We start from the raw sequence: 66,356 nt of genomic DNA on the forward strand, positions 1-66,356 counted from the left end.
AAATCTTCTTATAAATAGAATGAAAGTGCGTATTATAGAATGAGTGTAAGATTGTAGGAGTGGCAGTTTAGAAAGAAGTGTCATGTGCGCAGACATCGAAGTGTAATTGTTAGTGCGCTTGAGATTCATTAGATTATCTTAAGCTTGATGAGAGTTCGTGATAGTGCATTGTGATGCCAAAAAGACACTTGCACTTGTCATTTCTATTGAATGCTGAGTCGTGTTATATGTAGTGTGTGTAAGTATGTAAAAAGTTGAGTGTAGAGTGATGTCTCAGAGTGTTCCTGTCTTACGTGACAGATCCGATACCGCGACTATGACTGGATAAGATTGTCTATTGGGTACTAGAGTAAGTAGGCTCGCTAGAGAAAGCAGTGTCTTGTCGTTCTGCTGGATGGTCTATGGACTCGGTATTGGCGCGGGATTATCGTGAGACGCTAGAATGCGCTACGAACGGTGCGCTAGTTTGTATGAGACAATGAGACGTGAGTTTATGTCTCTCAGTGTAGCAGTCGGCGTTTAATGAAAACCATTGTGAAATTTTTTAAGAAAATATATACATAGAATGAAGGCTCCTCTCTGTACAACTATAGCAATACGAATGTACATGTAAAAACAAGATGTTATTTATGCTTGACTCATTAGAAAAACAAAACCGCCCCATCAACAGCACACACCTGTCGCCCAGGAAAAACCGGAGATAGCCCCCGGAAACCTGTGTCCGATGGCAGGAAACAATTATATCCAAACAGGAGGGCCTAGGGGAAACGCTGGACCTGCGCCGTCATAGAAATGTATCTATTCCAATAATTCAATATAACAAACGTACGCTAACAATGAAAAAAAAGGAACATTGAATTCCAAAAATTAAAAATTCAGTGTCCGACCTGCTAGGAAGACAGCTAGAAAATGACCCTACCTACGCGTGTACCGATATTGTACACGTGATCCCGCTCCCACGGAGCGTGCGCCTACATGTAGCACGATAGTCATACGATGTCGTTTAAGACAAATAATTCCCGCTATACTGTCGAAACGCGGGAATATTTGAGTCTTCACTCCACTACTTCCAAAAATACAACTACAACGCAAATATCAATTTGCCGTACTAGCGTGTCAGTGTACTAGAAAAAACAAAGAAAGGGAAAAACTCGAGTGACGCGACAAAAGACAAAGTGGGAAAACGAAATGCATAATAACTAGGCCTAAATGTATCTGTAAAAATGAAGGTAAAAACATAATTAATATTTACAAACCAAGCTTCTGCGTAACACTCAAACGCGACTGTAAAGAATCGGCAACATATCCGTCCTTACAAGCTTCACTTTTCCAACGACCGTGCCTCTTAAAACATCTGTCATTAACGCCGTTATTTGCGGCGACGGTAGCTCCCCCAGCCCGTAAACTGTGCAAACCGACGTTCTTAACGTCACACACCAAAGACAGACGCTTCAAAATGGCTTGTCTAGTCCCTGTGTAGCTTAAACATTTGTTCTTATGGATCAACTTACAAGTAGATCCCGAGCGAAAAATAGGTTTAAATAAAAACGCGTTGTCGTCGAGATTAATCTCCGCGATTTCAATGTATTTGCGTATCATAGTGAGCGGACAGGCCACTGTCTGGCCTTTGCTTATTACTACCTCGTCACCATGGCGATATTGGTCGGTTTTACTTTTCCTAATTTTTAAAACTAAATAGCTGTCACAAATTTTCAGGTCTGAACAAAGCAGATTGCTAAGCTCATTGAAACGGAGAAAACCAGAAAAACACAATAAAATCATTGACAAATCTCTAATTACCAGTAAATCGCTATTACCAGAAAAATAATTACACAAGTTAATCAAAATGTCCGCAGTTAATGGTTCCTTCTTACAAACTGGTTTGTGTGTGAACATCTCTTGGAGGTCTCCAACAAATGTCGAACAAAACTGTTGGTGGTGGGATCCGGATGTCCATTAATATCATGTACCCATTTAATAGCGTAAACAACGGATGAAATAACGGAGAAAGAAGAGTGTTTGTCCAATAGAAAATTCAGATATAATGCAATATGTACAGGATTTGCGGGTAACGCACAACAATCGTGAGACAAACAAAAATGTTTCCAACGACGAAAAACGTCAAAGTACTTTTTGTTGGTGTTGTCGCTTTTACTATGCAGGATCCGGTCGGCCATATTCTCCGACAACTTGTGAAGGGATGATCCTACTGTTACGCCTGCAGCCCTCACGGCCTTTTCCACCGATCCTTGTAAGCCTATGCCTGTTGAAAAAAAACCAACAATGCATAAATACAACAAGCCTGCTAACTTCTAAAATCTAATCTTAATGCTATCATATTGAAAGACAACACTTGTCTCTCAAAAACTCCATTATTTCCCCTGCCACCCTGTGTGACCTTTGTCCGTGACAATGGAAGGTTATCTTTTACAAAACTATAAAACATTTCCCCCTGACATAAAATAGGCCAAAAAACTGCTGAGTGCCATACTGGAACTACTAGTGTCCCATATGCCTCATCCGCCTTCATTTTGTCCAAAGTTTTACAAATAAGCCGGGGAGGGGGAACGAACCAATTGTTCTCTTTACCCCAGTATGCAGTGAAACAATCGATAGCCTCTGTGCCTGCGCACCACCAGCGAGAGTTGAACCGCGTACATTTGGTGTTATAATCGGAAGCGAAACGATCCACGTCGTGTGGTCCCCAACTTTTCTCGCACAAATCGAACACCCATGCTTGTACAGACCAGTCATCGGAATCAGAGCATCTGCTTAAAAAATCGGCTGTCTTATTATTATTTCTTGGCACCCACTGAGTTTGCATAGTGATACTATACTCCGATGTAAGCCTCAACATATCCATAGCAACCTTCTGTAAATAGGGTTTGGAGCTACCTACCCTCGCGATAGTGCACGCGCTTTTGTTGTCCATAAACAACCTGACGCTGTGACCCTTGACCTTGTCTAAAGTACTATTTAATACACGTCTCGCACCTTCCAACTCCCTCCAAGTGGAACTGCGCATGCGTTCGTTATTATTCCATGTCCCCATGACAACGCTATCACCGTGCTCATATAACCTATTCAAGTTTTGATACAAACCATCGCCTTCAGGAAAGGCTAATGCATCACGCATTATTCTAGTGTCCTCGACAGCTAGAATTCCGTCTCCCTCCATAAGAGGATCCTCACATGGGATTAAGAAACCTCCGTAACAACCTCGGAAGCATCGGTACAGATTACCTTGGAACATTTGTTTTCAAGTGGCGTTTTCAAATTCGACCCTTTGTCGTTTAGAGCTTGTACGTTACACAACCAGAACTCGATTTCGTTCAGTGCCTCAACGCTTAAAAACACTCCAGCATTCCAACTGGCCCTTGTCAATAAACACGCGCTAAGCTCTCGCGTACGCAAACGAACCAACGACCCTATCACACTTTGCATTGATATGACCAGCCCGACAATGCTCGCTACATACCTGGCCGAGAATAATAGCTGACCTCTGTCAGACACTAAAAACATAGTGTGGTTCAACAATGACAACAACCTGTCGACCCTGTCAATCGAAACTCTGACCACGCCTTCTTTCATTGTCCACGTATAGCCGAGCCACGTGGCGTCCTGGGAAGGCTCCCATTGGCACTTATCGTCGGCTATCAAAAAACCGTATTTATGCAGACACGTCTGCACGAACTGACTAGATTCGCTAGCCCCGCCTACGGTTTTGTGACCACCAATTCCGTCATCTAAATACATTACTAGTTTATGACCTTGCCCACGCACGTGTTTGACTACCTGTCGTAAGACCTTTGTAAATATATAGCCGGCGGTAGAAATACCGAAAGGAAGAACGTTAAATACAAAGAATCGCGTTGTTCCGCCCATATCTACTTCGAAACCTAAAAAGCCTCTATGATCGGGCTAAATTTCGATGTGATGGTACGCCGATTTCAAATCAAACGTGTACAAAACATCGCCAACATTGAACATATCTCGGGCTTCAACTGTATCCTCATACTTGAACTTGAACTTGTGCAGAAAAACAATGATATGACGACAATCCAACACTAGGCGTGCTTTACCAGCGCGATTGTACGCGACCGTCAATGGGTTAACGACACGTGGTTGAACTCTGACCTCTGCTATACAGCCTATCCTAAGCAATTTCTCTATTTCGTTATAAACAAATTGAAGGTTGTCACGAGCGGACTTATTGTTCCTTAAACGAGCATTCGGGGGAATCTCTTTAAATGGCAGCTTATAACCATCAGTAATCACTGAAAAAAACGCTCTCGCTAGCGCCTGTTGCTTTCCAAAAAGCTAAAGATTTCTTTAATCTACCAACAGTGAAACAGACCCTTCTACTAATACAACAGAATTATGATCATTGCTATGATTCAACATGGTTAAAACAAAAAAGTTTTACTTAGCTTTTGCACCATTGCTGTGTCCACGGAAGCTGACATAGCTGGGCACTCTGACCTCCAGTGTCCGGCCCTACACCACAACCATTAAACACACCCCAGGCCTTGGAGCTCTGACGGTAGCCGTCTTGGTCGCTGGCACGGGGACTTCAGTAGGCGCTGAATAAAAAACGGTTGTTGATACGGCGAGTAACGGGGCCTCCCTTTTCCGGATTTTTTGCTTGGCGCCTTGATGTTTTTCTCGTCCGCTCTAGATCAAACGCGCGGTCCATACGTTTTCTCGTCGTCCGATTCTGAGGCGAGTGGATTAGACACATACTTTTTCCACGGCTTTCCATCTCGGCTCCGAAGGTATCAGCGAGCTTAATGAGCTTCTGTCTGTGATTGAGCAAACTCATACCTTCCGCTATCAATGATTTGGTTGCCGGGGGGTCATGAAGCGATGTCTCCTCGGCCTCCTGTAGCTTGGAAACTACCTTTTGGTTAAACTTAAATTGTTCTTCGCAACTCTTTTGGTAAATTTGTGATTGTCCGCGCCAATGATGTCCTGACGAATTTGCGCACGTTGAGCATTAGAAATATTAACTTGTTGCACATGAATTTTAGACTCCAACTTCCGTTAGCTTTTGCGTCATCAACATATCCAAACGTGAAAACATATCCGCTTGTGCTGAATCTACAGTAGTCTCTATGTGATTTTGTAATATTGGGTTCATGATTGATTGTAGAGGAGCGAGAAATTAAAATTAAAAATTCAGTGTCAGACCTGCTAGCAGTGCTAGGAAGACAGCTAGAAAATGACCCTACCTACGCGTGTACCGATATTGTACACGTGATCCCGCTCCCACGGAGCGTGCGCCTACATGTAGCACGATAGTCATACGATGTCGTTTAAGACAAATAATTCCCGCTATACTGTCGAAACGCGGGAATATTTGATTCTAACTGCATTATTTATATTTTCAATTTACTTGCCGCCCTACTATGTAACCATACCAAGCGTAGTTGTCATCCATCAGTCTATGAACTGCAATTTCAACCGAAAAAAAAAATGAATATTGATTTGTGATAAGATATTTTTCTTCAAAATTTGACAATAAGATATATACTATAAACGTACATATTTCAGCAGAAATTTTGTTATATTCCTCCCTGAAATATACATGTATACTATACACAATGCTAAAATATTATTGGATTCATTGTAGTTTTGTATATATATATATCATATATAGCCATCCTATTGATTGGTATAAGCGAATTCATAATTACACTAATTATAACCTGTAAATATTCATTATCGCTATTTTGCTCAAATTTGATTACCCAAAAAAACTGCCCCAAATTAAATATGTTTACAGTATATATACAATGTGTCATAATTTGTATTCATGAATGCAAATAGAAAATCAAGTTCAGGCTTGGTCATTATATCTTTTATTATGCATTGATTTCACATTCATGTATCACATATCAGTTGGTTCTGTTATTATTTATATTTGTTTGTTTGTTTGATTTATTAACGTCCTATTAACAGCTATGGTCATGTAAGGACGGCCTCCCATGTATGCGTAGTGTTGCGTGTATGTTGTGCGAGGTGCGTGTTTTGGGAGACTGCGGTAATATTCGTGTTGTGTCTTCTTGTATAGTGGAACTATTGCCCTTTTTATAGTGCTATATCACTGAAGCATGCCGCCGAAGACACCAAGATTTAATATATATCAATTTACCAATAAATACAAAATAGATGAATTCAACTGATATTTCTTTGTTTTTAATGAATTATTGAATTCAACTGATATTTCTTTGTTTTTAATGAATTATCAATATCATTATAATTTGCATCTTGTAACTAGAAATAACCGTAAATTACCAAATATAACATTATATAGCTTATTTTACTTTTTCCAATCTCATGATCACATTCAAATCTAGATCTGTTGAAAATTCTTCTTAGCCATATATATGCATATCACTAACTTACATATTTTGGGACCTTAATAAAACGTAAGAATATAATATTAAGTTTGTCTGCATAAATGGACTTTGACCTGTTTTTAAATTCAAGGGACTGACTAATCTAAAACTGATATTGTGAAATCTTAAATACATTTTGTTTCAAAACTTGTATACATATATTGAAACTACATTCATGTAGTAATAGTTGTTTAATTTCACCCACTAAAAGACAATCAAAAACCATTTACAGGCATTCATTACTTTTATCACGGCTATATAGATAGCTAGATAATGTCTTTTGAAACCAAAATACTTCAGTGTATGATCTTTTTTAAAGAGTGAAAATGTCTTCGTAAAAATAAGCAGACGAATGTGGTCTTAATGTAGGTTTAGTCCAATTCCTGGTATTGCCCTGCAGGTAGGGCGTAAGAATTGTACCTACTGCCCCTATTGCATGATCGTAAAAGGCGCCTAAATTTAGGATATAAACATTTCTCTTCTTCCTAACCGACTACAACTTTCCTAATGCCTCCCTTAGGCACCAGCCTCACTGTATGGTCCTTGGGGCAGTTGATTCGTCTCGCCCCAGTTATGTATGGCCTCAGAGCTCTGTCTCCTCTGCCGACACATCAACAAAAGTTTATTTAACAGTGTTATGTTTCTGATACTTGCTTAAGCGCTCAGCAAATCGGGGTAGTGGGACGACTGGTTCGCCCGTTGTCAGTATAAAGTGAACCGGGTGGTTGGTGTTGACTTGGTTTCTTCGGCAGGCATCTGCCACCATTGATTAGTCACACTTTTAACAAGGGCTAATAGTTCCACAATACAAGGAAGAACACAACATGGAATATTACCGCTCAAAAGTCCTCCCGAAACACGCACCTCGCACCACATTTCACGCAAACACAACCGCATAACATGGGAGGCCGTCCTTACATGACCCATAGCTCGTGAATAGGACGTTTATTTAAGTCATAACAAACAAAATGGTTCTAGGGTAGTGAATCAAGGAAATCTTTTCATCCATGCAATAGCCATATCCACTGAAGTGAGATTATTTTTCCACCACATTTGTAACATGTATCTTTATCTTGTAGAGATGCTTCTAATTTTCCGACTGGCTGACTGTCCGCACTTCGTCTTTGAAAATTTTCCGTTGCCTAAGTGCCACTATCCGATGCAGTTGGGATACACTGATACTTTAGCTCGCATAAATTGCTGTTAATAGGACGAATAATAATAACCAACAAATAAATATGATATAATATATTTAATACTGCAAATTCCAAACATGATCTTTACAAATAAATTTTGAGATATATGTTGCTGGCTTCTTTTAAATATACGTAAATGTGACATTTGTGATCAAGTTAATCTAAATTACTGTAACAGAAGGTCCATCAAAAATGTTTGTTTTATGAAAACTTATTTAAAGTAACTGAAATCCCTTTAATGGCGAAAGTGAAAAATAAGGATCCTACAGGTTATATGAAACTATTGTGATTACATTGCAATGTATTATGCAGGAGGGCGGTGTTTGTACCTGCTCTGCCCCCTATTGCTGTTAAAACATTTAGGCTTATCTTTTCTCTTTATTCCTAAGATGAACTTTATTCCATTTATCTTTCTATTGCCTCCCTTGGCACCGCCTCACTTTTGGCCCTTGAGTTGAGCGTTCGCCCCTATGTGAGGAAGGCTCTGGGTTCTGTCTCATGGCACGAGACACACACCAAAGTCTATTAAAAGTGGTACTGGTAGTTCTGCTACTGCCTTTAGCGTTCAGCAGTTACAGGGAGTGGGACGACTGGTTTCGCCCGTTGTCAGTATATGTGACGGGTGGGGTGTGTTGCTTGGTGTCTTCGGCGGCATGCTTCAGTGATATAGCACTATAAAAAGGGCAACAGTTCCACTATACAAGAAGACACTACAGGAATATACCGCAGTCCCCCGAAACACGCACCTCGCACAACATACACGCAACACACCGCATACATGGGAGGCCGTCCTTACATGACCATACGCTGTTAATAGGTCGTTAATTAATCAAACAAAACAAACAAGCATGTATTGGTGAAATTATCCTTAACAGTATGCTGCTCGAAACTGAGAATTTCCAACCCCATAAAAATCCTGCTATTTAAACCTTGTATTCAATCCACTTCATCGGAAAATATATTTACACCAAAAAACTCCAAAGCCTCATACCAACAATAGGCATTCGTGGTGTTTAGATATTTCAAAATTTTAGCTGGAACTTAATATAACTTTCGACACCATTGTACGAGTACACCGTATCGGTATGTACCAACCATGGACTCATTCAAAAGCCTGAATATCATTTAGTCTCTACAGGACTGTGGGCAACCAAATTCCAATTGCCTTACCCGACAAAACACACAAAATCCTCCATTCGGGAGTGCATTAGGGCTTTCCCTGTCCTTGTTCTAGATCTACACTGACGGAATCAAAGGTTTGTGTTACAGTTGCGGGCTGCATTCTGTATGTCTGGTTTTCACTGCTCCTCTCTCCGTACTCCCGGAATTCTGCCTACATTTTCTCCTGCGTAAGCATGTGCTAATCGGTCTGTTCGCTTGAACCATATCGTAAGAACACCGCAAATGAAAAGGGAAATCATCTGTTCAGGACTCCTCTTTCGTTCCTTCAGGCTGTTGAGTACAGGAAGTTCCTAGGGATAACTCACTGGACAAAATTCTTTTGATCCGAACAATTACGATTGTCTTCTGGAACTCGGATTGGCTTGTCTCTGGATTCACAGTCATTGTGGGTTATGTAGGGGATATGAACAGGCCAGATTATGGCAGCTAAGGATTCTCTTCGCCTAGCAACAAAACAGATTTGAAAAACTACCATACACCGACTAATCAAACATACAATTCAGTCCAGCCAACAAACACCATTGGCAACAAAGGTGGTCTACCAAAAACGTAAAAAAATAAAAAGAAACAAACAATGAACTGTTTAAAATTCACCATACCACTTAATTCCTAAACTGTCCTGTTGGAAGAGACCGCAGAGAGTGAAGTTGTTCCTCTACTCGGCTCCGGAACTGGAACACACCAAATTTTACTCAGTCCTATCTATTAGAGAGGGGAGGGAGGATCCTCCAAAACATGCCATGAATGTGATTCCTCATCTAACTGTGGAGCATGTTTTATTGCCAGTTGTATTGAATTTTATACACATACTGTGATAAAATACTACGATGACTCCGACATGTAAACTTTTTTTCATGCAGTGAGACATAAACGTATTTTTAAATATCTCAAAGAGATCGGCCTATTTTAAGCAAAATATCTGAACGAATATCTAAACAAACATCTTATTACTAACTATATACATTGCATCGTTTCATCAACATATGTTGCATGAGTTTTTCACGTGTGTTTTTGCCAGGTTTTATTTTATCCCATGCAAAACGCTATTATTATTCAAATTGTCCGTTGTACGGTACTGTGATTTGGTCCTTAAATGTGAAACTTTTAAATCACTAGTTTAAAATTTACTCACCTGCATGCAACAATTGTTGAGCAACTGAGACATCAAACTTCCCTAAAAGTTCTCGGAATGACTCGTCACCAACAAGTAATTCTGGCGGAGTAAACAGGTAGTCAAAGCATCCATCATGTGTTGCTGCATCTATTTCCGGACTTCCATCTATATCATAGGAAAACAAATTACATGTATTTTACCCGGTGGTTTTTCTCACTTATCCAAGTAATCGTTTGTTTGTTTATTTGATTAATTAACGTCCTATTAACAGATATGGGTTATGTAAGGACGGCCTCCCATGTATGCAGTGTTTTTGCGTGTATGTTGTGAGAGGTGCGCGTGTTTTAGGAGACTGGCGGTTTATTAATATTACGTTTTCTTGTATAGTCGAACTATTTCCCTTTTTATAGTGCTATATCACTGAAGCATGCCGCTGAAGACACCAAACAACACACCCCAGCCGGTCCCATTATACTGACAACGGGCGAACCAGTCGTCGCACTCCCGCTATGCTGAGCGCTAAGCAGGAGCAAAAACTACCACTTTTATAGACTTTGGTGTGTCTCGTAGGCCAGGGGACAGAACCCAGAGCCTTCCTCACAGGAGCGAGTGCTCAACTAAAGGCCAAAAGTGAGGTGGTGTCAATGGGAACGTTAGGAAGAATAAAGATATTTAGGAAGAAAGAAAAGATCAGATCCTAAATTCAGGCGCCTCTTACGATCATTCGTACTATCGCTCACCTGGTAATTTCAGCACACTGATGTACTGGTAAATATAGTTTTCTTGTGGGCAACACTACTGGATGAATAAAAGCAGGTTCTGACTTGTGTTAACTTGGTTTCTGAGGTCTTATTGAATTGCCTCAGCATACATCAGTACTTTAGTGCATAGAAAATTCAGGCATTCAATTAGAATATTTATAAAACTGAAATTCACTAATAAGTATTGTGTTGGCCCAACTTAACTGTTCACTTTGTATTCAAGTTAAATTCTCAGAAAACTCATAGACACATGCTTGATGTGTGATCCTGTTGTCAAAATGTTGGTTTTTTTTATCAATAAAAAATGTTTGAAACTCATTTGTGAGGTTTGATTGTATAATCCTCACTGTAGGTAAATAAATGGCAAATTGTTTAAATAAGCATACCATTACACAAATAATGTTAATAACAAAACTTGGTATTACAGGGACTTAACTTAACAAATCCAAACTGGCCATCATTATACATGTACAGATTTTGAAAGGAATATCACGCTTTTAGGAAAGAACATATGACATGTATATGGATGGTTGAAATAGTAAACATAAAACCCTAATATTACAGTAGATATATATGACCTGTAAGCTGAAATTTGTTTTAAACCCTTGTGTCTGGTATGCATACTTTACTTAGCCATTTATAAATGTATGTATATATATCTATCTTGTATATGGATAATATGTCAACTACAATAAAATAATGAAATCATTAAAAAACATTTGCAAAGCATTTCATGTCAGAAATAATATTTATTTTATAAAGTTCAAAACAAGATATATATATAAATTAGTAATACAACTAGCAAATTATCTGCATCAATTAGGCATCATTTAGCGTATATAACAAATATAACTGATTTCGTCGCAATTTGTCAGAAAAAAATGTTAGCATTAAAACATAGGAATTCTTGGCAGGTTAATTTTTTTTGTTATCCAACCAAAGACATATATTCTTAAAGGGAATATTTGATATTTATGGCTGAAAACAACATACAAGCAGATACATGAATTACATAGAAAGATGTATAAATAGCAGTGATTGACACATAGCCTTTTTAGCTAGATTTCATGTAGCTTAAGGTAGTCAGTGATAAAAAGGAACTTAGCAAGTCATTTGAAGAAATGAAGTTTACAAGTATTTTCATACCATGCCAGGGACTTCATTTTCTTTAATACTTACCATTAGAATAACTTATAACCATGTTTCTTAATTCTAAACTTTCTTTAAGTCAATCTGCTATTATAGTTTGTTCATATACTGCCACTAATATATATGGGTCAAAAAAGTAATATCAACGGTTGTATTCCAGATAGATTTTTACAAACATATATGTCTGTAGGATACAAATTGCTTGAAGTAAACAATTCCAACAGCCACTAAAATATAGATACAATTAAATTTATATAAATAATGCCACATTTACTTTTTCAGTTATATTTGTTTATAATATGTATTTCAAAATCAATCAAAGAATTAAAGAGAAGGTACACAAGTAATCAGTTGGAATCTTTAGAAGACAAGCCCCAATTTCTTAGAATATCAAACATAGTGATGAGAAATATACATTAGTATGAATTATCTTTAAGTACACAACCACAGACTTTGTTTAACAGAAGAAATGTATTATTAATGTTGTCATCCTCAAAGCATCAGGAACACATAACAATAATGACAAAAGTTACATAAACACAGCATTTAAATGACAAGCAATAACCACTTCCTATCACCATATTATTTTCTGTTTTAACTATGTATTTCGGCATTATAGAAGCAAAAATTACAATTGTAAAAATCCAAGAATGCATAGGATTTATCTGTAAAAGCTTTTATAAGATTATTATGATAAGAGTAATTACAGGTCAATATATTGCCTTAGATGATAAATTACAAAAATGTAATTCAAATGTGTATCTGAATCAAGGAACAGAAAGTATGGATAAAATACAAAAGGTTAATTAATCATTATAGTATTAAAAACAATTTTTTGACACATTTCAGTAGATATGCTGTAATATTGTAAATGTATGGATGTAATTATACTTGGATCATTTTGGGCTAAAATATGATTTAGGTAAGATAATATATACATGTACTCTATTTATATTTGATAGAGCAAAAATAATGTGTTTGTGTGAATCGTTAGGACAAATTTGTCATAAAGTCATTTTTTTTGTCTTAAAATTTGGTAACACAAAAATAACTTAAACTTAAACAGAAATAAATATTGGACTACACAAAAACAGTATTTTTCAAAAATTTCTATCAGTCGGTGTATTACATGATAAACATTTTTAAGACATGAGGATGCTGTGTAAGATATTATCAGTAACCACAGTTGATACGGCAGGCCAGGTTTTTGATACAGACTTTGTTACTGTTGAGTGCTCAGAGTGTCCAGCACAATTAATGGCTTTGAGTGAGCGATACAGTTGTTGGATCACACTTTGTTACTGTTGAGTGCTCAGAGTGTCCAGTATAATTAATGGCTTTGAGTGAGCGATACAGTTGTTGGATCACACTTTGTTACTATTGAGTGCACAGAGTGTTCAGTATAATAAATGGCTTTGAGTGACCGATACAGTTGTTGGATCACACTTTGTTACTGTTGAGTGCTCAAAGTGTCCAGTATAATTAGAGTGAGCGATACAGTTGTTGGATCACACTTTGTTACTGTTGAGTGCTCAGAGTGTCCAGTATAATTAATGGCTTTGAGTGTCCAATACAGTTGTTGGATCACACTTTGTTACTGTTGAGTGCTCAGCATGTCCAGTATAATTAATGGCTTTGAGTGAGCGATACAGTTGTTGGATCACATTTTGTTACTGTTGAGTGCTCAGAGTGTCCAGTATAATTAATGGCTTTGAGTGACCGATACAGTTGTTGGATCACATTTTGTTACTGTTGAGTGCTCAGAATGTCCAGTATAATTAATGGCTTTGAGTGACTGATACAGTTGTTGGATCACACTTTGTTACTGGTGAGTGCTCAGAATGTGCAATATAATAAATGGCTTTGAGTGAGCGATACAGTTGTTGGATCACACTTTGTTACTGTTGAGTGCTCAGAATGTCCAGTAAAATTAATGGCTTTGAGTGACTGATACAGTCGTTGGATCACACTTTGTTACTGTTGAGTGCTCAGAGTGTCCAGCACAATTAATGGCTTTGAGTGACTGATACAGTCGTTGAATCACACTTTGTTACTGTTGAGTGCTCAGAGTGTCCAGCACAATTAATGGCTTTGAGTGACTGATACAGTTGTTGGATCACACTTTGTTACTGTTGAGTGCTCAGAGTGTCCAGTATAATTAATGGCTTTGAGTGTCCGATACAGTTGTTGGATCACACTTTGTTACTGTTGAGTGCTCAGAGTGTCCAGTATAATTAATGGCTTTGAGTGTCCGATACAGTTGTTGGATCACACTTTGTTACTGTTGAGTGCTCAGAGTGTCCAGCACAATTGATGGCTTTGAGTGTCCAATACAGTTGATGGATCACACATTGGTGCTGTTGAGAGGTGGGAATCATATTAAGGGGGCTAAACAAAAAACATTTTGAGCAAATGGACAATTTTGCTATTGATGAAATTCCAGTGTGCTTCAGGCGTAGCATCAACATTCTGCAAATGGTTCATTTGATGTCCGATGAGACCTGGATAAAATCTTACACAGCATTCCATGACATGTCAACCATATTTATTCTGCAATAAGCCCATGGTTGATTAGAAACTGAAGACTATAATATTTCCAAAGAGTATAGAGTACAGTCAAAATGGTACACCTTTGTACTGTATAAAAAAGACTTGTCTCTCAGGGCTTATTGCAGAATAAACACCCCCCCCACCCCCCCCCCCCCCCCCCCTCCCCCCCCCCCCCCCCCCCCCCCACCACCCCCTGGAGGCCCGGATTTGTCAAGCATTACCTCCATTTATTCCCTAATTATGCTCCGGTACACTATCATCAGAACTCAAACAGCACCATAAACCAGTTTATGGTCTGTCCAGCAACATTCAACAACACTTGTAGTATATAATTTTCCATGTTTGTAAAGATAAGATCAAGTGTAGAGCCATAATCTGTTGTCACAGAAGACACTATTTGTTTGCACTCAAACTTATTTTTCATCCATTTTAGAAATGTGTCATCTAATTTTATATCAACATTAAAATCACCAACAATTAGAAAATTGTCATGAGCTTTTATTTGTGATGCAATGTGTGTCTCAATCTCTTTTTTCAGCTGTGAATAACTACACCGTGGTGATTTATACACGACTGCAATCTGTACCAAAGTGTCACTTTTTTTTACATTTGTCACCATACATTCAAAATCAAATGAACTAAAGGTGTAAATATCTGACACATCAAGATTGTTTCCAAAATACATTGCTAAGCCATGATGTGCACAACCATGAGTAAGCTGTTGGTCATTCCTTTTAATATGAAACCCATCAAGCATCAAGCTCTCGTCAGATATGTTTGGTTTAAGTTTGGTTTCTGCGAAAGCTAAAACATCAGCACCTATGATATTGTAATCACCTTTGATATCTTTGTGATGTAACATAAGTGATCTCACATTCAGAAAGGCAACTTTCAATTTTTGGGGTGAAAGTGTGTAGGGTGGAATGTAACACAAATTCAATGTTGCCTCTGAACGTAGCCTCTGCATTTCCTCAGTTACTGAATAATCTACTGATATCTTTTCTTCATTCAAATTCAGTAAAAACAAATCTGACAAATTTCTAACTCGACTTAAGGCTACATAGTGCATATGGGGCTGTTTTCTTGCAGAAGTCATATCTACCACAACCTTTTTCAAAGTACATCCTTGAGATTTGTGTATAGTTTTTGCAGCTGCTGGTCTAATAGGAAATTGGATCCGGATGAAAGATTTACGATTATACATGAAATTACGTTGAGTATCAAATATGGGAGTCCATGTGTTATCAATATTTGGTGAGCGTAAATGGTTATATGTCCTTCTTGTTTCTATCCCTGTGGAGCCATCTTCAAACTGTACCCATATAATACTTGGACGGAGAGTGTTCTCTTGTTTGTATTCAATTTTCCGTACATGACAACATGCACCATTTACTAGTCCATCTTGAATGTTAAGATTAGCCGTAATTTCATATGGCATTCCAACAGCTATTGGGACAACATTCATAAGTCCAGCAGTATTGGTTGTACTGACATTTTGGAGTGCTTGTATTAGCCGGTCTTTGACATTTGCTGGGATATCACCAACAACAGTATCAAGAGATGGTACAGTCACTTTTGTAGTTGAAGCAAGGTCAAATACATCTTTGTTGAAATTATCAACTTGTTTGTTTGTTGTGAATAGATGTGGTGCATCTCTTGGATAATGTGCATCACTAGAATTAATACTTCTTGTTTTCAGAGTTGCGAGATCTTCATTTGAAAGTGTGCTATTTTCCAGCGAACGCAATCTATTAAGGAGTTCAGCAAAATCTTTGTCATCTTTCTGACGCATGATCTCACTTAATTCATGCATTGTAAACAAAGATGTCCAAAGGTTGGTTGCAAGAGGACCCATGTGCTCTTCCAAGTCTGCAAAAATCCATTTGTCCATAACAGGTTTCAATTGATATAAATCACCTATCAGCACTACACTGACTCCGCCAAATAACTGACTCTGATTTCCTTTGATTTTTTGAAGACACTCATTTATAAGTGACAGCATCTTATTTCCCACCATAGACACTTCATCAATAATAACAACAGACAGATCTCTGTATTTGACTCTGAGGGTGTTTAGTGTGTCAGAATCTACATGGTAGTTTTGGTAACCACGATTCGGTAGGATTTTGAAGGCCGCATGTATGGTAGTGCCATTGATATTGTGAGCAGCTTTTCCTGTAGGAGCACATAGAAGAACTTTACAGTTGTCAGGGTTTTCACCTTCTACTGAACAAAGACACCTTTTTAATGCCTGATATAATGCCTTGATAACAACAGATTTTCCTACTCCAGCACCACCTGTTAGGAAAGCATATAAAGGATCATCTCTTGTTTTAACCCAGTGTAGAACATGTAAGAAAAATTCTTTTTGCTTCAAGTTAAGCTGTCTCACAAGTTGAAGATATTCCTCATTTGGTAAGAGAGTTGGTGAATGTTCTACATGTGCAGCTGTTTGTGATATACCCAGGTCAACACCTATATCATATTCTTGATGAGCAGCAGTTTCTGGCTTATAGTATATAAATTGTTTACTTTCATGCGAACCTTCCTGTTCATCTTCCTGCTCAGTATGCTGAGTTAATGGAGCTATCTGGTCAAATTCATCATTGAGATCATCATGTGCTCTTTGTAAGGCACTATCAATTTCATCTGTATGATGTTCATATTCAGCACACTTGTTATCTACAACATGTTTGACATACAGATAATGATCCTCATATGTTTGAAATTGCCCTAACAAATCGGTTGTTTCATTTCGCCATGGAAAGAATAACAAGAGTTTCTCTCTGTAATGATTTTCACTATCAGTTTTTACACTGTACCTAACATAGCGAATAACTTTACGATATTTTCTTCGGCGGATACTGGTACCGTTTGGTAACGTTATTTCAGTCCAGTTATCTACATTGTCTGCATCATCTTCATCTTCAGAATCAGATTTACTTAGATCATCATCATTGATTTCTTCAGGTGATGACATTTTCTTTGGATAACTTATATCCAGTTCAGCAACATAATCAGCAAGACACATTTTTTGTAATTGCTTTGGACGCTTTGCATATCTTTTCACAATGTTATCACTTTCTATGTCAGTAGAATCTTGAGGAAGTTTTTCCAACACATCTTTTTGCTTAAGAAGAAACGTTCGGTTATGAGGCTCGGATGTGTTGATAAACACTACATCTCTTGATGACTTTGTCAGAGGAAGTTGCAAAGTTAGGTAGGCTGCTTCTTGTGCACTGACTTCTACACTGTTAAGGAATTTGTTTCCAATATGACGAACTTGTCTCTTTATATCCATATTGCCACTTCGTGCCTCTTTACATGCTTCATCAAGAAGTAAGCTCATTCCCCTTTGAGATTTACTAATGTAAGCTACGATATATACCGCGCATGCATATGGGTCAAGAACAAATTGAAGATCATGATTTGCATTCCATGCCTCTAACAAAGAAGTCATGTAAGGATTAATTCGTACTTCACAGGGTTGTCTTTTCAAAAACACTTTTGGAGATTTAAGGGACGACCTTATGCACAAAATGTATTCTTCCTCTGTTATACCAGCTACATCAGTAAGGAAATCTTCAAATGTTAAATTTTCTGTTTCCGCTAATTTTGTGATTTTATCTTGAATTTCAGAATATTTCTTTTTCAACATTTCATTGTCTTCATCTAAAGGTTCTAAAATCATTGTCCTTGACATTGGGGGTAGTGGAAACCCAAATCTGCAAACAGCTTTTCCCTTTTTTCTACAAGTTTTTGAGTGTTTATGGGTCTGTATGTCTACAAGTGATTTCAAGTTATCAGGAACATTTGACTGACATGATGTATAATGTTCAACATATTCAGTTATCTTGTCATTTGAATCTTCCTTGTATTTTGGAGCATCCTTTATCCACATAAGCATGTGTATATGAGGTGAACCTCTATGTTGAAATTCAACACGATAAAAGTAGTCTGTCAATGTTCCAAGAGGAGCATGGTCTGATTTCAAAACTGTATTGATAAATTGTTGAACACGGTGGTCAAAATATCTAGTGCAAGTAATTGGATCTTTTTGTACCAGAGTAGTTTTGTTGATCCACGTCATATTGTTTATCTGCTGGTTTGTATATGATATGTTATCATTTAACTCCCCTAGAATTCTCAAGAGGTCATGCCATCTTGTATCACCTGCAGACAGTGATCCAAACCATGTTGGTAGTCCAAGTTGCCGAATCATTGCAAAAACATCTTTCTTTCTCTTTTCTAAGTAGGGCGGGGAGTTTCTAAGAGTTCTGAATATGTAGAAACCTTCATCAAGGTTTACCAACTTGTCCATGCGTGTCTGATTAAGGGCTTCAGCAGCAGTAACATTTTTGTCTTTACTTTTGCATCTTCTCAGTGCCAAATAAACTTTGTCTGATATCTGCTTCATCTGTATCTTTTTCATTTTGAAGAAGAGATTTGGTACAGAATTAGCTGCTCGTCTATCAATATTTCGGAGTTCCCATTTTACAACATCACTGTAATTAACCTTTATTTCTCTTTGGGTATTCGGTATGCGACGTTTGCCACAAAATATGGAAGGAAATGATAACTCTTCCGCATCTTTGTCAGAGTATAAACTCAAAGGACGCTGTCCTTCGCCAGGAGCAAATGTGTATATCGAGTCATTCTGTGGACATACAGGATCTATCAATGTATCAGCGTTTCCTATCACCCGGTCTTCATCTGCTATTTCACTGAATGTGTCGGAGTCCTGACCTTCATCATCAGACTGCTCTTCATTTTGGTTTGAGGAAGATGCTATGAATGTGTTAATGATTTCTTTGGCACTTTGATCCACCTTTGAAAACCACTCTTCATCTATTTCAACACCAGATTCTTTATAAAGTTCACCATTGTTAAAAAGCCAATGTAAAGCAGCCAAAACATGCATTGGTCGAACGTTTTCAGTAAACTCACACTTTTTATAAGACAGTTTTCTTTTAATTCTCACCGGAATGGTAGTTTGTTCGAACTGTCTTGGCAACGCTTTAATGGTTGGTTGTATATCAACTGGGACATTTACAACATTTCCATGAATACTTAATTGACCACCTCGGGGAAGTTCACGCATTTGCATAAAAGGTATTCTCAATGCAACTAACCTTTCTTCAAGCTGATGCAAATTCAGTTCTGCTGGTTTATCAGGAAATGACATTTGATTTGCAAGTGATAATGTTGGCATTTTCCCACTTTTCAATGATGAAGAACAAGTTCTACAAATCCATTCCTTATCATTCTTTGATATGTAATTAGTAGTACATCTAGTAAAAAGAGAACTATGGTCAACATTTCTATTTACTTCTGTTACAGAGTGTTTAAACCATGTTTGGTGACAACTTGTACAGACATACACTGGACCTTCTGCTATTGTTTTGTGAAATTTTTTGACAACATCATTCAAATACATTCCTCGTTTACAGTGCAACTCTTTCAGTTTGAATATAGGGTCATTTCTCTGCAACCTTTTCGTTCTTTTGGCAGCCTTTCTTTCTTTATTGTTTGTTGAATTTTTCCTTGAAATCTGTTTTACGATTCGTTCTTTTTCTTGGTAATATTTAGACAAACGAGCCTTCCTTTTACTAATAAGTTCTCTTACTCTTTCCTGATTACGATAACATTCATGAGTTCTAACTTTCTGTTTCATTTTCGCTTCGTTATGTTTATAATCTACATTTTCTCTTGCTTTTCGCTTGATTTTCTTTTCTCTTGTTCTTTCAGATGTTCTGTATTCATCATCTGCTCTTGCTTTCTGTTTACTTTTCGCTTGATTTTCTTTTCTCTTGTTCTTTCAGATGTTCTGTATTCATCATCTGCTCTTGCTTTCTGTTTACTTTTCATTTCTTTTGTTCTTTCAGATGTTCTGTATTGATCATCTGTTCTTGCTCTCTGTTTATTTTTCCTTTCTTTTGTTCTTTCAGATGTTCTGTATTGATCAACTGTTCTTGCTCTCCGTTTACTTTCCTTTTCCTTTGCTCTTTCAGATGCTCTGTATTCATCATCTAATCTTACTTTCTGTTTAACTCTAACTTCTTTTAATCTTTCACATGCTCGATAGTCATCATCTGTTCTTGCTCTCTGCTTACGTTTGTTTTCTTTTGTTCTTTCAGAAGCTCTGTATTCATCATTTGTTCTTGCTTTCTGTTTTCTTTTCTGTTCTTTCATTCTTTCATATGCTCGATATTTGTCATTTGTTCTTGCTTTTTGCTTGCTTGTGTGGCCTTGCTTTCTTTCTCTATTTCTGTAGTTTTCATTTGATCTTTGGTTTTGTTTGTATTTCTTATAATAGTTTCTTCTATTAACCTTGGTATTTTCTGTTTCCATCTTTTTTTGGACAGTGCTCTTATCTGTAATATTGAGATTATTTCCTGTAGTTAAGTCAGAGGTCTCTTTTTTTGCTTGATTGAAATACTTTTGATCTTCAAAATATTTATTGAGAAGTTCAAACCTGTTAGAATGTTTTCTTTTCTCCAATAACGTGAGTGAAAGAGGTGTTTCATTTTGTTGCGTCACAGCATCAGTATGTATCACCAGAGGCTGTATTTCAAACTGTTCATCTGCAGACAAATTCAAGCTTGCATAATACTTTTTCATATATCCAACAAGGTCAGTGATGTTTGGAAAAGTGCAAAGAATAGCTTTCCCTCCTTGTGCATCTAATAGATCATTACCATGGGGGTGCGAATCAAAAAAGTGAAAGTATCCATCATGTGTTTTCCAAAATGCTGATGTTATTGACCCTATTGTTATCAATCCCATATGGTCTTGTTCAAACATTGAACATACAGATGAATGCAGGGATAACAAATTGGAATTGTTAAGGTTATTGATAATTCCAACAAACATGTTCTGTTTTTCTATATGGCATTTATAACATGAAGTATGAATGTCGGAGGGGAGTTCCTCAAATTGCAGCAGATAAGACCTGAAGTTTCCACTTGCTTGAAGATCAGATATGACAGTGTGATAGAGCTCGTCTCCTTTGTGTAGGACTTCATCAAGAACATCAGTAGTAAATGACTTGCAGTGTCTGGCATAAAGAAGCATCATTAGCGAATTACAAGTACATTGACGACCTCTTGATATACTTGGAAATGTACTATCTGACTGGGAATAACTTGCAAATATGCAATGCGTTTGGTTGGATAGTTGCGATATTCTCTTCTGTATCTGAATTGACATGTCTTTAGTAATAATGACATCTTCAGAATTTTCATTCTTTTGTTTTTTCACATTCTTATCGTCAATGTTATGTCTGGACTTTCTTTTGTTTGTTTTTTGCTGAAGTGTATTTCTGTGATTTGGTGCAGAAGTACCCACAGATTCACCATTGGCAAGTTCAACAGGGAAATCTTCCTCCTTAGAGTTCTTATCATTTTCACCACTAATAACTTTCCTTGCATCTTTTTTAGTTAATTTTGAATGATTTCTTTTGAACCTACAGCTTTCTTCGTTTGAGTTTTTTCTTGTTTTTCTCTTTTTTGTCAGCCGTTTAAGAGGATCACTTGCAATAGACTTTGCTCTTTCATCAGGTTTAATTTTCATGTTTCTTGTTTTAACCCTTCTTCCATTCGAAGAATGAAAATCACATGAAAACCTTAATTTTGATGTGCGTCTGTATATTTTGTGCTTGTCTGGTTTTGATACAATTTCATTCAGGTGTTTTTGTTTCTTTGATGGCACCACTTTCCTATTCAATTTCGCAGTAGCAATCATGATATTGTAAATAGGCTTTTTAACACGTTTCCTTACTGGTTTCTTCACTGGAATCTTTTTCCTGTCCAATTTGTCAGTTATCAGCATTATGTTATACAGTGGCTTTTTCTTTTGATGGTTATTGCTGAATTGACTAGTTTTTCTCCCAGATTCATAAACAACATCTGTAGTGTTATTGGAGGCAGCATTCTTGGAAGTGAATTTAGATTCACAACTATCACTTTGAGACACATTCAAGTTCTTGGCAACTTTGTGGAGGGGCATTTCATTCACATCTCCAATTTCAGCATGTTTTTGTTTACTTTGTTGTATGCTCTGTTGCAAGTCATCCTTACCTTTAACCAAAGCTTCATCTGGCATTTTATTTGGCAATTCTTTTGGCAATTCATTTGGCAATTCATTTGGCAATCTCATTATGCAAACTTCATTTGGCAATCTCATCATGCAAACTTCATTTGGCAATTGATTTTGAGTTTGATTGTAAAGTTCATTGGTGCTCTTGCGAGCTTCATTGGCAAGTTCATTGGCAAATTCATTGGCAAGTTCATTGGCAAGTTCATAAGCAAATTCATTGGCAAGTTCATAAGCAAATTCTTTGGCAAGTTCATAAGCGCTCTTACGAGCTTGGTCACTTGGCTGTGTTTTTACCGAGGCCACTTCCTCAGTCACGTTACTCGTCAGGTCAATTGGCTGTGTTTTTAACGAGGCCACTTCCTCAGTCAAGTCTATGTCAATTGGCTGTGTTTTTAATGAGGCCACTTCCTCAGTTGGGTCCGTCAGTCTCTTCTCGAGAGATCTCCACATCTCTCTCTTCACCAAACACTTCTTCTTTCTTCGAGGCATCTACAAAATGCAAGCAAGATTTTAATTGAAACTTAATTCCAAATTGTTTCAAGATGCTTTACCGTTGACAAATAGTATTTTTTCACTATCAAAAACAGGAGCTGACGATTTAGTATTTTTCTTTAGTTTTAAAAAGTACTTTACACCATTACCACCATTGAAAAGTTTGAGCTTCTAATTTTACTTCAAGTTAAAAATATGAAAAATAATTAATTGCATCCCGAAAAAAATCTGTGTAACTCTATCCTATATGGAATGAAATACTGATTGTGCATGCACCAAAGGCGAAATAAATTATTTTATATTATTTTTTGTTTTAGTTAAACATATATATACACGATTAAACACCAATTACTGTTCAAATGATGGATATCATTTATGCTCTGTCAGCGGTGGAGCATCTTTAAAGCATTTACTTTCCTTTATATGATAATATAAGATTTTGCGGATGGTAAAAGTTGAAGAAATGGTTAAAAATGTATGTCACTAATTCTTACAATAAAATGAAATTAATTCTTCGCATCAGCATGTTTATTAAACATAATCTGGAGCTTAATCTGCAAGTTATTCCTGCTAAATAAGCAGTAGTTATAAATATGCTTTCATTAACTATCAAGATTTCTGTTTACCGTGTAAATATATACTGCATATACCATTATTTGTGATCGCTTGTCGAAGACCAATCACAGTAATGGTAAAAATAATGTTCATCTACTTTTTTATTGCATTATACTACAGGATAGTGAGGATACTAAATTTGACTTTAATAATGAACTTGTGTCACCTGATCAACTAATCATATAAAATGAAAATTCTAAATATTTTTTCCTTATGAAATTTGACATTGGTTTCATTGTAACTGTTTGATTTTGACTATCTGTCCTTATTTGACTTTATACTGAATAATCATAAATTAATACTGACCAGATAAAATACCACTTTTTAAACTTCGAAAAAAACTGCATATGCAATTTGAATTTCTGTTGGATGTACTATAAATATTTTCCTATTTCGGTGTTTGATCTATACAAGTTGCGACAAACCAAGTCTTTGAGATTTAGCATGTTTCTTTACTCAATCGTAAACACCTCTCGGATAAATTCATAATCCATGGGCCATGTGAAGTGAAGCCTTGAGAATGCTGACAGTGTTCTTTTTTTCTTTCTATAAGTTTTAACAGTGACCTAGACCTTTAACCTCGAAACCTGGAACTTATCCTGGCTATATAGATGTTCTGCATCTCTTCATAAAATGTAAAGTTTATTGATAATCATTGAAAAGGTGAAGCTGCAAGAAACCTTACAATGTTTTGATTACAATTTCAAGAAACCTTTACCTTGACATATATTACTTCAAGTTGACCTACCGTATGCAGTTTGAAATATTATCTATACGTATACGAGAAATTTGATAATAATCTTTAGAGAAATGAAGCTGTGAAAGCATCAATTAAATACCCAGTAGTAAAAGTGACCTCAACATCCCTGAAACTTAGTCATAGGCCAAAACATCCTTGAAACTTGTCATAGATGTATTAGTACTGCGGTACTCTATAATTTGGTGATAATTTGTGAAGAAATGATGGCATGAGACTTAATTGACCCATTCTGTAGATAGAAAATACATTCAAACAGCCATAACAAACTTCAATGTTGTCAAAATCCAAGATGGTTGTCCGTCGGCCATTTTATTTTTGTATTTGTCACAAAATGCAATATGTGTACCGGTATATACAACTTGTTACCAAGAGGAATCTACATACGATATTAAAGAGATCCTGTCCATAATTTCTGAGAAATAGCAATAAAAAGAATTAATATAAATGGAAAGGCGGACTATGGGCGGAAAACAATTTTCTAAATATTCCAAATTGAAAAGAATGTTACACTACATACTGAAAGAAGTGCAGTTGACCTTTTGACCCGTAAAACAACCTGGAAATTACTTACTCGCTTTTTTTTAAAGTTAATACAAATTATTAGTGTTGTCCGGATGATCGATTATAATCGATGTATAATCGAAAAGACAACTGATTTCGATTAATCGATTATAATGTATCAACATCTATGATCAGTATCAAAACAGGAAGTAGGAATTCTACTTTCCTTTTCCCTTATAGAGAGTAGAGAGTTAATGCCATTTCTCTCTTTAGCAATGACTTCTTACCAAACCAAACCTGCTATTAAAACAAATATGATACCAAAATAAACTTACATATATAGGTCTAACTGGTTCATCAATAAAGATTGTTACATTGACTTGAGTCAATCTAAAATAAACTGGGATAGAAAACCATGCAGAATAAAGCCAGCCTTAATGTTGGCCATCAATATTGTGAAGCTTTTTATTTCATATAGGCCTACATTTATATTGTTTCACTCAAAGTGAATTTTTAAAGTCAACGTTATCAAATTGAAAATTGAAAATTGAATTTATAGATTATTGTATTTTGATCTTTGTCAAGAATTTTGTTAATAATTCTTTTCTTGGGTAACATCTTAAGCAACTGAAAACATGAAAAGGTTAAAAAAAACTGTTAAGGGTATGTCCAAATATGAAATTTTGATAGATGATATCAATAAAATTAATATCGTTAAAAATAACTACCAGTAACATTTGTAAGAAATTAAGTAACAAAGAGTAACTGATTAATAATAAAAAAAAATTGACCATTTGACACTAACCGATTTTTTCAGATCATCAATGATGAAATCTTAACCGATTCCCAATACTTCAAATTAGTACTAAGTTAATTAGTTTTCAATTATCAGTTATAGCATTAATTTTCAGATGTTGAAAGGGAAACACATGAATAAAGCTTATATTGTTAATTAACAAGGACTATTGCGCAAGCTTGTATACTGACTATCCAGATTAGTATAATTTCAATAGTTTAATGTTAGTTTTATTATAAATTAGATTATAGTCCTATCAACAGCCAGGGTCATTTAAGGATGTGCCAGACTTGTTGGTGGAGGAAAACCCGAGTACCTGCAGGAGAAAAACCATTGACCAGAGGTCAGTACCTGGCAACTGCCCCATATGGGATTCTAACTCGCAACCCAGAGTCGAGGGCTTGTGGTAATGTTTGGACACCTTAATTATTTGCCATTGCGGCCCCAATTCAATAGAAGAAATTCCTGGAACTTTTTTTGTTTATTTTGTTAACATCAGCATTTTAATATAGACGACTCTGGGTGCCACAGCGGCATCAATTCAAAAGAAGAAATTCCTGTAACTTTTTATGTTTATTTTGTTTACATCAGCATTATTAGCTAATTCAAGCTAGTGACAGCAACATATATGCATGTTTACATTAACATTGAATCTTTAATGTGTATATGGATGAACAACGATATTCATGAGCATGATATGAACATGTCACAGGTGCAATTATCAATTAATTTTTGGTTGTAAATTGAATTAATATACATTACATGTACTTGTCAGTGTGGTGTTATAATGTAGAAAGCGCATTGTCTAATTTTAAAGACAGGGTGCTATGTACATGTAGTCTGTACCATGCATGTCTTTATTTGGTGTTGTTTAAAAGTTGTTAAGTATAAGGTCAGTGTGAAACTGAAAGCATGCTAAAGGGAGAGTGAGCGTGTAAAACCACAGTAGTATCACGACCATTCCACAGGACGTATTCTCAGGGGTCCGGAATACCAGACAGTAGCTATTTTTATCAGACTTAGTCGTGGAAGATAAATATTTATTTCCACAGTATGTCTAAGTATGGATAAGGCTTATATATAACTAATAATCATACGACTTTGACAGTTCTGTTTGGTGTATAGATATACGACAATTACCAAATATTTATTTGTAAGCTACGTATGTATATACCGGTACATGTATGTCAGTATACTATTGTTTGTTTCATTTATGTCAGAATGTCTCCAGTCAATAAATTTCTCATCAACCAACAGGAACTTGTTATGCTTTTTATCCCTGTGACATATAGGCACAGCTGAGTAATATATTGCCAAAAATTTCAGCAAATGCACTATGCAGTAAATTTAATTAAATATATATTAAATTTAAATATAATATTTAATGCATGTGCTCTCATTATATATAAAATAGTATGTGGTATTAAATACTCTGTTAATAGGGTTCCAATATCAGGCGGTACCCAGTACTTTTTGCTGGTTAAATCTAACTATGGTATCGCCTGATTTGGGCTAAATTACATTAGACAGCATACAGATAGTATAGAAAAGTAGCCCTTGAAATTTCAATCATACCACCTCTCTTGAAAGAGAATCCCCTTTTTTATTCTGATGAATTCTTACACTAAAGAAATGAAGAGTTGCCTATTTATTTCATAGGATTATTAATCCTTTAGGGTATATTTCCTGTACGCTTACATTATGAATCTGTATAATCCCTGCGAGTGTCAGTCAAATGGCATGTCTTATTTTACTGCTATTTTAAGTTAATATATATGTAATAAAAAACAACAACAACAACAACAAGTTAATTGCTCAATTGACATGTCTATCATTTTACAACAGTCATTGCCAAATATTTTCCTTCCATATTGTCTGTACAGTACCGAACACTGCATGCAGGGTCTACTGACTGTACTGCAGCAAGCTTCTGCTGTACTGCATTTTACATGTCGATAGTAAAATGATTGTGGACTGCAAAATGTTTTATAAACAGATAAACATCAACCTCATACCCAATTCTATCAAATGTCACATCAATAAACACTGAAAAAGGTTTAGAAGTATCATTTACGATAGACATTTCAACAGAAGACCAAAATGGCGCCCATTTTCCTCACCTTGCAAAATGTTGTATAATAGGCACATCTGGGTCACTTAAAAGCTTAATATAGCACTTACGTTTCAAACACGGTAGAGACCAAGATGCTAGGTAGCAAATTACAGTGATGGCATAACACAGTAGATTTGGACAATTTATGAAAGAAAGGCACAATCTAAATATAGCTTAGTCATTCAACTGTACAAACCATCTGTACAAAAATATATATATAATTCCGTACAACATTTGCAATATTATATTTAGATAAAGATTTGTCCAGTGTCTGATCTTATTCCTGCATGTGATGGTAATTGAAAAATACAGGAAAAATTGTAAATATCATGATTTTTTGCTCAAAATTGCAGGGGGGTCAAAGCCAAAATTTATAAAAACTCTGTTCCCCTTCCCCTATGCTTCAGGCCAAATTTGGTTACATTAAATGCAGAACTCTATGACAAGTAGCGATTTATAGGATTTACCTCTATTTCCCCGGTTGGGCCCCGCCCCTCCTGCCCCAGGGGGGGGGGGTCAGAGCCAAGATTTATACAAGCTCTATTCCCCTCCCCCCAAGGATCTTTGTGGCCAAATTTGGTTACAATCCATGCAGAACTCTATGACAAGTAGCGATTTATAGGATTTACCTCTATTTACCCTATTGGGCCCCGCCCCTCCTGCCCCAGGGGGGTCAGAGCCAAGATTTATACAAGCTCTATTCCCCTCCCCCCAAGGATGTTTGTGGCCAAATTTGGTTACAATCCATGCAGAACTCTATGACAAGTAGCGATTTATAGGATTTACCACTATTTACCCTATTGGGCCCCGCCCCTCCTGCCCTAGGGGGGTCAGAGCAAAGATTTATACAAACTTTGTTCCCCTTTCCTCAAGGATGCTTCAGGCCAAATTTGGTTACATTAAATGCAGAACTCTATGACAAGTAGCGATTTATAGGATTTACCTCTATTTCCCCTGTTGGGCCCCGCCCCTCCTGCCCCAGGGGGGTCAGAGCCAAAATTTATACAAGCTCTATTCCCCTCCCCCCAAGGATTTGTGTGGCCAAATTTGGTTACAATCCATGCAGAACTCTATGACAAGTAGCGATTTATAGGATTTACCTCTATTTACCCTATTGGGCCCCGCCCCTCCTGCCCCAGGGGGGTCAGAGCCAAGATTTATACAAGCTCTATTCCCCTCCCCCCAAGGATGTTTGTGGCCAAATTTGGTTACAATCCATGCAGAACTCTATGACAAGTAGCGATTTATAGGATTTACCTCTATTTACCCTATTGGGCCCCGCCCCTCCTGCCCTAGGGGGGTCAGAGCAAAGATTTATACAAACTTTGTTCCCCTTTCCCCAAGGATGCTTCAGGCCAAATTTGGTTACATTAAATGCAGAACTCTATGACAAGTAGCGATTTATAGGATTTACCTCTATTTCCCTGTTGGGCCCCCCCCTCCTGCCCCAGGGGGGTCAGAGCCAAAATTTATACAAGCTTTATTCCCCTCCCCCAAGGATCTTTGTGGCCAAATTTGGTTACAATAATGCAGAACTCTATGACAAGTAGCGATTTATAGGATTTACCTCTATTACCCTATTGGGCCCCGCCCCTCCTGCCCCAGGGGGGTCAGAGCCAAATTTATACAAGCTCTATTCCCCTCCCCCCAAGGATGTTTGTGGCCAAATTTGGTTACAATCCATGCAGAACTCTATGACAAGTAGCGATTTATAGGATTTACCTCTATTTACCCTATTGGGCCCCGCCCCTCCTGCCCCAGGGGGGTCAGAGCCAAAGATTTATACAAACTCTGTTCCCTTTCCCCAAGGATGTTTCAGGCCAAATTTGGTTACATTAAATGCAGAACTCTATGACAAGTAGCGATTTAAAGGATTTACCTCTCCCGGTTGGGCCCCGCCCCTCCTGCCCAGGGGGGGGGGGGGGGGGTCAGAAGCCAAAATTTTTACTACAAAGCTCTATTCCCTCCCCCCAAGGATCTTTGTGGCCAAATTTGGTTACAATCCATGCAGAACTCTATGACAAGTAGACGATTTAAAGGATTTACCTCTATTACCCTATTGGGCCCCGCCCCTCCTGCCCTTTGGGGGTCAGAGCCAAAATTTATACAAGTTCTGTTCCCCTCCCCAAGGATGTTTGTGGCCAAATTTGGTTACAATCCATGCAGAACTCTATGTAGTAGCGATTTAAAGGAAATGTTGACGGGGTAACGACGGTACGGACGGACGGACGGACGGACGACGGACGCCGCGCCATGATCCAATACTCTATGTGACAAGTAAGTAACTGTATTTTCTTGACATATGTATAGTTTACATTAAAATCAATTCTTATAAAATGAGTTTATCTGTAGAGATTAATATTACAAATACATTGATTGAAATATAGATTGAGATTGGTCATTATTGTTTATTGGAGTGGCGGCGTTTTTTTCACAACGGGATCAACGATAATTTTCAAAAGCAAAACCTCTTTACCAGTTACTTTGTAGAGACGAACAAAAAAATATCTCTTTTCTGTATGTATTTTATGGAAAACACTGGTTTTCAGATTAACAAACTTTGCACACGTCCAGGGTGTGTTCCTTTTTAGGTAGGGACAGGCAACATGTTTTTACTGACATGTATCGATTATCTTTGCCATGGTGATCTATATATCATTACTGCTTATTTTATCGTCATTTTTAATAGATATCTGACGCCTCTAATTATGGCTAGCAAGATATGTTGTTGTGTTGGTAGCCATAATGAAATATGTATTCATGATCAGTCAAGATTTTATTCAATTGGCCAATGCAATCCCAGAACATAAAATTGTAAATATAAGTTCATGAATAGACGATTCGGCCACCAAAATTATTGAGCATGCACGTTCATATTCGTGCTCCGCTTCCGGTTTATTTGCGGTTATTTAACATGATTCAATGTAAACGTGGCATTGTTCACCAATGAAGTATAATCAATTAAATAAGTAACTGCAACCTTCGAGCTTCAAGCACACAAATTTAGTTTTCACATTTAGGTCATGAATTTGAACATTTTCGGCCAAAAATTATATAGCATGCAGGACCATATATTCACATGCCCGAATCCATTTGATTGAAAGTTTAACATCATCTTATATAAAGTCTCGTGGTATTGTCTTCAATGAAGTAACACATTAAATTATAATTACCTTCGAGCTTCGATATGGAAGGAGACGAATTAGTTTAGTTTCCCTTTAATTATGGGTCATGAATGAGACAATTCGGCCATTTTTTGACCATACAGGGCCATATTTTTGCTGCTACTCCATTAAATTGAGGATTTCACATTATCCAATATGAAGTCACGATCTGTTCACTAATGAAGTGATCAATTAAATAAACACATTCGAGGAAAGTAAGATTTTTCCCTATGCAGGATATTTCGCCCCAAAAAAAGCAACGTGGACGAAATATCGTTTTTAATTATCTAGACTCCCACCAAAGAGTTAGGATGTCCTAAAATTCCAAAACCCTGCCACCTTTGAGTCGTAACTAACCTTTATAAGAATCCGGTGTTATCTGGAACACACCATTCTACTTTCTAAAAGAATTCAGTATTATCTGGAAAACAACTGTTAATATTACTTCCTTTTCCCATATTTCATAATATTAATGATATTCAATCGTGTCAGTTTAACGTGACCGGCTGGCCTTGTTGCTTTGTGTCTTCGGCAGCATGCGTCACAATCTGATTAAAATACAGATCCTTATAGACACTCCGTTCGATAAAGGATCTGACAATATCCCACATGGGGTCACGTTCGGATGACCTTTTTACCACGTGTACTCCAGATCAAATACATTTTCTACACATTTCAACGTCAATTGATGACGCTATTTCGTCCCAGTAAGCATATGCATTTAGCATTGTTGTGCACTTTGGGCGAGATGACTAAGCTGTACTTTCTCGAACTAGTTCGTCCCCAGTCAGATTCTGGCAGTTATGCCAATTTGATTGGCCAACAAAGGTCATTTCCTGACGTGACCCCTAATGGGATGTTGTCAGATCTCATATCAAACGTTAGTGTGATAAAAAAAGATCTGGTTTTTTAATCAGATTGCATGCTTCAGTGATACATATTGCACTATGCTAAAGGGCAACAGTTCCATTAAACAAGGAAGACACCACACGAACATACCGCAGTCTCCCAAACAACATTTTGTAGAAACTCCTTTTCATGTTGGGCATTTGATAGATCCTTGTTGAAGAAGAGTTGCATCTTTTTTTACACTTTTTCATCTCTCTCTGCATCTAGAAAGGACAAATCTTTGTAATGAATGTCTCCAGAGATCCTCCTTAACAATAAATGCCCAAAGACAATTTGGGCAGGGCAGGAAATCCTCAGATGATTTGTCTTTTCCTGGACGCCGGTCAACTATTTCCACCATTTTCCAACATTTTAAAATTGTGAATGAAATTGCCATGATTTCTCAATTTTTTCCAACCTAGTTTTCTTTCTTGGATGGATGTTATCTTTGCTAGAAATTTGCATACTTCTTCTTCATTGTTGTGAATATTTTCCAAGTGTGAGGATATCTTTGGAAAACAGTCCGCCACAAAAAACAGGCTTGTCCTCTTGTCATTATTCGTTCGGTCTTTTTTACTCATCGGCCTGGACAATTCCTAAAATAGAGAAAGTCGGCATACTAAAACGTAATCAAATAATGCATAATTAAATGGAAACAGTGCAACAGAGATAGATTTCCATATACAATATTGTGTTAAACACTACTAAACTGTCTTCAGGAGTGTTTAGAAATTTACAAACCAAAGTGACACTGATTTTTCATAAATATTAGATGGTGCCATTGACAGATCATACATGGGTTTACATTCTGAACACAATATTGTTCAACATATTCTTTTATTTGACTATTGTAATAAGTTCTGTTTCAGTCTTCAGAGATGAAATTGATTCAAAATTTAGCTTTTCTATCAATACTAAATGACCTTGACCAGTTTACATTGTCATCCTCAAATTACAAACTTAATCAAGGTAATTGCATACTTGTAAAAAAAGCCTCTCTTGATATTAACAATCATAAAACGAGATCTGAACGATCTTTGCGTCCACCATTAAATGATTATAATTGGTCTATACAAGACCGATTTCTTCTCTACTTTCTCATTTGAGAAAAATCCATCAAGATATTTCTGAAATTATTAAAATAATTAAACAATGATTAATTTAAAGATATAACAAAGGCCACAAGAACACATTGGAGAATCTTTCATAATGATCGCAAAATTTTATTAGTAAAAGATATAAGTATTTGTGCTTTTTTGACGCCGATCAAAAGTTACTTTATACTTACAACAGGCGAAACAGAAATCCCAACTCCCTTGATGCTGAACGCCAAGCAGGAGCAGAAAACTACTAGTTTAATAGACTATGGTGTATCTTGGCCAAGGGATAGAACCAAATGCCTTTCTCCCTTCTCGAATGCTTGCATATTTGATATGAACAGGTTTGATTTCCGGAAAAAGGAAAAAGAAGACATGCTGAGACACAAGGTGATATCCTTATTATCCTTATATATAAGGTGTATTCCATAAAACCTCATTGACGACTGCGATGATAGCAGTTCAACAGCTGATAAACTACGGGTGGTGTATGACAAATAGTCAAACGTTTCTTCCTTTGGGAGGACCAGATCTTGTACACTCCACAAGGTAAGAGATAACCTTATACTGACAACAGTTGTCCCACTCCTTTTCTGTACATTAACTGACATTTGCTCCATATTTTCATTCATTGAATCTAGACCAGACGTTAAAACAACTACACGTATCTCTAAAACTAAGATTGAAATCGGCCATTAGGTCAAGGTCATCCTCATTCCCTGTAGAGATCATTTCCTCCTCTCGGTTGGGTCCCCCGTCCCCTGGCTGTTGTTGTGGCAATATACCGTCCCTCCCTCACTCGGAACCGCGCCAACTCATCCCTGCACTGGTGTACGGGGGAAGGGTTGACCTCTGCAAGGCCAGCCACAGCAGCTTCTCGCCTCCTGCGAGCAACTCCTTCTCTAAACGCTGCAAATCCTCCCAGTAACTGGCCTTACACATATCAAACACATCCCCCGGGGAAATGAACCTAGTATTCGGTAGCCACTTCCCCATCAATCTGCTGGACCACCTCCTTCCCCTTTTCTGGCCTAAGTGTATGCCTCAATATATAATTCCCTCGTCAGTTGATGGCGTTTAGTTTTGTTTCCTGGAATCAAACAATATTTTAAGTCCTTTGCAAAGCGGTTTTTAGAGACCGCAGGGGAACGGTAAACCACTTAGTTAGACTAGAACATTTATACGAGAAGCCTTGCCAAGAAAGAACATCTTGTGGTAGTATTCTTTGACCTTGAAAAGGCATACGGGAATACGACACAGCTTAGCAATATGGAATCATGAACGATCTTCATATCAGTCTACGTTGTAATTTGCCAAAGTTTATTTCAAATTTATATATGACAGGCATAATTTCAAAGTTCGAACGGGTTCAACTTATTCAGAAACTGAAACACAGGAGATGTGTGTCCCTCAGGGTGGTATCCTGTCTGTCAAACTTTTTGGATTAAAAATTAACAGGATAACCAAATGCCTTGGCCAATCTACGGAAGAGGTTCTATTTGTGGATGTTTTCTTGATCTGTTACAGACAAAAAATCATGCACACTATAGAACGACAACTACAACAATGTTTAGGGCAAATTACAAAATTGGGCTGACGAAAATGGCTTTAGATTTTCAGGATCAAAAAACTGTCTGTATGCACTTTTGTCAAAAACGAAAACCACAAAATGAACCTGACCTCATCACACTCAATGGAATTAAAATTCCACCAGTAGTTTGAACAAACTAAAATTTCTTGGACTTATATTTGATTCGAAATTGCCCTTTGTTCCACATATCAAACATCTGAAGGATAAGTGCTCGAAGGAGCTGAACATTCTAACCTGTTCTTTCCCATTCTGATTGTAAATGTATCAGAAACTTGTGTATTGTCATTATTTTTACAAGAGTTTCGTTGAACAATAAGTTGATTAACTTCCAGAAGTATTTTGTCATCATGCACCATCCGTCGCCATGCGCCGTCCCATAAACTGTTTCATTCAAACGACTTATCACTAACCAGAAGGCCACCGGTATTCATATTAGAGCCTGTAGTTGATGGGGGAGAAGAGCTACAAAGTCAGTAAAAATTGAAGTGACCCGTGAACCTTCATGTCCAGGTCACAAGGGGTATTATTAGGGCCTAATGTATTGATTCGACTTTCTATCATTGAAAAAGAAGGAACAGGGGTACTTTGAATTGTGGCCTTGGACATGGCGGGTATGAAATGGATACCATTTTTGCGGCCATGTAAAGAAATTGTAAATTTAATTATATGGTAAAATGGGTCAGATAAGGCGAAAATAATTTAAATGAACATCTTCTAAAGAAACAAAAGCAACTGATTCAAATAGTTGGAATGAAGATTAATGGGTTATAGGTACTAAAAAGGGGGTTAAAAAAATGACCATTCATAGTCAATGGTCATAAGGGGTGATAATGGGTCTATAATCCTTTAAATCAACTTTGTGAATATTTATTTGAGGAGAGTAGATAGAACCTGAATAGTATGCCTGTGACATGCTTGGATGAAGGGAGATCGAGTTTTGTTCAAATTAATGACATTGATATTGTTTGTTGCGAATATTTTTTTGTATTCAATTTTTTATCATTAATAACAGCAATAAAGACAATAACAATTAACAAATGGATGCTTATCTTTAATGCAGTGATGTAATATTTATAAATGGTTGTATGTATCATACAGATTTTAAGAAAATAAGATACTAATGAATTAAATAGGGTCATAAAGTTGAGTATTTTTACTTTCTTGTTACAGTTTAAGGTAGAGGTGGAATTATGTAATAATTTGTTTTTTTAAATAAAGGAATTGCGAAATGTATAACAGCAATTGAATTTTTGATTTTGTACCTAGTCTACAACGCAAACACCCTCACATACATACATGATATATAAGACAATAGTAGTTACATACATAAATATCTACCCATAAACATACGTACACTCGCAACATATTCATGCATGTTAGGGCGTTAGAATTGTATTGTACCTGCTTGCCTCGGCCCTGCAGGAAAGGGCGTGTTAGAATTGTAGCCTGCTGGTCCCTATGTGCATGATCGTAAAAGGCGACTAAAATTTAGGATCTTTATCTTTTCTCTTCTTTCTAAACGGACTTTATCTTTTCCTAATGCCTCCCTTGGCACCCGCCTCACTTTTGGCCTTGAGTTGAGCGTTCGCGCCATGTGAGTAAGTGGCTCTGGGTTTTATCTGTCCCCTGGCCGAGACACACCAAAGTCTATAGAAAGTGGTTAGTTTCTGCTCCTGCTTAGCGCTCAGCATACAGGGAAGTGGGACGACTGGTTCGTGCCCGTTGTCCAGAATAATGTGGGTACATTCAGGGTGGAGTTGTGTTGCTTGGTGTCCCTTCGGCGCATTGCTTCAGTGGATGTAGCACTATAAAAATGGGCAACCAGTTCCACTATACAAGAAGACACAACAATGAATATACGAGCAGTCCTCCCAGGACACGCAGACCTCGCAACAACATGACACGCAACACACATCGCAATACATGGTGAGGCCGTCCTTACAATGACCATAGCTACCAGTTAATAGGAGCGTTAATTAATCAAACAAACAAACCCGCGTATGACAAGTACACATGACATTAATACATGTACGACAAAAACACACATACCCCTCTCACACCCATATGATGCATATACATACAAAAAGACCGCCGAAGCAAAAATAGGTATTACAATGGGGGGGCAAGCCTGAGACTGAAATTATTGCTACTAAATAATACAGCATTCTGATAAATAGCGAACTCGTACACACGATAGAGAGATGATGCTGAAATGTCAATATTACAATTGTATAATAAGTAACATAAAACAATTATAAGGTGAAGCCCTTTTATCCAATTTACAATGCAAATCAAATCAATGCTAATTTACTTATATGACTTATTATGATTTTATATATATTAAAAAATTTATGGTGATTTTAGTTCAAGTGTGTATATGATTTAAAGATCTCACACTGGCCCGAAGGGTCGGTGAGCTTATGTCATGTGCCGTCGGCGTCCCGTTCGACCGTCCGTCCGTCGACCGTCTCGTCCGGTCGTCCGCCTTTCCGTCAACATTTCCTGTAAAATCGCTACACTAGTCCTCAGAGTACTGGATGGATTTGTAACCAACATTTGGGCCAGAAAATATCCTTTGGGGGAAGGTGGGTGGAACAGAACTTGTATAATTTTTGCTCTGACCCCAGGGGCAGGAGGGGCGGGGCCCAATAGGGGTAATAGAGGTAAATCCTATAAATCGCTACTTGTCCTAGAGTTCTGCATGGATTGTAACCAAATTTGGCCAAGAAACATCCTTTGGGGAAGGGGAACAGAACTTGTATAAATTTTGGCTCTGACCCCCTTGGGGCAGGAGGAGCGGGGCCCAATAGGGGTAATAGAGGTAAATCCTATAAATCGCTTCTTGTCCTAGAGTTCTGCATGGATTGTAACCAAATTTGGCCAGAAACATCCTTGGGGGAAGGGGGAACAAGAACTTGTATAAATTTTGGCTCTGACGCCCCAGGGGGCAGGGAGGGGCGGGGCCTAATAGGGGTAATAGAGGTAAATCCTATAAATCGCTACTTGTCCTAGAGTTCTGCATGGATTGTAACCAAATTTGGCCACAAACATCCTTGAGGGAAGGGGAACAGAACTTGTATAAATTTTGGCTCTGACCCCCTGGGGGCAGGAGGGGCGGGGCCCAATAGGGGAAATAGAGGTAAATCCTATAAATCGCTACTTGTCCTAGAGTTCTGCATGGATTGTAACCAAATTTGGCCAGAAACATCCTTGGGGGAAGGGGAACAGAACTTGTATAAATTTTGGCTCTGACCCCCAGGGGGCAGGAGGGGCGGGGCCCAATAGGGGTAATAGAGGTAAATCCTATAAATCGCTACTTGTCCTAGAGTTCTGCATGGATTGTAACCAAATTTGGCCAGAAACATCCTTGGGGGAAGGGGAACAGAACTTGTATAAATTTTGGCTCTGACCCCCCGGGGGCAGGAGGGGCGGGGCCCAATAGGGGTAATAGAGGTAAATCGTATAAATTGCTACTTGTCCTAGAGTTCTGCATGGATTGTAACCAAATTTGGCCAGAAAACATCCTTGGGGAAGGGGAACAGAACTTCTATAAATTTTGGCTCTGACCCCCAGGGGGCAGGAGGGGCAGGGCCCAATAGGGGTAATAGAGGTAAATCCTATAAATCGCTACTTGTCCTAGAGTTCTGCATGGATTGTAACCAAATTTGGCCACAAACATCCTTGAGGGAAGGGGAAACAGAACTTGTATAAATTTTGGCTCTGACCCCCTGGGGGCAGGAGGGGCGGGGCCCAATAGGGGTAATAGAGGTAAATCTTATAAATCGCTACTTGTCCTAGAGTTCTGCATGGATTGTAACCAAATTTGGCCAGAAACATCCTTGGGGGAAGGGGAACAGAACTTGTATAAATTTTAGCTCTGACCCCCTGGGGGCAGGAGGGGCGGGCCCAATAGGGGTAATAGAGGTAAATCGTATAAATTGCTACTTGTCCTAGAGTTCTGCATGGATTGTAACCAAATTTGGCCAGAAACATCCTTGGGGGAAGGGGAACAGAACTTGTATAAATTTTAGCTCTGACCCCCTGGGGGCAGGAGGGGCGGGGCCCAATAGGGGTAATAGAGGTAAATCGTATAAATCGCTACTTGTCCTAGAGTTCTGCATGGATTGTAACCAAATTTGGCCACAAACATCCTTGAGGGAAGGGGAACAGAACTTGTATAAATTTTGGCTCTGACCCCCAGGGGCAGGAGGGGCGGGGCCCAATAGAGGAAATAGAGGTAAATCGTATAAATCGCTACTTGTCCTAGAGTTCTGCATGGATTGTAACCAAATTTGGCCAGAAACATCCTTGGGGGAAGGGGAACAGAACTTGTATAAATTTTAGCTCTGACCCCCTGGGGGCAGGAGGGGGCGGGCCCAATAGGGGTAATAGAGGTAAATCGTATAAATTGCTACTTGTCCTAGAGTTCTGCATGGATTGTAACCAAATTTGGCCAGAAACATCCTTGGGGGAAGGGGAACAGAACTTGTATAAATTTTAGCTCTGACCCCCTGGGGGCAGGAGGGGCGGGGCCCAATAGGGGTAATAGAGGTAAATCGTATAAATCGCTACTTGTCCTAGAGTTCTGCATGGATTGTAACCAAATTTGGCCACAAACATCCTTGAGGGAAGGGGAACAGAACTTGTATAAATTTTGGCTCTGACCCCCAGGGGCAGGAGGGGCGGGGCCCAATAGAGGAAATAGAGGTAAATCGTATAAATCGCTACTTGTCCTAGAGTTCTGCATGGATTGTAACCAAATTTGGCCACAAACATCCTTGGGGGAAGGGGAACAGAACTTGTATAAATTTTAGCTCTGACCCCCTGGGGGCAGGAGGGGCGGGCCCAATAGGGGTAATAGAGGTAAATCGTATAAATTGCTACTTGTCCTAGAGTTCTGCATGGATTGTAACCAAATTTGGCCAGAAACATCCTTGGGGTTAACAGAATTCGTATAAATTTTGGCTTTGACCCCCCTGGAGGAGAAAGAGTGGGTCCCAATAGGGGAATAAGAGGTAAATATCCAAATTTCTTCAGAAAAGAAACAATGAACTTATATTCAGAACATTACTTGGCATTACAAACCAGGTGAGCGATACAGGCCCTCTGGGCCTCTTGTTTAAGCTTGTTAAGCTGATTTCATTTTAGATATGTATTGTTCAGTGTTCTCCCCAGGCCTATTCCGTGCAACGGTCCCCGTTGCGCGGAAAATTTGTCCCGTTGCGCGGATATTGCGTCCGTGGCGCACTATTGACCTCCCGTTGCATATAATATATCAGACCCCCCGTTTTCTATAAGATGAATGCAAAGGCTTTCTTACTGCCCCCTGCTACCTGACAAGGTGTGGCAAGCTCTTTATTGTTCTAAACGATCTCTTCCCTGCGGGTATGTTTACCTGTGGGACCGTGTTAATTACTATCGCCTCGCGGGTGCCTCGATATGTGTAGAGCTGTCAAATTCTATTAAGTGACTGTAGGCTGAGAGTAACGACGCATTTGATTGGCTGTCGTTTGTATACAGACGGACTGTCGGCCAATCACGCACGTTGATACAGACGGCTGACTGGTACATCAACAATGTCTATCGCTCGCGACTTTCGGCATGTGTATTGCAATTACGAGGTAATTAGTTTATTAATCAATGTCACCACAAGTATATACGGGTATGGACAGCAAGGTGATTGTTTTTTAAAGTGTGTATACCAAGATGACAAGTGTCAAAATGACATAAGTTCCAGTCCACGTGGTAGTAAATTTGTATCAATCATTGACATGATCGACGATACCTGAATGACAGCTGATGCTGTGTATTAGCATCATTATGATTTATTACTTTTTGCCGATGACCATGTTATATTGGACTGTGATTTTTTTCACTCATTATTACATTCGCTTGCGACATGTCAACACCAAAGAAACGAAAGATCACTTCTGGAAGTACAGCCCTGACCAATTGGTTAGGAAAGTCACAACTCGTGATGGAAACTCCAACAGTCGATACTAACGATAGTCCTGTCAAAAAAACTCCTAGTAAAATCCGTAAATCGGGTGTTGAGGCTAATTATCAATATCGGGTGTTGAGGCTAATTATCACGGAAGATCAGCAAGGTACGTACACTTTATATTTCCATTACAATAATAAAAAGCAGTGGTCATTTGATTATAATGTTACGTCATGTCTATATCACCCACTAGACTCTGTATAAGATTGATTTATTTTATAATGAATTTGTTCTTTAATTCTTTTTATATGTTTGTAATGATTGTTTTATTACATATTACATCAGAAATATAGAATGATAACTAAGAATTCTAATTTACTCCATACGTTCGTTTGCTTGTTCTAAATGAAATTATTACTGTTTGTATTTATATAATGGCAAATAGTAATCAAGTGATGTTTCCATTCTTATATTGCACATACACTCCATATTTAATGTTCTTTTCTTGATTTTATCATTTTAGGTATGTTGTGCAGTCTCTGCAAGAAGTTCAGGACACGGTCCAAGAATGGAGGAGACGCATGGATAAATTCTCCTTGCACATATATAGTAAAAGAGAGCTTAAAGCGACATGCACGGTCTAGCAACCATATTGATGCTGTAGACTTAGAGGCCAAATCAAGACTCGCAGAACGAGGACAAGGTATCGAGGCTGCTGTGGTTAAGCATGTTTCTATGGAGAGGACAGCTTTAGTTGGAGCCTTTAAATGTTTGTTTTGGTTGGCAAAAGAAGAAATTGCACACACCACACATTACGGTTCCCTGTTGGATTTAGCAAAGAGTATGGGATGTGACTATCTTAATATGTTGATGAAAGGTGACAATGTAAACTACAGAAGTCACAGGATCATGCAGGAGATGTTGGATTGCATAAGTGCCCAAATAAGAAAACCTATCTTGACCATGATCAGGGATAGTCTGTACTTTTCCATCTTAATTGATGAAACAACAGACATAGCTGTATTAAAGCAGATGACTGTTATGGCCAGATTCATGACTCCAGAAATGAAGGTAAATCTAAAAAAAATGGTCATATGATATATGAGGAAATGCTCTTATATAATTAGTTCATCTATTGAATATAAATATAATTTTACATTTTCCCTCTAGTTTATCTATTGAATAAAATAATGTTTCCGTTTCTCTCTAGTAATTATTCCTCTTTATGATTTATATTATTTGATTTTTAGGTGAGAACAGCATTTCTTGGATTGGTTGACCTTCCTGACGGCAAAGCAGACACAATCATGGCTGCATTGGAGACATTTTTTTAGGGAGAATGAATTACCACTAAACAAATTAATTGGCATGGGATCAGATGGTGCCTCTGTCATGGTCGGCCGGAAAACTGGGGTAAGTTTGTAAAATTAAGTAATAATCTTTGATTTAATGTTCATATTTATTTGTTTGTGATATATATACAATGTACAGTTAATGTAATCATGTTATGTGCTCTGAAATTTGAGAACTCATTGTTCAATTTATTGTCTGTAGGTTGCCACTCAGCTAAAGACTGTCAACCCCGAGCTGATCAACATTCACTGTGTGGCTCATCGATTAGCTCTTGCTTCCGCTCAGGCCACAGACAACATTCCATATTTGAGGAAGTTTAAAGACATCATGCAGCAGCTTTTCCGATTTTATCAAAACTCTGCTGTGAGGATGAGTGGATTAAAGGAGATTGAGGTAAACTATATAATCATTAATGATAATTGATTAATTAAATTTTATTCAAATAGAAAAATTGGTATATTTCTCTAATGTGAAATATGTTTAATAACAATAAAAATTTTGTTGACTGTCCACTAAACACTTATCTATTTCACAACAGGCTGTATTTGGTGGTGTCTCACTTAAACTAAAAGAAATATCAGACACAAGATGGTTGTCACATGAGATGGCAGTTACTGCTGTCCGCAGATGTCTCCCTTCACTCATTACAAGTCTGGAGCGTGAGGCTGCAGATAGAAACGATGCCACAGCAGCTGGATTGGCAACATTCTGCAAGGACCCTCGTTTCCTGTGCACCATCTCCATGCTGAGTGATGTACTGCCACATTTATGCCGCCTATCCAAGGTTTTCCAGAAAGCCCAGGTTGATTTTACTCTGGTGGACCCAATGGTATCTTCAACCCAAATGACACTTCTGCGGATGATGGAAAACCCTGGAGAGTTCTTTAGCGACCTTCCTAACCAGATTGAATCACTAAAGGAGTTTGGTATAAGAGGAGGAGAGAATGACATCACAGCATTTAAAGAAGGGGTAAGTTCCTAGAAGATTGCAATGATTCATAGGAAAGAAATGAAAATACTGATGCCTGAATCAAAATTTGACAAAGAGTAATTATATCAAGAATGAAGTCAGTTAATGTGCTTTTGATACATTTATTGTCTGCAAAACAACATTGTGATATGAAATAGAATTGTAAATATTTGTTAAAAATTAATGTCACTTTTCCAGGTCTTCCAGAAATACCTAGACAATGTAGTTAACAATCTACATGAGAGATTTCCTGACAATAATATTCTGGAGGCATTGACCATCTTCGACCCAGAGTTGATGGACAAGGGAGATCCCACTTTTTATGAGGCTGTTCATTTCCAAAAGCTTCAGGTAGTTATATCCATATTTGTTTGATCATGTAATTGTCAGAAATTTACCAACAAACACATTTTTATTCAAGCTTGGCACAGTACTTTTCATATGAAATGGTAAACACTAAATAAACATAGTTTGTTTAATCCTCTGTTATATCTCAAAGGATTTATATACTAATTTATAAGTCAATAGCTTTGAATTAATGATTAAAGATTTTGTTTACTTTCCTGGTATATCAATTTATTGACAGCCATCTGACTTTTGACATTTGTATTTCAGGTATTAGCAGGGCATTTCAAGTCCATCACATGTTACGAAACTGTCAAGGAAGAGTTCCTGTCATTTCGTTTTCTCCTGGCCAAGGAAATGATGCTGGATCTGACATTCCAGGAATCCTTACTAAAGGTTGCCACCATGGAGGATTTGTATCCTTCCCTGGCAAGATATGCTCAGATTGCCTTGGTTCTGCCTATGTCCACTGCTGACTGTGAGAGGTCATTTAGTACAATGAACAGAGTGAAAACAAATCTAAGGAACCGACTCAGCCAGAACATTCTGAACTCTCTGATGACAATCTCCATAGAAGGACAAAGTTTAGGAGAGTTTGACTTTGATTCATGTGTGAAGTACTTTGGACAGATAAAGAGAAGAAAAATCTCATCATGATATATTAATTCTGGCAAAAGTACTATAGAAATCTATGATAATGATCAGTGAATATGAGGTAAAAAGTTTTTAATGAGTTCATTATTTTTTTGGTAACACTATTTATCATTATTTAGCTGTGATACAAAACAGTAAATTTGTGTAGAGTTGCGCCGCACCGCGCGCGCCGCACGCCACAGTGTGGAGTTGAAAAATTACCATAGCGCAGTGAAAAAAATCCTGGGGAGAACACTGTTGTTTAATAATAAGTAAAATAAGATTGTCTATAATTAAGTCAGCATCACAGAAGCTAAATGTTCCCAAATTAAATTCCTGTTTTTACCCAATTAACTTCAAAATTTATGGCTGTGAGCGCATGTTTAAATTCTCTCATTAAATTATGAACTTTATCACATTCCCAAAACAGATGTTCAATTGTGTTTCCAGGTGAGTTTTACAAAAAGTGCAGGACGGGTCTTGTTTTATTTCCATTTTATGTAAAAGAGTGTTTGTTGTTAAAATTCGATGATTTATTCTATATTGTAGCCATCTTATTTTTGTGCTATGTAGGGCTGCCGCGATACGGCAGAAGCGTACCACAATATATTGTGATACACACAATAACTGTATTGTGATATATATTGCAATATTTTGACCTTAACATATGTGGTGTTTATTTTGTATATATTCCATAATAAAAACACCCTTTACATTATACAAACAGTGCTATGTTATGTAGTTTTACATCGATTTCAACCATGTTGTTGAGTAACAAAAATTGTTCAAATGTGAGGTTTTTGTAAAAATTACGAGTCTGTGAAAAAGCTAGACTACAGACGATCGTAACCTAATAATACAATATCTAAACATGATATTGTCTGCAAATATTTACACTTTTGAACCTAAATAATGAACAATTTACGTACATTTGTCCTGGCAAAATACGCTTACGATCGTGATTAAACTTCAAAGGGCTGATCGGCTTGCAGTGTTGTTTTGACACGTGTAGGAATTCGAAAAATGCGGCGGACGATGAAGCCTGAAATAGCTTGCAAAATCCCTGCAGCCAATGTATTCACCGGACCTTTAAATGTGTTAATATAACTTATATATTCCGTATTTGATGATTAATGGAGCGAAACAACTTGAGAAAACGAAAGGGATACCCACATGGCTTTCATATTATCGGAAAGCAAAACAAATACAACTTGCTTGTTTTGTTTTAATGACAGGACGTTTTAATTATATCAAATTAATGAAATTATGATACTACTAAGGAAAATATATGGTAAAAAAACCGGTATCAGGGTAAACTGTATCGCGGTAACAAACATTTTTTAGGTGGTGTAATTGCAATACACCAATATACCGGTTAACCGCGGGCAGCCCTAATTATACCATATTGGATTTTTGCATATGTGCATCATCAATATATCTAAGATGAATCTATTGGTGTTTTTTTCCCATGCTTCGAGGAAATCTTTCCAAAATAAATTAGTACATCCATCTAATGTTTTCTGAAGTTTACATGTTCCACAATTAGCTAGTGAATACTTATCAATATATTTGTCCAAAATGCACATCCAACTAACCTCTTCCTTATATATATCTTCTTACCCATGTTGCTTTAAGGGCTGTTTTAAAAGATTTTAAATTAATCATTTTCAAGCCACCCTCTTTGTATGATTTAACAATGATGTCACGTTTAATTTATTTAACAATGATGTCACGTTTAATTTTATCTGTTTTTCCACTCCATAAAAATTCATATAATATGCTGTTGATTTTCTTTATACAAGAATCATGTGGTGTTGAAAGTGCTATAAAGAGGTGATTAAATTGGGAAATAAGTAATGTTTTTATTTAACAGTTATCTTACCATTTTTTCTTACCAAAGATTTCTTCTGTTCCATGAGTTTATAAGAGTCTTTAGTTTAACAAGCTTTTTGTCGAAGTTTAGCTGAACAATTCTATGTAAGTCAACATCGTATTCAACTGCCTTACAGATTAAATTTTTTTATACCCCATGAGAGATTATATTATGTGGTGTATTTATCATTACTGTATTTTTTACTGCCAATCCAAACTACCTGGGTCTTGGTGAAATTCATTTTGAGACCTGAAATTCTGGCATAAAGTTAAGTTGTTGTAAAGTAAAGATTTTTCTGAACCATCAAGAATCACTGATGTATCATCCGCAAACTGAGAAAGAAGAACTTCTTTGTCGTTAATAACAATACCTTTTATATCTAAATCATTTGTTAATACGATTGATAACATTTCGGCAACCGCGTTCAATAGCGAAGAAACTGGATAAGTTTCCACCTATATTAACAGCAGAAATAATGATGTTTTGAAAAAGTTTGATCCAATTAATGATAGAGGGTCCAAAATTAAAAAAAATGATAAGGTTTTTTTGATAAAATTTCAGGAAACAGAGTCAAATTTTGGTTTGGTTTGTTTATTTTTACGTCCTATTAACAGCCAGGGTCATGTAAGGACGTGCCAGGTTTGTTGGTGGAGGAAAGCCGGAGTACCCGGAGAAAAACCACCGACCAGCGGTCAGTACCTGGCAACTGCCCCACATGGGATTCGAACCCGCATCCCAGAGGTGGAGGGCTTGTGGTAATATGTCGGGACATCTTAACCACTCGGCCACCGCGGCCCCCAGAGTCAAATGCTTTTTCGAAATCAATTAATAATAAAAGTCCAGGTAAATTATTTTCTTCAGTGTATTGCATCAAATCATATATCAAACGCGTGTTTTCACCAATATATCTACCTTGGATAAATCTAGTTTGATTATTACTTATCAATTTAGTTATAACAGTCTTTATTCTCTCTGCTATTGTACCAGAAGCTAATACCCCACATTAAACTGACAACGGGCGAACCAGTCGTCCCACTCCCTGTATGCTGAGCGCAAAATAAGAAAAATTTGCCCTTTTGGGCCCCACCCCTCAGCCCCTAGGGGTCGGACCAAGCTCATTTATAAAAAATATGAGTGTCCTTCCTTAATAATGTTTCACGCCAAATATGTGGATGACATCCGCTTAGCGGTTAAGGAGGAGTGCGTTTCAAAGGAAAAAGTCTACGCACGATGGATGGCGCACGGCGACAGACAAATCACGATGACCATAGGTCATCCTGACCCTTCGGTCAGATGACCTAAAAATAAAAACACAGTATGCATTACCGGTATAAAATATTGAAAATATTCCTATAGTAAAATTTTTTTAATAGATGATCAGTTGTTTTTGGAATCTCTACTACTTGAAATTAGAAGTAAAACTATTTCTTACTCTTGTCATAAAAAGAAAATATGCAATGATTCTGAGAAAAAACTTATAAGATGATATTCAGAAATTAGAAGAATATGTATCTTTAAATAATGATTTGATAAATATGCTTTATACAAAAAATAACACGAATTACAGCAATTAAGAAAGCACAAGTTAAACGGTAACATGATTCGCTCTCGGGCAAAATGTATCAGTGAAGGAGAGAAACCAACTAGTTATTTCTGTCAATTAGAAACAAGAAATTTCACCAACAAAATCATTCCACGGATAGAAAAAGACGATGGCACAGTAATTTTTGATCAGAATGAGATCTTTGATGAAACAAGATTCTTTTATGAAAATCTATACAAAATGAATATCAATTCACAAGATGTTGACTTGGAAGATTTGCTTGACCAATATGAAATCCCAAAGTTATCTCCCCTTGAATCTTTATCGTTGGAAAGGCCTATCACTATTACAGATATGGAGAAAATACTAATGAAAATGAAAGATAATAAAAGTCCCGGTTCTGATGGATTTTCGGCAGAATTTTTTAAAGTGTTTTGGAAAACGACTTGGTCATTTCATTGTTAGATCAATTAACCATGGCTTTTAAATTTCAGAATTATCTGTTACTCAAAATCAAGGTATACTTACATGTATTACAAAAGGTGACAAACCCCGTAATAAACTTAAAAACTGGAGATCTATTACACTTCTTAACACTGTTTACATTATTATTAAGGCTTGGCCCTGCAGGTAGGGCGTTAGAATTGTACCTGCTGCCCCTATTGCATGATCGTAAAAGGCGACTAAATTTAGGATCTTATCTTTTCTCTTCTTCCTAACTGACTTTATCTTTCCTAATGCCTTCCTTGGCACCGCCTCACTTTTGGCCTTGAGTTGAGCGTTCGCCCCTGTGAGGAAGGCTCTGGGTTCTGTCCCCTGGCCGAGACACACCAAAGTCTAAAAAAGTGGTAGTTTCTGCTCCTGCTTAGCGTTCAGCATACCGGGAGTGGGACGACTGGTTCGCCCGTTGTCAGTATAATGTGACCGGGTGGAGTGTGTTGCTTGGTGTCTTCGGCGGCATGCTTCAGTGATATAGCACTATAAAAAGGGCAACAGTTCCACTATACAAGAAGACACAACACGAACATACCGCAGTCTCCCAGTACACTCACCTCGCACAACATACACGCAACACACCGCATATCTAGCCATAATATACCATTTAAGGTGCTGCAACAATCATATCCATTCTGAAACTGCTGGTTGTCCAGTGCAAAAGCAAAAGTGCCCTTACCCGACAGTACAAGATCGCTGCCTCCGGCTGCTGCCACCTGGTAACATGGGAGGCCGTCCTTACATGACCATAGCTGTTAATAGGACGTTTAATTAATCAAACAAACAAGGGTGGCCAGTTATTGCACAATTTGTTTTTGGTGACAAGGTCTAACACTGTCTTTGATATTGTGTTCTCTATGCTGCTGAACATTACTTGCTGGCTGAATTGGAGTCTTTCCTCCACCTGAATATGATGGGTTGTTGTTAGTCTCGTCAACCATTAGGTTAAATTTGTTCGGCTGATTTCCTCTCAGAGTGTTGATTTTTGTACACAATTCCGTAGTTCACTCATGTCAGTCTTGTTAATTTCCTCGATTTTTTTTCCGCACACTTCGTTTGCACTTTTCTGCATTCCTCTCTCTCAGGGGAGGGATATTGGCACTCATCAGGGTAAGTCTCATTGCAGCTTTACCAATTCTACTCTGAGTAAGTCCGACTTGTACTGTTAGAGTTCATTTTCACGGTGTCTCGCGCTTTCTTCCCTGGTTCCTTCATTTCTTCATATAGAGAATACACACCTGACACATGGGTGCATTTAGTACATCTTAGTCCTATTCTCCATCCCAAGCCCCGACACTCCTCTGTTGTAAAGTTACAATCTAAATTTCCATTGCATGAAGGCTTGTGACTGTAATGTTGGTGTACGACATCATTCCACATATCTCTCATTTTCCCAATGTTTACAATTCTATTGGTCTCCAATTCCTCACTCTCACTTTAAAAGAAAAACAGAGAGGCAATTAATAGAATAGTAAACATTAAACATTATAATATTACATGAATGTCTAATAAGTCTCAATTTTATGTAAATCTTATGTTTTTCTTATGTTTAAGGTAGCTTATGACTTACCTCGAGGATGCACGTTAAAAAACAAACAAACAAAACAAAACCTCGAGGATACATGTTTCTCTATTGCTAAATAATTACCCTCCTTCAGCTTTAGCAAACGACTGAGAATTGCGCAAAACTCTTGCGTCGTGGGTACAGCCAGGCCATCATGTATAGGCACTTGTGATGAAAAGTTCATGATTAATAACTACCTACAACAAATAGGAAACATTAATTAAAACTTGGCTTTTTAGCTCGCCTATTCGAAGAATAGGGGGAGCTAATGTTGTCACCCCGGCGTCAGCGTTGGCGTCCCATTTCACGTTAAAGTTTTTGAGCAAGTTTCTGTTTCGTCAATTGTTTAAGCTTAAGTCATCATAAATGTTTATGATTTTATTTTCCTAATGCGATGGATGCTGAACGTGATAATACAACCAATTTGGGGCCCTTTAGGTTTTTTTTTGAGTCTTTTAATTTGTCATATTTCCATGTTGAAGTTTTTGAGCAAGTTTCTATTTTGTCTATTGTTTAAGCATAAAGTCATCATAAATGTTTATGATTTTATTTTCCCAATGTGTATGGATGCTGAACGTGATAATACAACCAATTTGGGGCCCTTTAGGTTTTTTTTGAGCCTGTTAATTTGTCATATTTCCATGTTTAAATAGTAAATACTTGAACATCAGCTTCTTCTGAATAGGCGAGCTTTGCTGTTCTCCAACAGCTCTTGTTGTATACTTGTGGAAACTGCAATAACTTCTTTTAAATCTCTACATAACCGTGTATGCCGTGTTTTTATAAAATTGAATACAGATTTTACATTTCAGAACTTAACATCAAAGTTATATACATTTTTTAAGGAGGGTCTTATAATAATGTTCACTGAAGTTGTCTTCTCAAAGTCGATACACGACCATAGCTGTTAATAGGACGTTAATAAATCGAACGAACGAATTGGATAGCTAATAACCTTTTTTGCTTTGTACCTGCAATAGCATTGAAGGAAATCCCTTCCTGTTAAAATAGTCAGTATCGCCATTTATTGCAGGTGCCAAGCGTATGTGTGACTCATCAAGAAATCCAACAACTCCTGAAAACCCCGAAACTTTCTCAATTTCTGTAGATATTTGTCTTCGTCTTAATTGATCTGGCCATCGAATTTTCTGAATAAATAAAAAAAACCTTCAGATTTTTTTTAGCTCACCTGGCCCGAAGGGCCGGTGAGCTTATGTCATGGCGCGGCGTCCGTCGTCCGTCCGTCCGTCAACATTTCCTATAAATCGCTACTTGTCCTAGAGTTCTGCATGGATTGTAACCAAATTTGGCCACAAACATCCTTGGGGGAGGGGGAACAGAACTTGTATAAATTTTGGCTCTGACCCCCCGGGGGCAGGAGGGGCGGGGCCCAATAGGGGAAATAGAGGTAAATCCTTTAAATCGCTACTTGTCCTAGAGTTTGGCATGGATTGTAACCAAAATCAGCCACAAACATCCTTGGGTGAAGGGGAACAGAACTTGTATAAATTTTGGCTCTGATCCCCCAGGGGCAGGAGGGGCGGGGCCCAATAGGGGAAATAGAGGTAAATCCTTTAAATCGCTACTAGTCATAGAGTTCTGCATGGATTGGAACCAAATTTGGCCACAAACATCCTTGGGGGAAGGGAAACAGAACTTGTATAAATTTTGGCTCTGGCCCCCTGGGGGCAGGAGGGGCGGGGCCCAATAGGGGAAATAGAGGTAAATCCTTTAAATCGCTACTAGTCATAGAGTTCTGCATGAAATGTAACCAAATTTGGCCACAAACATCCTTGGGGGAAGGGAAACAGAACTTGTATAAATTTTGGCTCTGACCCCCCGGGGGCAGGAGGGGCGGGGCCCAATAGGGGAAATAGAGGTAAATCCTTTAAATCGCTACTAGTCATAGAGTTCTGCATGGATTGGAACCAAATTTGGCCACAAACATCCTTGGGGGAAGGGGAACAGAACTTGTATAAATTGTGGCTATGACCCCCCCCCCCCCCCCCGGGGGCAAGAGGGGCGGGGCCCAATAGGGGAAATAGAGGTAAATCCTTTAAATCGCTACTTGTCACAGAGTTCCGCATGGAATGTAACCAAATTTGGCCAGAAATATCCTTGGGAGAATAAGAACTGAGTTTGTATAAATTTTGGCTCTGGTCCCGGGGGGCAGGAGGGGCGGGGCCCAATAGGGGAAATAGAGGTAAATCCTATAAATTGCTACTAGTCATAGAGTTCTGTATGGATTGTAACCAAATTTGGCCACAAACATCCTTGGGGGAAGGGGAACAGAACTTTTATAAGTTTTGGCTCTGGCCCCCCAGGGGCAGGACGGGTGGGGCCCAATAGGGGAAATAGAGGTAAATCCTATAAATCGCTACTAGTCATAGAGTTTTGCTTGGATTGTGACCAAATTTGGCCACAAACATCCATGGGGGAAGGGGAACAGAACTTGTATAAATTTTGGCTCTGACCCCCTGGGGGCAGGAGGGGTGGGGCCTAATAGGGGATTTAGAGGTTAATATTAAAATTCCTTCAGAAAAGAAACAATGAACCTGTATTCAGAACATTACTTGGCATTACAAACCAGGTGAGCGATACAGGCCCTCTGGGCCTCTTGTTTTTATATTGACATGAACCAATCTTGGACAGACCATCAAACTTGAGAAATATACTGTACAATTGAATTACACAGTGTGTAGAACAAAACAAACCATTTCCATCATTAAAGTTAAACTGATTCAAAAGTTTACACAAATCAAATAAATCATTTGTTTTGTTTAAGTTATTTTCTCATGGTATTGACTCGGACTAACTTCAAGTTAAACAACTTACGCGTCTTTGTAATTCCCGGACAAATATGTCGCACACTTTCATCACTATCTCATGAACAGTTAGGATAGATATCCCAAAATAACTGAAAAATCTCTCTTATTGACGCCTGGTTTGCGAGGTAACAAAGGAATACTAAAAGCTGGTGGTTAGCAGGAATTGGATCGAAACTCCCTGTATATTGTACCGCCAGGAAAGGTGACAGATATCCCTGGAGTGTCTCGTACACGTGCCTACTAATACAGAAATGTTCTTTGAAGTAATCCTTTCTATCTCCTGTCATTTCCCTAATTGATATGTCATTTAGTTTAAACTATTTTATTGCAAACAAATTTACAAAAGGATCGGACACAAGTTAGTACAACTTATAAAAGCCCTTTCCCAAAAATGGTCAGTTAATTGCCGGACCACAACTGATTTTTACCAGACATGTCCGTCGAACCAGCATATTTCGCATGGACTGAGAGAGTCAAATTTACTATAGTTATATAGGAAAAACACATTTATGAACATTATTTGCTTAGTTTTAATGGGAAACGAGTCAAACTGGGTTATAATTTTAACACAGTATTCATATTGGTCCTGGCTGACCCCAAGGGACCAGAGGGGCGGGGCCAAAATGGGTCAAATAGGCTAAAATTTCAAAAATCTCCTGAATTCACAGGTTTGATGGAACCAAATAATCTTCATAGATTAAAAAGGGATATTTATAAAATTACTGACCCTGAGTGACTTCTAGTTTGGTTTTGTTGTTTAACGTTGGCAAAGCAAATTGGAATTTTAAGCATAAGGTTCGGTAACATAATACACTAACTATCAAAATGAAAAAAATAAAAATTCCTATACGAAGGTTCACCTTTGTTTATTCTAATTCGTAAATACGTTTTACAGATTTGAACCAACTTTGCAATGCTCTGCCGGCATTTTAAAAACCGCCGACTGTTTACAACCTGTTCTCTTAGCTGGGAGAAGCATTTGCCAAGAAAGAACATCTTGTGGCCGTATTCTTTGACCTTGAAAAGGCATACGACACAACTTGGCAATATGGAATCATGAACGATCTCCATGATATCGGTATACGTGGTAATTTGCCAAAGTTTATATCAAATTTTATATCTGACAGGCATTTCAAAGTTCGAACGGGTTCAACTTATTCAGAAACAGAAACACAGGAGATGGGCGTCCCTCAGGGTGGTATCTTGTCCGTCACACTTTTTGGACTAAAAATTAACAGTATAACCAAATGTCTTGGCCAATCTACGGAAGGGTCTCTATACGGAGGAAGGGGGGGTCTCTACTTTCGGTGGATGATTTTTTTCTTGAATCTGTTACAGATTCAAAAAACATGCATGCACACTATAGAACATCAAAAAAAAACGTACAAACTACAACAATGTTTCTTAGGCAAAAATTACAAAAATTGGGCTGACGAAAATGGCACTTCTTCTTCAGATTTTCAAGATCAGCAACAACTGTCTGTATGCACTTCTGTCAAAAGTACTTGGAAAACCCCACCAATGATCCTGGACCTCACACTCAATGGAATTAAAATTCCAGTTAGTTGAACATAACTAAATTTCTTGGACTAATATTTGATTCGGGAAACTGTCCTTTAGTTCCACATATCAGAACATCTGACGGATAAGTGCTCGAAGGCGCTCTGAACATTCTACACGAGTTCTTTCCCATTCTGATTGGGGTTTTGCAAGACCGTTGAAGTGAACTGCTTCTTACGTATCTATCGGGCAGAAACTCTATATAGATCAAAACTTGACTTACGGCTCTATTGTCTATGGATCGGCTTCGCAGCTCCCTATCTACAGTATGCTTGACCTACTATAACAGAATCAGGACTGGCGTCTCCGCACCTTGGAGCATTTTCGAAACAACACCTGTGAAAGAGTCTCCCTGATGTGAAAGCTAATGAGCCATCTCGCGACGATCGATCGAAAGAAATTAACCTCATACAGTATGCTGCTCACTGAAATCCAACCCCAAAAATCGCTGCATTTTTTTAACCTTGTATTCAATCCACAACACCAAGAAATATTTACCCATAAATCACAAAGCTCTCATACATAAACAGCTCATACCAACATTTGGCATCAGAATTTCAAAATTTTTGCTGGAACTTAATATAACTTTCGACACCATTGACGAGTACACCGTATCGGATGTACCACCATGGCTCATTCAAACACCTGATATCAATTTATCTCTACATGAGAGGGCAAAATCCAGTGCATTACCCGAAGAAACACAAATCCTCCTTTCGGGAGTGCATTAGGGCTTTCCCTGACCATGTTCAGATCTACACTGACGGATCAAAAGATGGTGATAAAGTTGCGGCAGCATGCTGTACATCTAATCACTGCTCCTCTATCCGACTCCCGGATATTGCCTCCATTTTCTCTGCGGAAGCATGTGCTATCGGTCTGGCGCTTGACCATATCGAAGAACACCGCATTGAAAAGGCAATCATCTGTTCAGACTCTCTTTCGGTTCTTCAGGCTTTGAAATCAAGAAGCCCTAGAAATACTCTAATCCAAAATCTTTTAATCCGAACATTTCGATTATCTTCTAAAACTCAAATTACTTATCTCTGGATTCCCAGTCATGTGGGTATAAAGGGGAATGAACAGGCTGATGAAGCAGCTAAGACTGCTCTTCGCCTAGCACAAACAGATTTGAAACTACCATACACCGACATCAAACCTTCAATTCAGTCAGCCATCAAACACCATTGGCAACAAAGGTGGTCTACCGAAACAAACAATAAACTGTTTAAAATTCAACCTACACTTAATCCTAAACTGTCCAGTCGGAGTGACCGCAGAGAGGAAGTTGTACTCTCTCGGCTCCGAACTGGACACACATATTTTACACATTCCTATCTATTGAGAGGGGAGGATCCTCCTACATGCCATGCATGTGATTCTCCTCTCACAGTGGAGCATATTTTATTGCATTGTATTGATTTTAAACACATACGAGATAAATACTACGATGTCTCCGACATGTACACTTTGTTTCATGCCGTGAGACATAATCGTATTTTTAATTATCTCAAAGAGATCGGTATTTTAAGCAAAATATGAACGTTTTCTCATCATACATCGTATCAACTCAACATTTCATCGTTTCATCAACATTGTGCATGAGTTTTCTCATGTGTTTTAGCCAAATTTATTTTATCCCATGCAAACCTTCTTTTTTTTATCAAATTAACGTTTACAATCTGTGTTTTAGTCCTTACTTGCTTTTTCTTACCCTGAACTTTTATCCTGATATTAATGCATGACTTGTAGTTTGGCCCTAAATGACCTTAGTTGTCGATGGGCCGTAAAACTCAAACAAACAAACAAAAAACTATGCTGGGAAATTTTGCTGTTTTGCGTAGTTCTGGTATTTCTTTGTTATTGGTCTGACATTGTTTTTGTTTCACTTTGTTCACAGTGTCTTCTGTGGTTTCCTGGCTGGAGTTCTCTGTCCCTCTTACTATCGTTAGTTGTCTCTTTACAGCTTGCTATTTCTGGCATAAACAACAGCCTTTTCCAGTGTTAATTCCGCGTTCAATTGCATCCTTTTTGAGACATTGTGGTCCTGATTCCCGACAACCATACGGTCTCGTATCATTTCGTTATGCAGTGCATCAAAGTTGCAATTGTCTGCGAGAACATGAAGGTCAGTGACAAAACTGTCTACTGTTTTTCTTTCGTCCTGTTTTCTGAGGTTAAACTTGGAGTGTTCAAATACGATATTTCTTTTGGGATGAAAGATTCGTTGAATTTCCCTAACACATTCTTCCATTTCTTTATATAGGCTTCTGTAAGGTTAAATGATGTGAAAATGTCACCTGCCTCACTTCCTATAGAGTATATCAGAGACAGTTTACTCTAGATCTACAAGTCATAGTGCAACACCTGGGTAGTTAATCTAGCAGGTGGTACATCGCTGGACCTAATTGGATAGATAACGAACCACACACTTACTATGTTTATGTGCCACTCATTGATAACACTACAGTCTGTACTTCTCACTTGTTTATGTTCATATAACTGATCGTAATAAATGTACTTGCATCGGTTCCAACTATCAGGTTTATGGTTTATAGCCACGCTCGCGGTAACTATCTTGTCAACTTACCATGCTCCATAGTCTTATAGCCCTTGAGGGGGTAAGAAGTCTCAAGGATGGTCTGGCTGGTCCGCTCGCGCGGACATCCAGCAATATAATGATCCTACAGATAATGGAGTGGTTAGAAAGAAAGCTAGGGAAGTGACGTAGTTAAGTATAGGAACTCGAGAAGCATGCAGTGCAGGTGTCAAAGCATGTCGAGTACATGTCAATGTCCGGTTCGTCCACATTCCACAGCATAGGTAACATTGGACGTAAATGAGTCCCACGTGTATACTACACAACACATGTTGTATGAGTAGACAGGTGATACATACATGTAGGTCAGGTATGCATGTATGTGCTATGTGAGTATGTATTCATAAGTCGCCGCGCATGAGGTTACACCTGTCATGTACAGGTGTTGATATGTGTATGTACATGTAGGTGTTTGAGTGATAGTGGACGGACGGACTCTGGTTTACTACGTGCATTTCTCATCATCCCATCGTTCACTTGCTGCTACTATGGTATTAATATTCCCGCAAATAATCATTCTCACTCCTGCCTCCCACTAGTCCGGTTGAGCTGCACGACAGTGTATATAGGTGTGAAAGGTTTGTACTTTCGTTTTGTGAATAGTTCGTTTCAACGTAGTGTTATATGGTGTTTGTCTTTGTTGTAGGTTTTTTGTATACTACGCACCAATGAAATGTAGACTGACATGGATTTGTTTGTTTGTTTGATTAATTAACGTCCTATTAACAGACTGACAAAAATGGCGAAAATCCTGCCACTTCAGGCATATTTTCCGGGTAGAACAGCTTGTATTATCATTCAATCCTTATAATTTATAGTCTAAAACCATCTGTGCATTGGTATTTAACTTTGTTCTCTCGTGTACGGAATCTCAGTAGTTATGGAGAACATTATGCAGAAAGATTGTTTCTAGTATGATTTTTTAGGTCACCTGACCAAAGGTCATGGTGACCTATTGCGATAGCCTTTTGTCCGTCATCATCCGTCGTGTGTTAACTTTTTGTTGTGAACACGATAACTTAATATTAACAAGATCTCGGACGATTTCGATTTTAAGGGTTGTTAGGTCAAGTTCAAGGTCACTGTTACTATTGTTAGAAAATCCCTATCAGCACTCTAGCGGCTTCATCCCTTGAGTGATTTTGATCACACTTCACAAATAGACAAAGGATCATAATATCTCGGACAAGTTTGAGTGTGAAGATTGCCAGACTAAGGTCAAGGTCACTGTTACTATTTTTAGATAATTTCTTTGTCAGCACTCTGACACAAATACAAAGGACTGAAAAAGTATACTATATACTGTAACTATATTATAGAGTTCATGTCCTTTGTAATTATGCTATTATCGGACCTTGTGTTCTAAAGATATTGTGGTGCTTTATCAGAATTGTGAATTTTATAACCCTTGGCCTCTTTGTTTGCCCCTGGGGAGGAGGCTAAGTTTGCTATAGTTTATATTGAATACTTCTTGGATATATTTTGTTTATTTTCTACTGGAAATTGTTCAAACTTTTGATTCGCATTATAACCACAAGAGGACATTTTGACCCTGTCTCATCCCCAAAGGCTGAGGGGTGGAGCCCAGTGGGGTCCAAATAGCTTAAATTTTTAGGTCACCTGACCATAGGATGATAAAATTAGAAGGAAAAATAACAACCATATGTCAATACCTCATTGCATACAGAGTTTCATCAACATCAGTTCATATTTACTTCAGCTTCTGTGTTGAATACAGGAGGGAAAAAATTAACACACCATGTGTTGAAGTCCCTCATAGCTTTTATGTTGGCCCATAAATCGACAAATTACTTTTGGATGTCAGGTGACCGGTAAGGCCCATGGGCCTCTTGTTTAATATTGACTGCAATGGTTTGTGGTCAGATTCGACGGTGATATGTTTAGCGTAAATATACTCGTGATATTTCTGACAGCTAAATAAAATAGCAAGTGTCTCTTTCGCAATCTGAGAAAACCTTTGTTGTGTCTCCGTCAAGGCGCGAGAGGCATACGCGACGGGTTTGTTGTCTTGCACAAGTACAGCTCCTAATCCTTTACTTCTTGCATCAAAGGATAGTGTTATCGGCTTACTACAGTCGTAGTACTGCAGCAGCGGTGTTGACGAAGCCATCTCGATGAGCTTGTTGAAACAACCGTCCTACTCAGGACCCCAGTGCCATTCAGTGTCTTTTTCTAAAAGCACACGGATCGGGCTGCTCACTTCAGATAACCTTGGCATGCATTCAGCAAGATATTGTATAAACCCCATGAATGTTTGCAGTTCTTTCACATTGGTGAGTTTCTCCATACTCTTGACAGCACGGACTTTCTTCGGATCTTGCATAAGACCATCTTTAGTTAACAAATGCCCCATGTAGGCCACTTCCGCCTTACTAATTTCACATTTGTCAGTCCCTAACTTAACATTGTACTCGCGAGCGGGTTCCAACACCTTTCTAAGAAGCTGGTCATGTTCCTCCTGGGATGCACCCCAGGCTAAGATGTTTGTTTGTTTAATTAATCAACTATTAACAGCTAAGGTCATGTAAGGACGGCCTCCCATGCATGCAGTGTCAATGACTGCCTCAGTACCGTCCAGATCTGCAATCATCTCTGTGATGACTGAGATGAAATACCGCAGGTGCACTTTTAACACCAAATGGTAGACGGGTGTAACGGTAACGGCCAAAGGGTGTGTTGAGGGTACACAACTTTGAGCTAGCCTCATCGAGCTCGATTTGCCAAAACCAAAATCTAACTTACTAAAAACCTTTGCGCCGGGCATCTGTGACGCGACATCCTCAATGGTTTTGGAGCCCTGCAGGTAGGGCGTTAGAATTGTACCTGCTGCCCCTATTGCATGATCGTAAAAGGCGACTAAATTTAGGATCTTATCTTTTCTTTTCTTCCTAACTGACTTTATCTTTCCTAATGCCTTCCTTGGCACCGCCTCACTTTTGGCCTTGCGTTGAGCGTTCGCCCCTGTGAGGAAGGCTCTGGGTTCTGTCCCCTGGCCGAGACACACCAAAGTCTATAAAAGTGGTAGTTTCTGCTCCTGCTTAGCGCTCAGCAAACGGGGAGTGGGACGACTGGTTCGCCCGTTGTCAGTATAATGTGACCGGGTGGGGTTTGTTGCTTGGTGTCTTCGGCGGCATGCTTCAGTGATATAGCACTATAAAAAGGGCAATAGTTCCACTATACAAGAAGACATAACATGAATATACCGCAGTCTCCCAAAACACGCACCTCGCACAACATACACGCAACACACCGCATACATGGGAGACCGTCCTTACATGACCATAGCTGTTAATAGGACGTTAATTAATCAAACAAACAAAATCAATGGTTTTGAGGGGATATGTTCTCGTTAAACAGCTTTGTTGAGATCACAAGGGTAAGTAAATAATTCGATTTAACACAGTTACTAAGGAGTTCACGACTTGGTTGGTTTAGACTCCTTAACCACTACGCCGAGTTTTTCCATCCATTATGGAATGTTCTCCAGGTACGCAGCCGAGGCCCGTAAACAGATCAGAAAATTCGCTGTCTACACCATAAGGCATCTTTTTAGAAGGTGATAGGGTGTAAATCCTCTTAACTAACCCCAAATTCCTACATGTCTGAGCGCCTAACACTGCTTGATAATCCAACGCGACTACATAAAACAGAACATCCTGGACTGGATTGTTGTTGTATGAACATGACATCTTTGTAGTACCAACACACTCAATTTGATGTCCTGAGTACGATACCAAGGGAGTACTGCATTTTTGTAATGGTTTATTACCGAGACATTTGTACAGTTTCTCTGATAAAACATTGCATTTGGCTCCTGTGTCTAATTGAAAGTTCACTGGTTGTGAAGTTTTCCTCTTGTTCTGGGTCCGTTCGATTTGCTCTCCGTGTGTATCCTACTAGTGCTTCTATTTTAAGAACCATGCGGTATTATGTTAACAGTCTTGGCTTTTTCCATAGTCTTTATCTGAGCTGAAGATAGTTCTCGTGTTCTCTCTAAGTCTACTGCTTTATCAAGAGTCAAATCGGAATCTTCATTGATACATTTTCCCTTTACCTTAGGGTCTTTTGTCCCGAGGACAATCGCATCACGGACCATATTGTCCTTTTATTGGTAACTACATTATTTTGCTAAGATGTGTAAATCAGTGAGGAATTATTCAAATTTTTAGGTCATCTGACCCGAAGGGTCAGGATGACCTATTGTCATCATGCACCGTCCGTCGCCGTGCGCCGTGCACCGTGCGCCGTGCGCCGTGCGTAAACTTTTTATTCAAACGACTTCTTCTCAAGAACCAGAAGGCCCAGGGTACTCATATTTGGCGTGTAGGTTGCTGGGATGGAGGGCTACCAAGTTTGTTCAAATGAATGACCTTGACCTTCATTCAAGGTCACAGGGATCAAAAAGGCTAAAAATTTTAAACAACTTCTTCTCAAGAACCAGAAGGCCCAGGGTACTGATATTTGCCCTGTAGGATGCTGGGATGAAGGGCTACCAAGTTTGTTCGAATAAATGACCTTGACCTTCATTCAAGGTCACGAGGGTCAAATAGGCTAAAATCCTTTAAACAACTTCTTGTGAATAACTAAGAGGCCTAGAGACCTGATATTAGGCCTGTGGCATGCTGGGATGAAGGGCTACCAAGTTTGTTCAAATAAATGACCTTGACCTTCATTCAAGGTCACGAGGGTCAAATAGGCTAAAATCTTTAAACAACTTCTTCTCAAGAACCAGAAGGCCCAGGGTACTGATATTGGGCCTGTGACATGCTTGGATGAAGGGCTACCAAGTTTGTTCAAATGAATGACCTTGACCTTCAATCAAGATCACAGGGGTCAAAAAGGCCAAAATCTTTAAACAACTTCTTCTCAAAAACCAGAAGGCCCAGGGTACTGATATTTGCCCTGTAGGATGCTGGGATGAAGGGCTACCAAGTTTGTTCAAATAAATGACCTTGACCTTCATTCAAGGTCACACTGGTCAAATAGGCTAAAATCCTTTAAATAACTTCTTGTGAATAACTAAGAGGCCTAGAGACCTGATATTAGGCCTGTGGCATGCTGGGATGAAGGGCTACCAAGTTTGTTCAAATAAATGACATTGACCTTCATTCAAGGTCACGAGGGTCAAATAGGCTAAAATCTTTAAACAACTTCTTGTGAATAACTAAGAGGCCTAGAGACCTGATATTAGGCCTGTGGCATGCTGGAATGAAGGGCTACCAAGTTTGTTCAAATAAATGACATTGACCTTCATTCAAGGTCACGAGGGTCAAATAGGCTAAAATCTTTAAACAACTTCTTCTCAAGAACCAGAAGGCCCAGGGTACTGATATTTGCCCTGTAGGATGCTTGGATGAAGGGCTACCAAGTTTGTTCAAATAAATGACCTTGACCTTCATTCAAGGTCACGAGGGTCAAAAAGGCTAAAATCTTTAAACAACTTCTTCTCAAGAACCAGAAGGCCCAGGGTACTGATATTTGCCCTGTAGGATGCTGGGATGAAGGGCTACCAAGTTTGTTCAAATAAATGACCTTGACCTTCATTCAAGGTCACGAGGGTCAAATAGGCTAAAATCTTTAAACGACTTCTTCTCAAGAACCAGAAGGCCCAGGGTACTCATATTGAGACTGTGACATGCTTGGATGAAGGGCTACCAAGTTTGTTCGAATAAATGACCTTGACCTTCATTCAAGGTCACAGGGGTCAAATAGGCTAAAATCCTTTAAATAACTTCTTGTGAATAACTAAGAGGCCTATAGACCTGATATTAGGCCTGTGGGATGAAGGGCTACCAAGTTTGTTCAAATAAATGACATTGACCTTCATTCAAGGTCACGAGGGTCAAATAGGCTAAAATCTTTAAACAACTTCTTGTGAATAACTAAGAGGCCTAGAGACCTGATATTAGGCCTGTGGCATGCTGGAATGAAGGGCTACCAAGTTTGTTCAAATAAATTACATTGACCTTCATTCAAGGTCACGAGGGTCAAATAGGCTAAAATCTTTAAACAACTTCTTCTCAAGAACCAGAAGGCCCAGGGTACTGATATTTGCCCTGTAGGATGCTGGGATGAAGGGCTACCAAGTTTGTTCAAATAAATGACATTGACCTTCATTCAAGGTCACGAGGGTCAAATAGGCTAAAATCTTTAAACAACTTCTTCTCAAGAACCAGAAGGCCCAGGGTACTGATATTTGCCCTGTAGGATGCTGGGATGAAGGGCTACCAAGTTTGTTCAAATAAATGACCTTGACCTTCATTCAAGGTCACGAGGGTCAAAAAGGCTAAAATCTTTAAACAACTTCTTCTCAAGAACCAGAAGGCCCAGGGTACTGATATTTGCCCTGTAGGATGCTGGGATGAAGGGCTACCAAGTTTGTTCAAATAAATGACCTTGACCTTCATTCAAGGTCACGAGGGTCAAATAGGCTAAAATCTTTAAACGACTTCTTCTCAAGAACCAGAAGGCCCAGGGTACTCATATTGGGACTGTGACATGCTTGGATGAAGGGCTACCAAGTTTGTTCGAATAAATGACCTTGACCTTCATTCAAGGTCACAGGGGTCAAATAGGCTAAAATCCTTTAAATAACTTCTTGTGAATAACTAAGAGGCCTATAGACCTGATATTAGGCCTGTGGGATGAAGGGCTACCAAGTTTGTTCAAATAAATGACCTTGACCTTCATTCAAGGTCACAGGGGTCAAATAGGCTAAAATCCTTTAAACAACTTCTTGTGAATAACTAAGAGGCCTAGAGACCTGAAATTAGGCCTGTGGCATGCTGGGATGAAGGGCTACCAAGTTTGTTCAAATAAATGACATTGACCTTCATTCAAGGTCACGAGGGTCAAATAGGCTAAAATCTTTTAAACAACTTCTTCTCAAGAACCAGAAGGCCCAGGGTACTGATATTTGCCCTGTAGGATGCTGGGATGAAGGGCTACCAAGTTTGTTCAAATAAATGACCTTGACCTTCATTCAAGGTCACGAGGGTCAAAAAGGCTAAAATCTTTAAACAACTTCTTCTCAAGAACCAGAAGGCCCAGGGTACTGATATTTGCCCTGTAGGATGATGGGATGAAGGGCTACCAAGTTTGTTCAAATAAATGACCTTGACCTTCATTCAAGGTCACGAGGGTCAAATAGGCTAAAATCTTTAAACAACTTCTTCTCAAGAACCAGAAGGCCCAGGGTACTGATATTGGGACTGTGACATGCTTGGATGAAGGGCTACCAAGTTTGTTCAAATGAATGACCTTAACCTTCATTCAAGGTCACGGGGGTCAAAAAGGCTAAAATTTTAAACGACTTCTTCTCAAGAACCAGAAGGCCCAGGGTACTGATATTTGGCCTGTAGGATGCTGGGATGAAGGGCTACCAAGTTAGTTCAAATAAATGACCTTGACCTTCATTCAAGGTCACAGGGTTCAAATAGGCTAAAATCATTTAAACAAATTCTTGTGAATAACTATGAGGCCTAGAGACCTGATATTAGGCCTGTGGCATGCTGGGATGAAGGGCTACCAAGTTTGTCCAAATGAATGACCTTGATCTTCATTCAAGGTCACAGGGGTCAAATAGGCTAAAATCTTTAAATGAATTCTTCTTAAGAACCAGAAGGCCCAGGGTACTGATATTGGGCATGTAGCATGCTGGGATGAAGGACTACCAAGTTTGTTCAAATGAATTACCTTGACCTTCAATCAAGGTCACAGTGGTCAAATAGGCTAAAATCTTTAAACGATTATGTTGTATTGTACTAATAGTCAGATGACCGTTAAGGCCCATGGGCCTCTTGTTCATTTTCCTTTTGAGTCCGACACTAAAACTTCCTTCGTTTTAGAACGCACGTGGTTCATCAGCGGTTAGGGTCCATGTCGAATTAATGTACATCCCTTTATCTCCTACCCATATCATGAGGTAATTCACCTTCTCTCGGGCTAACTTATTTTTAGAAAAGGGATGTCGAAGTAGATGGTACAAAGCTGAGTTATTTAGACTACATAAAGACATGGGTCCATATTCAATTTTTGAATAATGTTTTAAGTTCATTAATATTTTTAAAATGAACTTTTAATGAATTTTCATGAATTGGTTGTTAATAAATGTTCGTGATTAAAAGATTCATAACCGTTCATGTATGTTCATGAAATATTGTTTCCTAAATTATTCATGAAGTTTCAAGTTCATGAAAATATTTCTGAATAATTGAAGAATATTCATGAATTTTATTCAGTAGTTCATGAATTATCCATGCATGTTCATGGATTATTCATCAACGTCTCGTAGGGTTAACCACCTTATCCAACCAGAGATATTTATAATTAAGGGATGGGCCGAGTTGTTGGACCTAGATAGGCTAGGTCTTGAAGTTATAGTAGTAGATGGTACAAAGCTGAGTTATTTAGACTACATAAAGACATGGGTCCATATTCAATTTTTGAATAACTTTAAGTTCATTAATATTCTTAAAATATTCATGAATTTTAAATGAATTTTCATGAATTGGTTGTTAATAAATGTTCATGATTAAAATATTCATAACCGTTCATGATTTCATGAATTAAAGGGTTCCTAAATTATTCATGAAATATAATTGTTCCTAAATTATTCATGAAGTTTCAAGTTCATGAAAATATTTCTGAATAATTGAAGAATATTCATGAATTTTATTCAGTAGTTCATGAATGATTCACGCATGTTCATGGATTATTCATCAACGTCTCGCAGGGTTAACCACCTTATCCAACCAGAGATATTTATAATTAAGGGATGGGCCGAGTTGTTGGACTTAGATAGTCTAGGTCTTGAAGTTATAGTAGTAGATGGTACAAAGCTGAGTTATTTAGACTACATAAAGACATGGGTCCATATTCAATTTTTGAATAACTTTGAGATACCTGTAGCAGTGCTGATAGTACCGGATATTTGTTTGTTTGTTTGTTAGTTTAAGTAACGTCCTATTAACAGCTATGGTCATGTAAGGACGGCCTCCCATGTATGTTGTGCGAGGTGCGTGTTTTGGGAGAATGCGGTATATTCATGTACTGTCTTCATATACATATCACTGAAGCATGCCGCCAAAGACACCAAGCAACACACCCCAACCGGTCACATTATCTTAACAACGGGGAAACAGTCGTCCCACTTCCTGTATGATGAGCGCTAAGCTGGAGCAGAAAAACTATCACTATTATAGACTTTGGTGTGTCTCGGCCTGGGGACAGAACCCAGAGCATTCCTCACAATGGCGAAAGTTCAACTCTAGGGCAAACGTGAGGCGGTGCCAAGGGAGGCATTAGGAAGGATGAACACTCATTCTCAATAAGAGGGTGCAAGTGCAGTCGCCGCCATAATTTATTAATATGTGCCAGATTCAAAACTCTTTCGAAGATTAACAAGAGGCCCAGAGGGCCTGTATCGCTCACCTGGTATTTTGTTAGTAATTATCACAAGACTATGACAATTAGAAAAATAAGCAAAATTGCCTCCCAATTTTTTTTTTTTTTTTTTTTTTTTTTTTTTTTTTTAGTTTTAATTTTGAATTTTCACAACCATACAATGATGCTATTGATACCATACAAATATGCTATCCAATACATAGGTTCAGAGACAAAGTAATTTATATGAAAGTAGTAGCCTAATTGACCTTTTTGACCTCGCATCTTTTTGACCCATCATTTGCAAAATTTTGAATCCAAACCCTATAAGGATGTAACCATTGCATTATGAGCGTAATCATATGTTAAGTTGCAGAGAAAAAGTCATTTATATGGAAATTGACCCATTTGACCCCGCCCCTCAGGCCCCCGGGGGGTCAGCCCTATCATTTGCACAATTTTGAATCCCCACCCTATAAGGAGGCTTCCATTGCATTATGAGTGCTATCCTATGCTTAGTTGCAGAGAAGAAGTCGTTTATATGGAAATAGCCAAATTGACTCCTTTTGACCCCGCCCCTCAGGCCCCCAGGGGGTCAGCCCTATCATTTGCACAATTTTGAATCCCCATCCTATAAGGAGGCTACCATTGCATTATGGGTGCTATCTCATGCTTAGTTTCAGAGAAGAAGTCGTTTATATGAAAATAGCCAAATTGGCCCCTTTTTTACCCCGCCCCTCAGGCTCCCGGGGGGTCAGCCCAATCATTTGCACAATTTGG

At 38.3% G+C, this 66,356-nt stretch overlaps 3 protein-coding genes and 2 pseudogenes across 3 annotated transcripts; 1 reads left to right on the top strand and 4 right to left on the bottom strand.

The window, feature by feature from the left end:
* Positions 1–590: 590 nt before the first annotated feature.
* Positions 591–2,177, bottom strand: LOC138312203 (integrase/recombinase xerD homolog; annotated as a pseudogene).
* A 1,021-nt stretch (positions 2,178–3,198) lies between these two features.
* LOC138312202 (uncharacterized) lies at positions 3,199–9,163 on the bottom strand (annotated as a pseudogene).
* A 225-nt stretch (positions 9,164–9,388) lies between these two features.
* LOC138312205 (uncharacterized) lies at positions 9,389–19,565 on the bottom strand. Its single transcript, XM_069253202.1, has 3 exons — positions 15,566–19,565; positions 9,912–10,058; positions 9,389–9,450 (listed from the first exon to the last, which is right to left on the bottom strand). Exons 1-3 carry the CDS (start codon positions 19,563–19,565, stop codon positions 9,389–9,391), a joined length of 4,209 nt encoding a protein of 1,402 aa, XP_069109303.1.
* A 485-nt stretch (positions 19,566–20,050) lies between these two features.
* On the bottom strand, positions 20,051–25,656 carry LOC138312201 (uncharacterized). Its single transcript, XM_069253200.1, has one exon. The coding sequence runs from the start codon at positions 22,937–22,939 to the stop codon at positions 20,051–20,053; it is 2,889 nt and encodes a 962-aa protein (XP_069109301.1). The 5' UTR covers positions 22,940–25,656.
* A 15,279-nt stretch (positions 25,657–40,935) lies between these two features.
* Positions 40,936–43,941, top strand: LOC138312204 (zinc finger protein 862-like). The gene is made up of 6 exons (XM_069253201.1): positions 40,936–41,479; positions 41,659–41,821; positions 41,963–42,154; positions 42,300–42,731; positions 42,930–43,082; positions 43,347–43,941. The coding sequence occupies exons 2-6, from the start codon at positions 41,777–41,779 to the stop codon at positions 43,731–43,733; spliced, it is 1,209 nt and encodes a 402-aa protein (XP_069109302.1). The 5' UTR covers positions 40,936–41,479; positions 41,659–41,776; the 3' UTR covers positions 43,734–43,941.
* The last annotated feature ends 22,415 nt before the right edge of the window (positions 43,942–66,356 follow it).

The sequence above is a fragment of the Argopecten irradians genome, unplaced genomic scaffold, assembly GCF_041381155.1.
Source record: "Argopecten irradians isolate NY unplaced genomic scaffold, Ai_NY scaffold_0248, whole genome shotgun sequence".
Classification (NCBI taxonomy): domain Eukaryota; kingdom Metazoa; phylum Mollusca; class Bivalvia; order Pectinida; family Pectinidae; genus Argopecten; species Argopecten irradians.

Bases quoted from the DNA above. Each gene is read 5' to 3' on its own strand.
- LOC138312205 (XM_069253202.1), bottom strand. From the start codon at position 19,565: ATGCCAACATTATCACTTGCAAATCAAATGTCATTTCCTGATAAACCA. The intron at 10,059-15,565 runs GTAATTTCATGT...CCTATGATATAG, and splicing joins TCCCATATTTGATACTCAAC to ATGGAAGTCCGGAAATAGAT. The intron at 9,451-9,911 runs GTGAGTAAATTT...GGTGTGTTCCAG, and splicing joins TCAACAATTGTTGCATGCAG to TTCCGGAGCCGAGTAGAGGA.
- LOC138312201 (XM_069253200.1), bottom strand. From the start codon at position 22,939: ATGCCTCGAAGAAAGAAGAAGTGTTTGGTGAAGAGAGAGATGTGGAGA.
- LOC138312204 (XM_069253201.1), top strand. From the start codon at position 41,777: ATGGGATCAGATGGTGCCTCTGTCATGGTCGGCCGGAAAACTGGG. The intron at 41,822-41,962 runs GTAAGTTTGTAA...TATTGTCTGTAG, and splicing joins TGGTCGGCCGGAAAACTGGG to GTTGCCACTCAGCTAAAGAC. The intron at 42,732-42,929 runs GTAAGTTCCTAG...TCACTTTTCCAG, and splicing joins TCACAGCATTTAAAGAAGGG to GTCTTCCAGAAATACCTAGA.